Here is a 72,089-nt window from a genome sequence, read left to right as displayed (position 1 = left end):
TTTTTGAAAATCTGGACCCTTAGGCTAAGGTCCTTTTTACCCATTTTCAATTAATTCCAATTGCACATTGGAAAGTTCTTTTTGAATTTTTGTTTCAGGGAAAACCATTTTAGACACTACGAGGATTTTTATATTCAAAATTATCTCAATTTTAAATTACCTCCCTCTAGATATTTTCTCTCTCTAGGCCAAAATAGGGTAAAACAGGATCTTTCTTTTATTTCAGAGAGAGGAATAATTATAAGATCAAAAGGGGAGGTACTTACACCTGCACACCTAAAAAGCTGGAGGGAGGAATCTTACATCTTACCCCACTTAAAAAACGCGAGATGTCCTTATCTCGCAAACTAGAGCACAACTCTTTCCCTTAAGATCCAATTGATTTTGGGGTTCCTTATAGTCTAGTGAACCCAACAGAATCCTGGGATAAAGATCCCTTACATAGAACTCATCATCAGATAACAATTCCTTCAGATCATATCATTCATATCATCCTTAACACAATATGGTCCATTAGATCGAAGTTTCCATTTGAACATTCCTCCAAGGGGGATTTCAATTATACAGGTTTTTAATTTGTCATCCCTTAACTTGATTCACTGGGTCAAGTGTTAATAGTAGCAATCTGTCAACACAATCCACTAATCTCATAGTGATTTGCTGAAGTCATTAACGTCATTCCAGTTATGAACATCATCACAGGGACTCGTCCCATTCATCCTCATTGTGGTTTTGCTCAGCTTATTACATTTCAACCAAAATTTAGGAATCATCATTTTTCAATCAGAATCCAAATCAACTCATCAGTTCTCAACCAGAATTTAAAAATCATATCAACCACATTCGAATTCATTATCTGGATAGCATTTATGCTTATAATTTCAAGTCTTAGATTTACTCGTATATACTGCCAGTTAAAGAGCTGCAGTTATACTCTCGGTATATACGGGTGGTCACGGTCCTTGGAACTATAAGGTAAATACCATCATGTCTAGGTCTCAAGCAAGTCGAGATTCCATATAATTGCGGTACTTCCATCTGAAGACCCAATTACCAATTTATGAATTTCAGTCTGAATAACAATTTGTATGAATTTTATCACACAATTACAACCTTTTACTGTTACTTCATTTTTTTGACATTTTTGGCTTCTCGGTTGATCCACATTAGCCAATTCGCTCTGATACAAGCTGAAAGATCCCTGTCCCCACCGCGCAACGAATTCAAGGGGTCCTAGCAGAGCGGAAGATTCCTTTATGCATCTTTCTATGCATAAAATCAATTTTAATGAGAATAACACTTTTGAAATAAAAATAAATCCTTTATGCATCTTTCTATGCATAAAATCATTTTTAATGAGAATAACACTTTTGAAATAAAAATAAATCCTTTATGCATCTTTCTATGCATAAAATTAAATTCAATGAAAACAACACTTTTATAATAAAAATTTCCATTATGCATCTTTCTATGCATAGAAATTAAATTCAATGAAAACAACACTTTTATAATAAAATTTCCATTATGTATCTTTCAATGCATAGAAATTAAATTCAATGAAAACAACACTTTTATAATAAAAATTTCCATTATGCATCTTTGTATGCATAGAAATTAAATTCAATGCAAACAACACTTTTATAATAAAATTTCCATTATGTATCTTTCTATGCATAGAAATTTAATTCAATGAAAACAACACTTTTATAATAAAAATTTCCATTATGCATCTTTCTATGCATAGAAATTAAATTCAATGAAAACGACACTTTTATAATAAAAATTTCCATTATGCATCTTTCTATGCATAATGGAAATATAGAAATTAAATTCAATGAAAACAACACTTTTATAATAAAAATTTCCATTATGCATCATTTTATGCATAGAATTTAAATTCAATAATTAATATCAGTAATATCCATGCATATTCATAAGTGAATATGTACATGGAGTAAATTAGAATATTTCTTTTAGAATGCACAAACGGTGGGAATTACTCTTTTGGAATAACCTAAAAATAAACTTTCTTTTCCACAAAATTCTAGAAAATTTTACCATAACCTCCTTTGTATGGCTAACCATTTCTCATTTTTAACATTTTATTTGGAATTTAAATTAACCCCAATTAGATGTAAAGGACTCTAATTTACTCAATTTTCACTTTCCAAGAGAGTAAACAATAAGAAAAGTTTAATTAATCTTTTTGCTAAACATTCTGGGATAACGAAAGGTTGAATTAAAATAAGGAAGAGAAGGGGATGGCCTTTTCATCAAGGCATAGCATCAGAATTTACTTTAATCATTTATAAAACAAGAAAAATCAAGAAAACCATAGATTTCAATTTAAAAAGTAAGAAAAATTTAGCTTACGTAGAGTTGTAAGCTTTCCTTTGGCTTGAGGGATTTAGGGTTCTACTCTTATTTGAAGCAAGAGTGGCCACCAATTTGGAGAGGATTAAGCCAAAAACAATTGAATTATCAAGAAAATTCAATGTAATTGGCTCTGGGTAGGAGTAGAGTAACAGTGCATAAACACCATTAATCTTTTACAAAGGGAGAGGCTTCTATTTATAGGAAAAAGTGAGCTTCTAACCAAGCAAACTGATTCTAGAATTTTCCAGATCAGTTTGGTCAATTTTTCCAGATCAGTTTGGTCAATTTTTGACCATTTTTAAGTCAGTTTTTAACCATTTTTAGGTCAGTTTAGCTTACTTTTTGGATCTAGTTGAAATAGGAGAGAGGAGAGATAAAAATATCTCATTATTTTTGAGTTTAAAACTCCTCCACACATGTGAAATAGGTGCCTCCTTCATGAGGGGAGATCCCCACACTGAGGTGTCAAAAATGCATCATTTCATCTAAATATCTCTTCTTTTTTAACTAATAAACCTTGTCCTTAGTCAACTCTTCATCTTATGTGCGCATTTACTCGTTTTTGGGAGATTTTCTTTTATTCTTCAATTTATCTCCTCCCTACATTTGGATTGATCTTATTGGCACATAGGAACCTTAATTGGACCATAATCCAAATTTTTTTGAAAATCTGGACCCTTAGGCTAAGGTCCTTTTTACCTATTTTCAATTAATTCCAATTGCACATTGGAAAGTTCTTTTTGAATTTCTGTTTTAGGGGAAACCATTTTAGACACTACGAGGATTTTTATATCCAAAATTATCTTAATTTTGAATTATCTCTCTCTAGATATTTTCTCTCTCTAGGCCAAAATAGGGTAAAACAGGATCTTTCTTTTATTTCAGAGAGAGGAATAATTATAAGATCAGAAGGGGAGGTACTTACACCTGCACACCTAAAAAGCTGGAGGGAGGAATCTTACATCTTACCCCACTTAAAAAACGCGAGATGTCCTCATCTCGCAAACTAGAGCACAACTCTTTTCCTTAAGATTCAATTGATTTTGGGGTTCCTTATAGTCTAGTGAACCCAATAGAATCCTAGGATAAAGATCCCTTACATAGAACTCATCATCAGATAACAATTCCTTCAGATCATATCATTCATATCATCCTTAACACAATATGGTCCATTAGACCGAAGTTTCCATCTGAACATTCCTCCAAGGGGGATTTCAATTATACAGGTTTTAAATTTGTCATCCCTTAACTTGATTCATTGGGTCAAGTGTTAACAGTAGCAATCTGTCAGCATAATCCACTAATCTCATAGTGATTTGCTGAAGTCATTAACGTCATTCCAGTTATGAACATCATCACAGGGACTCGTCCCATTCATCCTCATTGTAGTTTTGCTCAGCTTATTACATTTCAACCAAAATTCAGGAATCATCATTTTTCAATCAGAATCCAAATAAACTCATCAGTTCTCAGAGCTGCAGTTATACCTCCGGTATATACGCGTAGTCACAGTCCTTGGAACTATAAGGTAAATACCATCATGTTTAGGCCTCAAGCAAGTCAGGGATTCCATATAATTACGGTGCTTCCATCTGAAGACCCATTTACCAATTTATGAATTTCAGTCTGAATAACAATTTGTATGAATTTTATCACACAATTACAACCTTTTACCGTTACTTCATATTTTTTTTTGACATTTTTGGCTTCTCGGTTGATCCACATTAGCCAATTCGCTCTGATACCAGCTGAAAGATCCCTGTCCCCACCGTGCAACAAATTCAAGGGATGCTAGCAGCGAAAGTAGCACTTCTTGCACGAGGCAGGGTCCCTCACTCGGGGCCTCGCCCACCACGGATATCCGGACAAGAGACTAATCCCTCGGTTCTTCAAAACCATACCCGAAAAAACTTCCCTCGCCCGGAAAGCACCGGCGATTCCTCCAAGATAATTTTACTCTAATGTAATCAAAAGCCTTAACTAACTCAACTGATCTGACCGAACCCGTAAGTATCAAAGTCAAATCAAGGAAAAGACTGCACTTAGATCATAGACCAATGCTTTTTTCCTCATTGAGAGGCACATCCGTTGATTCTTTTCCATAGAACAATTTTTATTCGGGATTTACTTCATCTATCGTACCATAACAGAATTGAGTCTCATTTTAGGGATCCATCAGTCCAGCCTAACCCCATCCAGTCCCGTGGGTTAGCCAACCATTCAACCACTGTAGTGATGGGATCCATTTAAGAATTTGGTTAGGTTTTTATTCTGGGTACTAGGGAAAAGAGTTCCCAGGCTCCCTAGCCGGATATTCATGCAACTTAAAACTAGTCACACCTGGGATGACTGCTTATCTAATTGCCCATGTTGGAGTGGTGCCATTGTCTATGCAGGAGGATGGCAAAGTGAAGTACCTTACAGATGTACTTCATGTTCCGAACATAACAAAGAATCTGGTTTCAATTGGCCAGATGATTGAGCAAGGTTTGTAGGTTCGGTTTAACCCTGATGGTTGTTATGTTGAAGACTTTAAAGACAAGTGCAGGTTGGTTGCAAAAGGCAACAAAGTGGGCAGAATGTTTACATTGAATGTAAACATGCTTGAAGTGAGTGTTGCGATGTTTGCAAATGGTTCAAGAATTGTTGCAGACACAGACATTTGGCATAAAATAATTGGACATGTGAATGTGCAAAGAATGAAGTCTATGCAGACTAAAGGAATTGTGAGAGGGTTGCCAAAGTTTAAAGTTGAAGGTATGCAGAAAATATGTGAAGCATGCCAATTTGGAAAGCAAACAAAGCATGTATTTCCACGTGACAGAAATGTGAGCAAAAATGCACTAGATGTTGTGCATTCAGATGTATGGGGTCCTACGAAGACCATGTCTATGGGAGGCTGCAGGTACTATGTGACATTTATTGATGACCACACAAGGAAAGTGTGGGTATAGTTCATGAAGGAGAAGGGTGAGGCGTTCACTCATTTTCAGAATTTCAGAGTTATGGTTGAAAAGTAAATAGGGAAATATGTAAAGTGCCTAAGGTTAGATGGAGGGGGAGAGTACTTCTCCAATGAGTTCTCTGAATTTTTGAGAAGAAGAATGGTATTCGGAGACAGTTTACATGCAGATACACTTTGCAGCAAAATGGAGTTACTGAGCAAAAAAACAGGCACATTGCTGAGATTGCACGAGCATTGATGGGAGAGAAGAATATGCAGCATAGCTATTGGGCTGAGGCTGTTTCTATAGCAGTTTACATCATGAACACGACTCCAACTGCAGCCATACATGATGTAACTCCAGAGGAGAGGTTTACTGGAAGAAAACTTGATTTGTCTCATCTGAAAGTCTTTGGATGTGCATGTGAAAACTTGATTTGTCTCATCTGAAAGTCTTTGGATGTGCATGTGCCAGATGAGCTGAGAACTAAGCTAGATCCAAAAGCTGAAAAATGTGTGTTTATTGGATATTCCCTTGAGCAAAAGGGATACAGGTGTTATAACCCTGCTACACGTGAGTTGAGGGTAAGCAGGGATGATGTTTTTTATGAGATGAGCAGCTGGTATGCTACTGAAAAAGAAGCTATTGGGGCTGATGTGAGTGGAAATGTGGTTGCACAGAATGCAAGTCAGTAATCACAGTCTTTGAGTGGACCAGGAGAGTCCTTATCTAGTGGTTCAGTTTTGATAGACCATGCACATCTATCCATTCATTCACATGCATATCTATCACATCACATCTCATTCTCATCCATTTACATCACATCACATCCTTTCACATATCATCACATCTCATTCTCATTCATTTACATCACATCATATCATATCCTTTCACATCTCATTCTCATTCATTTACATCACATCATATCCTTTCACATATCATCACATCTCATCACATTCACATCCACATCTATTTACATCACATCACATCTCATCCACATCTCATTACATCCACTCACATCTTATCACATCTTATTCACATCTATTCTCATCACATTCACATTTAGTACCGTTAACTACTTTCGATACCGATAGGACTTTTCTAAGTTTCTATCAATTGCTTAGCCTAGTTAAGGGTACTTTTTCTCAATGGATATTTTCATATTCTTTCTCAAATTTCTCAAGTGAAATATATTCAATATTCTTCTTTTTTTGAGTAAAAGATTCATGGGATTTACAAAAATCAATTCTACCCATATTTCCCAATAAAATTAATAATGCTTAAAATTCCACTTTTGATAAACACTCATAATTTGAATTATACCAAAAAATTCATCTTTTACCATTTAATTACTTGCATCTCAAATATCATGGAAATTCCTCTTTTTGCATAAAAATAAATTTATAAAAAATTACTCTTTTACCATTTAATTACTTGGATCTCAAATATCATGGGAATTCCTCTTTTTGTATAAAAGTAAATTTACCAAAATTTACTCTTTTCTCATAATCAATTAATTATGCATACTTATAAATTTTTTTCTCATTAATATGATGAAAATCATTCTTTTTGCATAGGATGTTTAAGCCTAGAATATGGTAGGAAGTCCTCTTTTAGCATTATGCATAAAAATAAGATATGTATTATTTTCTGAAAATTTTGCCATAGCTTCGCTGCTATTACTGATAATTCTTAAATTTTTCTAAAGAATAAAAGCATTGATTTCTATCAGGATTAACTGACAAACTGGTGTGATTCTTGGCAATAGGGGTTGAGGTGGGAGAACCGGGGGTGGTAAGGCCATTTTTGGTATCCTACGGATTTCTCTTTGGGCCACTTCTTGGCCTAGTTGAGGTGCATTATGATAATCAGGTGGTGCTGGCAAAGTGTAAGGTTCCCCCCTTCCACAAATAGGGGAAACACTTAAGATAGTCCGCTAAGTCTTATCTTAGAGAAAATTTTCTACTCATCGACACCTTGACCATACAGAGATTCAAGGATACGATTCATAGGTAAGACCTAGTTCTATCCCGCAGGGGGAGCATGGTCTTCTAAACATCAAATCACCCATAAGGCAATTGATCATAAATTGGGCAACTACTAGACTTGATTTCTAGAGACAACGCTTTTTTCCTCATCTTATGCAAGGCACAGCCGCTAGCCTAGTCTTCTAGAATAGAGTTGCCTAAGAACCTAATTATCTAGCGTAGGGCTTTCACTTAATCTGTTGGAAAGCTACCCGACTAATCGGGTCCACCCGTCCGTAGGATGGTGCCGTCGGGGCATTCCATCCTCCCACTTTCCACCCTACTCACGCGTCAATTTGTTTTCTAATTAATCCTACCACACTATTTGACATAAATAAACATGTTCCTTAATTAAGGCCCTTTTCACAAGGTTTGTTAAAACAGCCTTTTTCCATAATACAATAATGCCAAAGACAAGATTTATAAAAACAAAGTTTAAACATGAATCAATTTCATACAAGCCAAACCGGCTCTCTTATTCTTTTCCTTTATACCACCGATGATCTAGAATTCGGCCTTCCAGCCTCTACATGCTGGGCAAAACCCTACGGGACCATACACCTCATCGTCGGCCGCTGGCGAGGACTCAAGCCGGCTTGTCGCCCTCTCAGGCTCCATCGCTCGATCCTCCTGCCCCTTAGAGGAATGTCTACGCACTAGGGTGGACTAATTCACCGCACTAGCCTGGGCCCTCAGAACTAGGCAGCATCATCACAATCACTTGCCTCAATTGGCAAACCTCATTCTCCCAATGGTATGAGGGATACCATGGGCCAACTCCGGACCTTACTAACGTCTCCGCCGTCCGGCTACACAAGCACAAGAACGGGGCAGCGTCAAGGTAGGGAGAAGTTGTACCTGTACCTTAATTTAACCAAGATAACAATCCATTTACTCACTAAACCATATGACTAGGATCCATGTCACCTTCTTTAAGAAAACAATCTTTTTCACAAAGATTTTAGCATTTCAACTTGAGATTGCGATAAGACATTCTTTATTAAGGCATATGCTATTGCTTAAAAGAATACAAACTTTAAATAGTAAATCAATCAAATAGATCACTGTAACAATCAATAGAGAAGCCGGGGCCATACCTCAATCCCTAAGAATGATATGTAAATAAAAAAATAAAATATGTATATACCTTATAGAAATTTGTCGTTTATCTCGTTGTCCTTGCTTGTTAACAAGAGCTTTAGAACTTGACATATGAGAATAGAGTCTTCTAATACCTTGTCCTTTGATTGAAATCATCCAATAATCTCCAATCTTTATCTCCTTTTACTCATACTGTGATTCTTCTCTCTTTCTAAGATCTATGGCAAAATAGCCTTCTCCTACAGGTCTACAGCATAGTATTCTTTCTCTAAAAGAAAAGCTATGGAGTTTTGGTCTCTTCCTTCGAAAGACCATAGAAATCTAAGCTTATTTTCTGAGATATTAGATAAGAATGAAGGGATATATGCATCTCAAACTCTAGGATTACCTTGAGGCTACTTGCTGCCTTCTCACAGTTTTCTCTATGTAAAGACCCTGACAGAAATAGCAAATTGTTTTAGCCATAACTCTCCGTTAAAAACTCAGAAAATGGTCATATAACCAGTCAAAAGAACGGGAAGGCATCTAGTCTACAAGCCCACGCGAGAAGAATAGGCAAAAACGTGTGTATATAGCCACAAACGCGCTATCTTTGGAAACGCGTTATTTTTTCACATTTTTAGTATGCATGGACTCTTAATGTGTAAAAGTACTCTAAATATGACCTCTTATCACCTAAAATCGAAATTCTATTTTTGGGGATACTTATCTCTTAATAGAACTATTCTTATGTTCTTATTTCTTTTAGGATTTTTGAAGGTAATATTTTTATTCTAACACTTTTCTAATGTTTCTAGCCTTATTGTCTCACTCTTTATAACTACACTCTCTTTTCTTATTGAAATCTATATTAAAAGAGGAGCTGGCGAGGAGTCGTCAAAGGACATCGCTCGCGCGACAAAGCATGCTGAGGTCTCGACCAGCCTCGGTATGGTTAAAATGGTGTGCTTCTGGTAGTACGATAGGTGAGGACTGACGAAGCGGTCCCTGAGTGAAGTGCTAGGATACCTAAGTAGGATCCTAGAGGGTTCTGACCAAGTGATGCACGGGCTCGCGCGGCGGTTGCTAGGACACCCATGCATATGTCAAGGAAGATATGGATAAACTGGAAAGGAATTATTTATGTGAACTAGAAGTTGATATTGGATCTCGTTTGTTGACTAGCTAGTCTTCAATGGAGAGTCTAGATGATATTTTTGTAAAACAATGGACTGGATATTTTGGAGGATTATGATCAATAATACTATGGTTTCATTAAAAGATTGCTTTAAAGATAGCCGAATCTGTTAATGGCAATTTCATATTGGTGCGTAAGTGGTGTGTCTAAATTATATTTGCATGAGTGCCGGTTAGGGGGCCTAGGAACTCTTTTCCCTTATACCCGGGACAAAACCCAAAGCAAAGTTTTCTATAAAGGGATCCCACCAATACAGTGGTTGGGCGGTTGGCTAACCTAGTTGAGGTTAGGCTAGATTGGTGGATTCCTGCGATACAGATAATTACGATTACGTTACGTTAGCTGGATTAAGTCCCTCAAAGACCCTTGTTCTGTGGGAAAGAATCAACGCCTCGCTTAAGGAAAAAAAAGCGGTGATTTCTATGAACCAAGTGCAAGTCCCTTCCTTGATGTGGCCATATGACCTACTGGTTTGGTCGGATTAGAAACGTTAGTTAGGGCCTTGACTCGTTAATTAATTCTTCTGCTAGATGATTTTCCTGGTGGAATCACCCGTGCCTTCCGGGCGAGGGAAGTTTTTCTGAGCTCAGTTTCAGAGGAACCGCCAGACTCTTGTCTGGGCACGGGCGAGGCCCCGAGAGTGGGAAGCCCTACCCTGCGTGAGAGGCTGACGCTACTTCCGCCGCCAATCTGAATGGATGAGATGAGATGTGAATGGATGTGAGTGTGATATGATGATATCTAAATGGATGTGATGTAATGTGAATGGATGGATGAGATGTAAGGTGGATGAATGTGGATCTAGGTAGATGTGAATGGACGAGATGTGATGTGGATAGATGTGATCTGATGTGATGTGGATCTAGGCAGATGTGAATGGACGAGATGTGATGTGGATCTAGGTAGATGTGAATGGATGAGATGTGATGTGAATGGATGTAATGTGGATCGGGGTAGATGTGAATGGATGAGATGTGATGTGAATGGATGTGATGTGGATATGGGTAGATGTGATGAGGTTGGATGTGATGTAATGTGATGAGGATCTGAATAGATGTAATTAGATGTGATGAGATGTGATGTGGATGAATGTGATGTGATGTGGATAGATGTGATGAGATGTGATGTGGATGAATGTGATGTGATGTGGATAGATGTGATGAGATGTAATATGATATGATTGGATGATAATGGATGAAGGATGATGGGAATAGATATGATTGGATGTGGAATAAGCAAAGTAAATTGATTTAGAAGAATGTGGAATAATGAGAAATGATGTGAAACAATGTGGAAAGATGAGAGTTTGTTAGAAACTGTATTTATGACCTATTTTTAAATGATTGTTTTATGTCAAGAATGCTGGGGAAGCATTTTGACCATCTTGTGAATGAGGTAGTGGACCTAAGTGATAAAGTTGCAACAACTGAGACGAAGAGTCAACGGAGGACGTCTCGTGTAGCAAGGTCTTGACCAGCCTCGATTTGATTTAAATGGTGAGCCTTTGGTAAGGTCTTGACCAGCCTCGATTTGATTTAAATGGTGAGCTTCTGGTACGGTGGATGAGGAACCAAGGACGCAGCCTATGAGTGAAGCGCTAGGTGACTTGCGAAGGAGCCTAGAGGGTGCTGACCATATAGTGCTCGGGCTCGGGTCGCCGAAGATACCCACGCGTGCGTCGAGGAAGAAAATTGAAACAAGGAGTTAGAGCTATTTTCTGAACTCGGGCATAGATATGGTTGATTGTCCTTGTTGGTACTCAACGGATGAGTCCATGGCTCTTTTATATGGATCTATTGGTTGACCTTGTTGATCTTCAATGGAGAGTCCATCTGTATTTTCTTATGTGATTATATTGCCGGGTACTATGAGCTAGGAACTATTGAAAAGGCCCCTGAGTGAACACGTGGTGAGCATTCTGGTTGCCAATGATGCCATAAGTACACCGATGAAGGAATGATTGGAAATTGGAACTCAAGCTAGATATTTTGGAGGATTATGATCAGTGTTACTATGGTTACATTAAAGGATTATTTTAAAGACAGCTGAATCTATGAAACAAGAAATTTCATATTGGGTGTGTAAGTGGTATGACTATCATGAAGTTTGCTTGAAGTGCCATCTAGGGGGCTTGGGAACTCTTTTCCCTGATACCTAGGGCAAAATATAACCAAATTCGTAAAATGGATCCTATCACTACAGTGGTTGGGCAGTTGGCTAACCCATGGGATTGGATGGAGTTAGGCTGGACTGATGGATCCCTAAAATGAGACTCAACTCTATTAAGTTACAATAGTTGAAGTAAATCCCGGATAGTCTTTGTTCTATGGAAAAGAATCAATGGCTGTGCCTCTTGATGAGGAAAAAAACATTGGTCTCTATGATCCAAGTGCAAGTCCCTTCCTTGATCTGACCATGTGACTTAAGGGTTGGGTCGGATCAGTTTGGTTAGTTAGGGCTCTTGACTACGTTAGAATAAAAATATCCTGGAGGAATCGTCCGTGCTTTCTGGGCGAGGGAGGTTTTTCCGGGTTAGGTTTTGGAAGAACCGAGGAATTAGTCTCTTGTCCGGATATCCGTGGGCAAGGCCCCAAGTGAGAGGCTCTGCCCTACGCAAGAAGTGCTACTTCCGCTGGCTAGCACTCCCGAATTCGTTACGCGGAGGGTGTAGGGATCTTTCATTATTAGTACTTGAATCATAAATAGGAGTAATTCATCTCTTTCTAATAAGCACTTATGTAAAGAAGAAGATTGTTTCTCTTAAATGGGGTGTATGTGTTCTTCAAATCCTCCACAGAGTGGAATTATTTTTGTGGAGTAGATCCATAAATTGGACAAGACATAGATATGAGCAACACCTTTAGGTCCTTGTGATGAAATTTAACTAAATATAAAGATTCTCAGATAGGGGATCGTTGAGCGTGCATGAGTTTGTAAATGAACCTAAGGACTTCAATGAACCCCCACCAGTGAGTTCTTCATTTAGAGACTCAAGTCCTTGTTGGGATGGAGCTACATCCACACTAGGTGTGACGAGGATGAGGTCTCATGATGTGGACCTTAGAAAAGAGAGAGAACTAGGACTCTTGAAAAAGTTTGAAAGTGGCGTTATTCAAAAATCCTAGGGTTGATTTTGCTATTGTACCCATGCATATACCAAGGTCAAGTAACCAAGGTTTCTAGAGACGAATCCAATATGGGAAATGAATGAACTTACACAATGAGATGATGAATGAACTTACACAATGAGATGATGAATTGCATCAAGCTGTATTTGAATTGGATTTTGGAAATTGCATACTTGTATTGTAGATTGAAAATAAACTTAAGGGAAATGAATTTAATCCATCCCTAGGATTGATTGTTTGGGTGGTGGTTGGATCATCAAGAAGTTCACAACCAAGTTTGGATCCAGGCTCGAGTCTTCTCCTTGGCATAATTGGTGTGAATAGTGAAACTAAAATTTGTATTGTATTTGCAATGTCAATTTGGATCCCAAGAGGGAGGCATCGAGCTTCCCATGAGGGTGGTCCCAAGAGGGGGAAGCTAGGCCTGGCCTCATAGGTGGCATTAAAGCACATACCTTGTTGAGTAGCTAAGGGACAGATGATGACTATGGTTGTCATTTATTTAGGCCATGGAAGAGGCTAGCCCTCAAGGATGCCAGAGATGACTTGATGAGCTAAATGAGTTGAAGGATATTTATAGGGATATGGCTGTGTAGCCAAGGGCCGCAAACTTTAGATTATTTTTTGTGGAAATAGTATTGGAACTATAAACTTGGAGGATGTATTGCAAATGTACATGCTCTATTGGGAGTGGAACTCTCAAAATAGAGTTCCCCACTCAAAAGAGTGAGCACAAGTTCTATGGCTTTACTAACTATCCAATATGTAAATATTGTATGGGGGACATGTACAAGCTCGAGACCTTAGAGTAGTGTCAAAATGCATACAAACACTTGAAATGATATCCTCACTGAATCCACTTTGATGAATTTTAACCTTGTCATCCCCCTTTCCAATCTCTTTTCGCTCATCATCTATGGGTCTTTAGGGTGACTCTGATGTACTCTAGGATCTCGATAGGTGGTAAAACTTGTGCTTGTATGTGTGGTAAGCCTTTCTAGCTCTACATGAGCAACTACTCTCCTCTTGCTAAGTGCATTATAGTATTGAGGGGCAATTTATACCCATCTCAACCACTTAGTAAGTTGAGGCTTCGACATAGGTTTTTGTTCCTATGCTAGTCTAGATGAGGTTTCTTGCATGGGGTAAACCTTGTACATATGTTCAATGTCATAGCCTACATAAATGGGGCTAGCCTTGTACATATGATTAATGCCATGGCCTGCATAAATGAGTTTAGTCTTGTACATATGTTCAGTGCCATAGCTTGCATGAATGGGTTTAGCCTTGCATATGTGTTCAATGATATATATAGCCTATGAAAATGGGGCTATCCCTATGGTGCACTAGCCATGACTTTCTTTATTGGACACTTGGCCATGTAATATGGACCATTGTAATGATAGCACTCTAATCGCTATTGTCTAAACCTTAATGAATTGATATCTCTACCACTAGGTTACACTTGTGATTGGTACTTAGGGTAGACATTAACACTCATGTAGTGGCTCCCTCTACTTGTGAGAAAGCAAGATTGACAAAGGAAGAGGTGAGCACCTTCAAGAAGAGCATCAATGGTTTTATAATGACCATGGTTGATGCATGGGGAGAAACATATATTACACATTAGATGGTTAAAAAAATCTTGCTAACATGTTGTTTATGTTTTCCAACATAAATTGTATGCACATAGTCCCTTTTTTCTTGATGAATTTGGATCACTAGCCCTCTAGAGTGTACACAAGAAATGGAGAGATCCCATTAGCAGTGACCTTCAAGAACACCAAGCATAAGATCTTCAATTAGTTCTTTAGAAGTTTGGGTGGGAGGAAGCACATACATACCTTCAAGAATGCCAAATAGTTCTTTAGAAGTTTGGGTGGGAGGAAGCACATACAATCCCAAAAACAAAAGCCCCCCTTACATTATGTTATCAAAAAGCTCATAAGTACACAAAGAAGCTCTGCATGGGTAGCCTCACATGCACGAGCTATAGCATGGTTTGCAATATGTCATCAGCACAACGATTTATAATTTTATCAAGAGATATGAAAATGTAATTTTAAAAACTTATCAATAGGCCTATTTATAAATAAATCTCACTTATAAGATGGTCTCTCTTTCTTTTATTCATTGTATGGCAAGGACAAAGTAAACTGCACATCGAGTTGTCTCTACACCAACTAACATTGCATTACAAATAGCTGTAGTAAAGCATGCACATTCATGTAGGCATAGCACAAGTTTGTACCCAGCTTAGAAACCTCATCCACAACCATGAGCTCAGACCCTAACAACCAGTAAATGCTTAACCTTCATCCTTAAAGGAGAAGAGTTTCTTGTACACGAGATCCTGCATGCCCTTAAGGCCACCAACCACAACCCTCTCAATACACCAACTAGAAACCTTCTAGTCAACCCCATCCCCACCGTCAGCATAGTAACTTCCAACCATAAGCCCTTTGGCTCTCTTAACCCCACAACTCTCCACCCTAACCCAAATACTTAACTCGCCGAGATGCATGCAAATCATTTCTATCACTAAAACCTTGAGGGAACCATTGAGAGCCTCAAGGACTACACTTTTAGTGATCCCACCTAAAACACATGATATTTTTCAAGGCCTTCCTCCTATCTAGAACCTAGATGACATCGAGGAGATAAGGGGTGAACATTAGGACACATTGAGACAAGGGGTGAAAAACCAGTTCCAAGTCAGAGAGTGAAGGTGAAAAAAGAGAGTGACAAGGTTGACCAAGGAAGAGCATGAATCTAGAAGAGTAAGGAAGAGGGAAAAGAAAGAATAAAAGATGTTAGAAGTAGGAGCACACCAAGCAAAGGAAGAAACCCATCAAGTAGAGGAAGTAGCAACTAACTAAGCATAGGAAGTAGCAACCCACTAAACAGAGGAAGAAGCAACCCACTAGGAAGAAGAACAACAGAGGAAAAAGGAGGAGAAGGATGCTAGGGAAGCCTAGAAGGCAAGGTCTATGATATTTAAAAAAGATCGTGCCCCATGGGGGGCCAATTAGCCACAAGGACAACCCCACCACCAGTTATTCCACCACAAAGATAGACAAGGCAAAGATGCCTTGGGATTAAAACACTCCAAGAGATTTAAAATATCAAAAGAGCATGGATTTATTGATGTCAAATAATCTTTTACTAGAGTTGTGAAGGAAGTCGGTGGAAAAGGTTGACTTCAGAGATCGTAGATTCCAAGCAACTGTAGTGGCTCTACGGAGAAGCTCAACATGATTGGATACCTTAGTCTAGACTATAAGGTATGGTCAGGAGGCTAATACTTTTTGCAATAGCACAATTAAAGAGTATGTGGTAGATTCTTTAGGTTTTGTCTTTTGCTATACATCTCCCCTTCAACAACCCAAAGGATTTATAATGGTAACACTTCTTTTGCAGTTGCACAAAAAAAGTTGTGGTAGATTTATGTAAGACGAAGGTCCACTCAAGGCCATGCTTTATGCTAACTAATTAGCCGAGGCTTGTTTATACGGACTGCTTGGTGGAATAAGGTCGTACACCAAGTCTTCATCTTTTTCAATGGTATGCATTGTATTGATGTCGATGCTTTCCAAGATGTATTGCAGGCCAGAGCTCGAGCTACCACCTATTGTTTAATACAAATTTGGTGTTGTATTATTGTTAAGCTCCACCATTATAAACACTTGATTGTAAAAAAAGCCCCACCACTATAGACACTAAAGCTTAGAATCGGGCTACAAGGCCTTTCACTTGACCAAAAAAATCAAACTAAGAATAATCATGGAATTCTTACCTCAGACACACACTTGATTCATAGCTTGTCACTCAAAATGTGGGCGGGTTTTTTTGTTTTCCTACATACACATGCACAAACACCACATAAACAAGTAGGTGGGTGAGAATCAAGACCAAGTTCTTATGGGAAAGTCATATGTAAGCATGGTCGGCAAGCCATGAGAAAGAATAAGCAAGCCATGGGAAAGCTTATCCAAGCATGGGAAAGCTTATCCAAGCATGGGCAAGCCATGGGAAAGCATAGTCAAGCCTATATAAGGCATGGGTAAGCATAGTCAAGCCTATGCAAGCCATGGGTAAGCATAGCAAGCATACGCTTGCCTATGCAATTCAGAGAGATTTAGATGCTGATGAGTATTATAAACTTTAATCCACCCTTGGTTGATCACCCATTGGTAGCTACGTGCAACAACTTCGTAGTTGTCTAGTGTTAATGGTATGTCATCTGATAGAAACAGGTCGAGTTTATCAACACTGTCATCCAGGATTGCCGATTGCTGGAGCACCCGACACCAACTAAGAAGATTGAGAACTATTGGGTGTAATGGGAAGAAGAAAATGTTGGTTGGGTTAGTAAGTACTATATCCCCTCTAAGGATTCCCATTACTAAGGTGGGATTTGCATCTCTTTCTGTATTTTGATGGATAAGTGTTAGGTCTCCTAAAGTGAGGTTGTCGGTTATGTTAATTTCATATTGAAGAAGAGAGAGGGTTAGTGTAGATAAAAACAAAGTGAGAGTTTGAGGAGGGGCTTAAGGAGTCACTGGCATGAACCTATCTCCAAAGCTCGCTTGATGAGTTGTTGTAGTTCATTGGGTTGATCACTCTTATTCCACATTGGAAATAATCCCTTGGAAGGGAAGTTTTATGTGATGCTTTTGCAGGAACAATGCGTGAAGAGATCCTCCTGGGCAGGGGTGGATGGGACATAACTGATGCAACATATCGATTGGGACGACGATTCTAGCCAAGTCACTGTTCTAATGACGGATGAAGAGAAAATTTTTGCTGCTCCCACATGCCAAGAACTCCCCATTCCACCACCCACAATCATCCCGTCACCTAACCCCTATCAGTCTCTCCCCCTAAAAAAAAGGCTGCTCATCATGTTAACCACATCATTGCCTCTCACACCCACACCACCATCATGCACAGCAACAACTCACTCTCACATTGCCAAATCACAAGCTGCTGCCCCACTAAGTCACACTAACCACACTAACATTGCTAACCATATTAACACAACTCCACAGGGTCTATTCTCTCGCCAAACTGGGTTCCTAAGAAACTTCTCATAGGACAAGGCTACTATAAGGGCGCATCTCAATTGCGGATCCCTAAAAGATCCAACCATCCCCCTCGTTCACACAGTCACACAATGCTCCTTGTCCCAAACGTCGGCCACCCATTCGCCAACCTCAAGCCTATAGGACCAACGCAAACCCAAACTCTCTCCAAGGAGCTCCAACACTTGAGGGTTCAACCTTTGAAATCAACCCTGCAATGGATCCCAAAACCTCTTATCCATGCCCAACATTTCTATGAAGGCAATCCTAACATCTGGATCCCCAAACCTTGACCTTGTGTTACTCCACAGTCTCCTACACTTCAATGGGCACCCATGGCAACATCCGTAGAGTAAAGATTGCATAGGACAAAGGAAAGCAAAAAGTCTAGGGTGACACTACAACCTCCATGCTGTCGTTGTTCTTTATAGATATACCTTCGATGTCAGCAACCCCCCCACCGCTCATTGTGAGGCTCGAAAGTACTACAAAGCTACCATCCACTCCTTCAGCCTCAGGTACTTCCTTACCACCCGCCTCGGAATCCCTTAAGGAAGTCACCCCTGCCACCTTGTCCCCCAACTGGAATAGACTCCTCACCTTGGCAAATTGGGCATGTAGTGAGTAGTAGAAAACCCGCAATGGGTGCTGGCAACATAGCCTCTATGTATAAAACCTGTTTTAGGTTGCACAAAAAAATAAAAAAGAAAAAAAGAAACCACAACCATTCCAAATTTACCCTAATTGTTCTTTCTTCAACAAAGTACCACGCATGTTCGATTTGAGCCCACGGCCATGCCAACTCCTGATCAATGCCCACGGCCATTCCAAATTTGCCCTGGTCGTTCCTTCTTCAACAAAGTACCACACCCATTCGATTTGAGCCCACGGCCATGCCAACTCCTAAATCAAGGCCCACGGCCGTTCCTTCTTCAACAAAGTACCACGCCCATTTGATTTGAGCCCGTGGTCGTGCGCCAACTTTTGATCAATGCCCATGGCCATTCCAAATTTGCCCCGGCTGTTCCTTCTTCAACAAAGTACCATGCCTATTCAATTTGAGCCTGTGGCCATGCGAACTCGTGATCAATGCCCATGACCGTTCCTTGTTTCCCGCAAACATTCCTTCCTAATTCCGTGAGCGAACACCGTTTGCTTACCCAGTTTGAAGACGTGTCTGTTTCCTCATGTTCGCGTGGCCATTTGTCTGACTTGCCACGATCATTTCTTGCCAGTGCCACGTTCGTTCCTTGGACTTGCCACCACGGACATGCCCTTCTCCCAGTGCTATAAATATGGCCCCCCTCTCTATTTTCTCACCTTTACCTCTCACCTTAGCCGAACTCTTGCAATTTTTTCTCTCGAGCTCTTACACTCACCAGCTAGCCAGCAAAATGTCAGAAGCCTCCGACTCCTCCCAGGAAGTTCTCCGTCACACTTTTATCCTGGGGAAGAGACCTGTGGGTGGCTGCTTCGAAGAATATGCGAAGAACTCGAGCCAAATCTCCCACTTAGGCAAGGCCTTGATGAAGCAAGTCAATGGGCATACCGTCCATTTCCTTATGAAAAACAATCATAAGGTGGATCATAAGCTCCTTTACTACACAAGCCCGTGCTACAAAGCTATTGTTGTAGACCTTGCGGTGGTGCAAAAATTGGAATAGCTAGGTTTGGGCAGGTTGCCAACCTTGGAGCCCTAGGGGCTGGACCTCCACAATGCCCTATACTTCACAGAGACCTATGATGCCAATCAGCACACTGGCAGAGTAATATATATCGAGGGCCACATACACCAGGTGTAGCTCAGTATGGAGCTTGTAAGGGACGCTTTGTCACTTCCCCATATGGATTAGCCATATCTATGCCTCAACAACGCAGAAAAGCTCACTAGAGGTCGGTACAGAGGCAGCCCCAACAAGGATGGAGTTGAGTGGGGGAATATAGCACAAGATGACCTGGTTATGCCTGCATGGGCCTTACAGTTTCTACTTACCACCAGGTGGACGAATCGATTCAACTGCCAGCATGACTACTTTGGCTCGCATCCACCAAGGCCAAATGGTGAATTGGTTGGATTACCTTTTCAGAGAGCTACATGCTATTTGCTCAAACCCCCAAGGAAAGCTGGCAGCTGCCGTAGCATTATTGACCAGGGTCCTTTACTATGCAACCAGATGGGAGGAATTGCCGCGGTGAAATCCAGCTGAGCAAGTCAGATGTAGCTTTGACATCTTTACCCTCTCCATCCACCTCTCCTATTTCCCCACCGGCTAAGAGGCCACACCACGAGCCGAAACTCACCGACCGAATAGGCTCCGCCATCCCCCAACCTTAGGCCAACACATGAGGACATTTGCAGCATAGCTGTTGAAGCCACCAAGAAGGCCATGAAGGAAGAGGAAGAGAAGTAGAAACATGACTTTTTCAACAAGAGCCTCTTCAAGGACACCGCCTCCAAAACTCTTTAGCGAGATGCCATCCTATGTAAAGGCCGGCCCTTCTTCCCCAGTGCTACACAAAACATTGTTAATACTCTCCATTGGGCATGCTCGGGAAGTTTTAGTTCTAGCTAGGATTATGCCGAGAGTATACACGTGGCCCAAGAGGATGTTTCAAAATTTTCCCTTGGCTTCTCGCATATGGCACGTGAGCTCATCTCACCTAGATGACCAACTGTATTTACAGATAGCAAGAGGTGGCCCAGATGTCCCAACATGAGATGTTGTTAGCCAAGGCCCAAAAGCGCGCTGTGTCTGAGGACTTGTACCAGATGAACCTCCACTTTATGGTGCTATACAGAATAAGTTTGATTAGCAAATAGAGCACTTGGGCACTACCATTGCACGCATCACCGAGCTCTAGCAGTAAGTCACCCAGGCCCATGTAGCGACCAAAAGAGCACATCACAAGCTCATTGTCATCAAAGGCCTGCATCAGGATGCACAGACTCAGGCAAAGGCTACGGAGGATGCTCTTGCCCACACACAGTCAGACTTTGCAAAGCATTGGGAACTCACCGAGGCTACCATCTGCACATATTGCAAGAGCAGCTCGGAGATGTTGAGGCCTAAGCCTCCATCCACTCCCTCGACTCCCTCCTCTAGCACATTAGAGCGGAAGGTGGATGCCGTAATGGACACAACTGAGCTCCCCATTTTGGCTTTCCCCCCACAAACCCCATACCAGCTCTGCTGGTCGATCTTCAGTTCCGCAGCATTTGGATCAACCTTTTGCAACAACATAACCTCTACATTGACGCGAGCAACTCTCCTACCAATAATATACCTACGCCCTCACCAAACTCCCTATCGACACTCTTACCCTTATTCCACACTTTTTCTTCTAGGGCCTTTCATTCCAACACCCACATGACTTTTTTTAGCTCCCCATGCACCCTCTCCAAGCCATCCTGATAGGTTGGAGCCTCCTCCTCCGCTATGGCCTTCCCTCCAACACTGCCCAACCCGCCGACCTACTCGATTTAGCTATCCTCGATGGTGTCTGCCCTTGCCCGTACCCCTCTTAGATCTCCCAAGGGGCACTGGAGTACTTATGCACCATTGGATGGCATGTGGTCAATGATGCTTACATTTCTCTTCTGCATGATCCTCTACCACCATACTTCGTGGATGGATTGCCACAAATACTTCATGTAGATTGAATTTATGGTAGTAGCCACTGGCATTTTCCAATTTGACGATACGTACGTAGCCTTTCCTTGGTAGTACACTGAAGCTGAGGCTTCCACCCACTATTGTCCATTTTTTCCATGATCACGGCCCTCAGGTTGCTGAAGCTAGCCTTGCCCCGGATGTCAATGATGACGGTGATGATAGGCAGGGCAACTTGCCACCTCCACCCCTAAGAGCTTCTTCACCCCCACCTCCACCATCATTCGCACCCTCCCATAACCAAACCCTACTCTCACCACCCTCCTCAGGCACATTGACCCTCCCTCTTTTTCATGCACACTCTTCTTCACCCCCCCTTCATTTTCCCACTCCACCCCCATCACCCACACCCCCCTCACGCCCTTTATTATCCCTTCACTTAGGAATGCACACTGCATTCCAGGATATACCCTCCACCTCCGCCATACCACCACCACACCTCGATGTCGGCCTTGCCACACAACCCTCATAATCAGCAGCCCCTCCACCCCCATTGTTGGCTCAACAACCCTCCACCCAACCACTTAAAGAAAGGGAGATCCCATCACCACCCCCATCTGAGTGCGAGGAAGTCAACCCTTTGCTCAACCCCCTAAACTGGCACGATCCCTTGGACTGCATGGAGTTTGGGCAGGCAATAGCCATCCTGCTTGGTTGACAACTCCAAGAGGAGCACTTACCTGTGTTAATGACCGCCTCGACATCCATTTCCTTCGCCCATACCTCGATGTGAAGCACAAGAAATGGTGGTGTGACCACCACCCCGAACCCATAGGCAGCTCCACCACCGGCCACATGCTGCTGCTGCTGTTGCTCATGGGCTAGCAGTCGGCTTGGCAATAGCCATTGTTGGCCAAACCCTTCATATGGGAGACATATTGTCATGCGCCACGTGTAATGAGGATCACACTAGACTACCTCCCCATTCACTGTTGATGGGCCTGGAGTACCTTTCACGCAGAGCAGCTGAAGAACCTAAAGATCTAGTTCAACTTCCTATGGTTCATGCCTCCATTTGTGTAAGATTCCTCCCTCGAGCTTTTGAGGTGGAAAGGAGTAAGAACCTCCCCTTCTGATCTCATAATTATTCTCCTCTCTGAAATAAAAGAAAGATCCTATTTTGCCCTCTTTTAGCCTGGAGAGAGAAAATGTCTAGAGGGATGTAGTCCAGAATTGAGATATTTTTGGATATAAAAATTCTCCTAGTGTCTAAAATGGTTTCCCCTGAAACAGAAATTCAAAAAGAACTTTCCAATGTGCAATTGGAATTAATTGAAAATATGTATAAAGGACCTTCGCCTAACGGTCTAGATTTTCAGAAATTTTTAGATTATGGTCCAATTAACGTTCTTATGGGCCAATAGGATCAATCCAAGTGTGGGGAGGAGATAAATCCAATTTATAAAAGAAAAATACCCAAAAATGAGTAAATGACTACATAAGATAAAGAGTTGTTTGAGTACAAGGTTTATTAGTAAAAAAACTATGAATATTACTTAAAAAAATGAAATATTTTGGGTATAATGATACATTTTTTACACCTTGGTAAGGAGAAGGGGGCACTTCAAGGAGGCGCCTATTTCACATGTGTAGAGGAGTTTTAAACTAAAAAATAATAAGATATTTTTATCTCTCCTCTCTCCTAGATCAAACAAAATCAAAAGGGAGCCAAACTAGGTCCAAATCTTGTCCAAACTGAACGTGGAAAATTTTAGAACCTAGTTGGACTTGGTTAGAGACCTCCCTCACCTATAAATAGATCCTTAGCCCTTTGTAAAAATATGTGTGAACTATACCATGACAATATTATACTGAAATAATGATATTTTCTATTATCCTCTAAAAATTCTCTACAATTTGGAGAGAATGGAGTTTCTCTCTCTCTTCAACCTTCTTTGGAGTCTTCATCAACATACTAAACCAATTGATTGGTTGGGGGCCTCTCCTTAGACTAAAGAATCAAGAAAAATAAGAGGTTATCTCTAAATGTTTCTCACTTCTCAACCTCTCTCAAGCTTGAGAAGTATTCAATTGAATGGCTCTTTAATGCAATTGAAGCTCTCTAATGGATTTTAGTGATTAAACACATAAAGTATTCATTTATGCTTAAATTAAAATGTTTTTTTAGCATATCTCTCTCTCCCCCAAAGAATGGTCATTCTTATGACCTATTCTATATTCAATTAATGCTTCTCATGGAGAAATTTTCTATTCACAAATCAAACTCTAGGCTTGTGAAGCTAGAGGTTTAAGAAATTGGTTTTTATACTTATATGCTTGAAAAATATGGTAATATTATGGGATAAATCCATAAATTGGATTTAATCCTAAAAGATAGTTATACTATCATAATTATTTTACTATGTCTTATTCTTTTCATAAAAATTCAAAATTGCCAGTAATAACAGCAGAGCTATGGCAAAATTTTTAAGAAATTGATGCATAATTCATTCTTATACATAACGTGAAAAGAGGACTTCCTATCATATTCTAGGATTGAATATCCTAGGTTAAAAGAATGGGTTTTTGTCACATTCAATGGAAAGCTAATTTTTAAGTTTATGTGTAATTAAATAATTAAGAAATGAGAAAATTATGGTAATTATATTTAAATGGTGAAAGAGGAATTCCTATGACAATTGGAATTCAATCATTTAGATGGAAAAAGAGAAAGTCCTAGCATATTGGAATTATTGGATATTTTATTTAAATTCAAAGATAAATTTTAGATAAATTTATTTTATCTATGAGAAATACTTAAATGGTAAAAGAGGAATTCCTATGACAATTGGAATTCAATCATTTAGATGGGAAAAGAGAAATTCCTAGCATATTGGAATTATTAGATATTTTATTTAAATTCAAAGATGAATTTTAGATAAATTTATTTTATCTATGGGAAATATTTAAATGGTAAAAGAAGAATTCCTATGACAATTGGAATTCAATCATTTAGATGGGAAAAGAGAAATTCCTAGCATATTGAAATTATTGGATATTTTATTTAAATTCAAAGATAAATTTTAGATAAATTTATTTTATCTATGAGAAATAATTAAATGGTAAAAGAGAAATTCCTATGACATTTGGAATTCAATCATTTAGATGGAAAAAGAGAAATTCCTAGCATATTGGAATTATCGAATATTTTATTTAAATTCAAAGATAAATTTTAGATAAATATATTTTATCTATGAGAAATATTTAAATGGTAAAAGAGGAATTCCTATGACAATTGGAATTCAATCATTTAGATGGGAAAAGAGAAATTCCTAGCATATTGAATTAATGGGTATTTTAATTAAGATGAATTTATTTTATGAGAAATATTTGATGATAAAAGAGGAATTCCCATGACATTGGAATGCAAATAATTAAATGCAAAAAGAGGATTTCCCATGGTATTTGAGATCCATGAAATCAAATGAGAAGAAGAGGAATTTTTAGTATAATTCAATTTATGATTATTCATCAAAAGTAAAAATATGGGTAGAATTGATTTTTGTAAATCCCATGAATTCTTTTATTCAAAAGAGGAATATTGAATATAATTCAATTGAGAAATTGAGAAGGAATATGAAAATTGTCATCGAGAAAAAGAATCTTTATCTAAGCCAAGCAATTGGCAAAAATTTAGAAAAAGTCCCATTAGCGGTATCAAAGTAGAAAAAGCTACTAAATGGGAAAAGGATGTGGAATGGATGTGATAAGATGTAAATTAGATGTGATAAGATGTAAATGGGATGTGATAGAATGTGGTGTAATGAAAATGAATGTGGATGAGATGAGAAGTAAATGGAATGTGGATGTGAATGATGAGATGAGAATGAGAAGAGAGGAGATGTGAAAGGGTGAGATGGGAAGTAAATGGATGTGGATATGTACGTGAAAGAATGGATGTGGATGTGTATGTGAAAGGATGTGATGTGATATAAAGGGATGTGGATGTAATGTGGATAGAATGTATGTGATGGGATGGTAATGAGAATGAATGTGATAGACACGAATGAATGTGATGTGATGGATATAAATGGATGTGATGTAAATGAATGTGATGGACGTGAATGGATGTGATGCGATGTAATGGATGTGAATGGATGGATGGGATGTGATGTGAATAGATGGATGAGATGTGATGTGAATAGATGTGATGAGATGTGATGTGAATCAGATAGATGTGAATGAATGGATGAGATGTAATGTGATGTGAATCGGGATGTGAATGAATGAAAGTCAATATTAGGTAATTTGGGAAAAATCTCACATTTTGGGAATGAATTACTCCATATATTTTTGAATATATCTTAAACATACTAACTCCAAATTTGTCAGAGATCATAGATTTAGATTCTACTCTTCAAGATCTTCCCGATGATATGTCACATGAGGCAACTTTTGGACAAGTGCACCATGCTCCCATTTTCCAAATGGGAATGGGATTTTTCCCAAATTATCTAATATGGTGTTATGAGATGTGATGACATGTGAATCAGATAGATGTGAATAAATGGATGAGATGTAATGTGATGTGAAACAGGATATGAATGAATGAGATGCGATGTCATGTGAATCGGGATGTAAATGAATGATATGGGATGTGAATGGATGATATGTGATGTGAATGAATGTGATGTGATGTGAAACAGGATAGATGTGAATGAATGAGATGTGACGTGAATGGATGAGCTGTGATAAGATGTGAATATGGGTAGATGCGAGTGGATGAGATGTGATGAGGATAAATGAGGAAAGATGTGATGAGATGGAAAATGATGTGATTGGATGAGAATGGGAATACATATGAATTGGATGTGGATTAAGTAATGTGGATTGATCTGGAACAATGTGGAAAGACGAGAGTTCATTATAGAAACTGTATTTATGACCTATTTTTAAATGACTATTTTATGTCAATAATGCTGGGAAAGCATTTTGACCGTCTTAAGAATGAGGTCGTGGTGGAGACCTAACTGTTAAAGTTGCAACATCTGACCGAGAGTCAACGGAGGACGTCTCGCATAAGCAAGGTCGGCTGAGGTCTTGACCAGCCTCACTTCGATTTAAATGGTAAGCTTCCGGTACGGTGGATGAGGGACCAAGGAAGCGGCCTATGAGTGAAGCGCTAGGTGACCTGTGTGAAGGATCCTAGAGGGTGCTGACCATATGGTGCTCGGGCTTTGGGTCACCGAAGATACCCACATGTGCGTCGTGGAAGATATTGGAACAAGGAGTAAGAGTTGTTTTCTGAATTCGGGCATGGATCTGGTTGATTGACCTTGCTGGTCCTCCAACGGATGAGTCCATGGCTCTTTTATATGGATCTGTTGGTTGATCTTGCTCATCTTCAATGGAGATTCTATTTTGATTTTTATAAGTGAATATATTGCCGGGTACTATAAACGAAAAGGCCCCTAAGTGGACAAGTGGTGAGTGTTCTGGTTGTGCCAATGATGCCATAGGTACACTGATGAAGGAATGATTGGAAATTAGGATTCAACCAGATATTTTGGAGGATTATGATCAGTGACACTATGGTTTCATTAAATGATTGTTTTAAAGACAACTAAATCTGTGAAAAAGGTAATTTCATATTGGGTGTGTAAGTGGTGTGACTAGTTTTAAGTTTGCATCATGAATATCCGGCTAAGGGGCCTGGAAACTCTTTTCCCTAGTATCCGGGACAAAACCTAACCAAATTCCTAATTGGATCACATCACTATAGTGGTTGGGTGGTTGGCTAACCCACGGGACTGGATAGGCTGGATTGATGGATCCCTAAAATGAGACTCAATTCTATTATGGTACGATAGATGAAGTAAATCCCGGATAGTAATTGTTCTATGGAAAAGAATCAACGGCTATGCCTCTCAATGAGGAAAAAAGCATTGGTCTCTATGATCCAAGTGCAAGTTTAATCCTTGATCTAACCAAGTGATTTACAGGCTTGGTCGGATCAGTTTGGTCAATGATGACCTTGACTATGTTAGAGTAAAAATATCCTGGAGGAATCGCCCGTGCTTTCTGAGCGAGGGAAGTTTTTTCCGGTTCAGTTTTAGAAGAACCGAGGGATTAGTCTCTTTTCCGGATATCCGTGGGTGAGGCCCCGAGTGAGGGACCCTGCCCCATGTAAGAAGTGCTACTTCCGCTGCTAGCACCCCAGAATTCATTGCACGGATGGGACAGGGATCTTTTAATCTGCCTAGCATCCCTGCACCAAAGAGCATGTGGTGAGGTGCTTCAACGAATTTATTTTCTGCTACAACCAAGTTCCTGACCCAACACGCCCCCATCTACATAGCATCCATACACCCAAAGAGCATATGGTGAGGTGCTTCAATGAATTTATCCGTTGCTACAACCAGGTTCCCAACCCAACTATGATTGCCACCATCTGGTTCTTCAACCTTATTATCACACTGCTCGAGTCGTTCCCCAACTAGGACCACTACTACAAAGGCACCCAAGGCCTCGCATTCGACATCAACAAAGGGCCCACACTCAAGCAGCTATTCAAATATTATGAGCACGTCATGTGGATGCCTGCTTGGGCGGCTTCAAACTTTTGAAGACATGATTTTTGAACTAGCCACTGGGTCTTCCATCAAGCCCCTCCCACTCCTACCACCCATTGGGATTTTGTCCAAACCTACTCCATCTATTATCGATAGATCTGACCAATTCCGAGGACGGACTTGCTTTAGGGAGGGGGGTATGTTAACCACTCCTGTGATAACATGACCTTCGCACAGCTACTACGTCCTTTTATAACTCATCTTTTTGTAATAGCACAATGCGCTAATTGTATATGAGACATTGGATGATCAGGCTTATGTCTTGTGTAATGCCAGTCAACATGAGGAATTGATGTACATAGAGCTAGTAAAACTAGAAAGACTAGTTTTGGGCCCCCATTTGTAATTGGGCGGCTGGACATAATAAATATGAGCTCATGTATATAAGAAATTTTATTGAATATGAAAAGGAAAATCCCATTTATCTCAATTGAGTTATGAATTCTCTCTCTCTCTCTCTCTCTCTCTCTCTCTCTCTCTCTCTCTCTCTCTCATTTGAGCTTATGGTTGGTTGGTTGCTTGTGTGGTTGCTCACTTGCTTTGATTGTTGGTAATGCTCTCCTTCCTCTCCTTCTCTATCTTCTCCTTGTTATCTACCATGTCTTATTTGCATACGTATGGCATGAGGTAGAGGTTAAGCTCTCCATAGCTCCTTCCCTATTGCCCTCTACCTAGAATTGGATCTCTCCATGGGTGACATAAGGAGAGTGTGGGGTGAGCCCCTAGCGGCTTCATATCGAAGAGTTAACCCTCATAGGGTTGGCCAAGTGCCATTCACTGGATTCAACTCTTGCATGCACCTTTCTCTTCTTTTGTCTCTTGTGTGTGCAAGGTAGTATGTTATTCCTTAACATTATGTGCTGTTGTAACCACTTTAGTTCGGAGTGAGAACTTCTAAGCTTTCCTTCCATCTAGTGGAGTAGTATGTCTACCGAATCCTGGTGAACCTATTCTATTTCATGTGCATGTGATGCACATCTACATTACCTTGTTCCTTTATTTAGCTCAACTTGATATCTTGGGTGGATGACATTGGAGGTGTCACACTCCCTTGAACTGTTTTCTTCTTCTAGACCAATTTTGGTGCTGCTTTAACAAGTCTTGATTAAGCTGGGACTTAATGTTGCCTGTGTCTATGGATCTCTTGTGTTCTTTTGTAGTAGGTACATGCGGCATTGGGTCTTTGATTGGTTTTTGGTACCAATACCATTGCATTTCCTTGATAGTAGCCTTGTGCTAGTAAGTCTTTTATGACCCACCGCTTTTGAATGTTGAGTGGTGTGCGGGCGTACTAGGATCGCTGCTTCCTCTCCTTGGATTGTTTCCCTTGTCTCTTGTCTGTAGCTTTGCTTTCCTTCTTTAACACCCACGGGGTTGTATCCTTCTTCTAGTACCCTTATGCTTAAAGCTGGGACTAGGGAACCCATTGTTGTCTAACCGGATACGTTCACTGCCTTTGCTGTGGCTCTCTTGACTAGGGATGATGTTTTGACGTGGATGCATGTTCTGTTGATTCGTCTTCTTTGCTTGGCATTGGCGGCTCCATGTCGCAGCAGGTAACAGTCTGTTTTCCCTTATTCAATGGACTCTATAATAGAAGGGTGATGGTTTCTTTGCCATCATTGAGTTGTACTTTCCATTTTGCCCATTGGATGTGACAATTGCTGGCGCAAATCCAGGATCGTCCAGGAAGAATCTTCTCTTCCATGGTTCCTACAGGCATAACAAATACCTTCCTAACCAAGGGATTATTTTTTATTGAGATGTTTATATTAAGAAATCCCATTGTTTGTGTAGTAATAGATAGAAGCACACTGCGAACCTGTGCATTAGTTGCCTCTAGGGGGCGTTTGTTTAAAGCTACCCATGTCTCATAGGAAATCAAGTTATGACCTGAACCTATATTAATCAATGTGATGCTTGTCGTGTGACTACCCTTTATAGAGACATTTATACTGAGAGTTGTGTAGATTCAATATCTAGATCATCCTTGTCAAACAAGGTGAGTGAAGCCATGTTCACATGTAGCGTTCTCCCTTGGAGTCTCTGTTTTGCTTTGGATTCCCTCGCCTTGGCTTCCTCTTGAAGCTTGTCTTATCTTTTCCTTGACTAGCTCTTTCTTCTATTTTAGAAGATGCTCTTGTGTAAGCATTTCTTGGGTTAGGGGTCCATAGTATTTTTTGAGTTTTCTTCCATTGATATATCCCTCCATTTCCACCCCATCGATGGTTTCAATTCGAATTGACCCTTGAGCAGTGATTTCAGACACTATAAAAGGCCATAACCCTTTGTATTTCATTTTCTTTTTCTTGGTGCTTCCTACACCGTACATGAGGACGAGGTCCCTTGTTTCCAGTTCTTTGTGTTTCAGGTTATGGTCAAACCAATATTTTCTCCTTAGTTTTTCGATCATAAGCCCATGTGAAGCAATTAGCTGGATTTCATTGAGTTTTTCTAAGTCAACCAATTTCTTAGCTAACACATTCTCTGTGAGCCTCTCCTATACTGCAATACGCAGGCTTGGAACTAAAACTTCCATAGGCATTACCTCATCAATGCCATAAGCTAGACGAAAGGGAGTGTACCCCGTCTTGCTACCTTATATGATGTATGGGCACATAGTGCTGCAATCAGCTTGTGTTCCCAATCCGTGTGACTTAATTCTAGAGTATTAGTCAAGATAGCACACAAAATCTTGTTTGTTCTCTCTGCTTGGACATTTTCCTGTAGGTAACAAGGTGACAATTTTTGATGGACTACAAGGAATCCTGTGAGGAACTGTTCAATCACCTCATTGATGAAATGTGAACCACTCGATTCACTGACTAATCCGAGAGGGTAGCCAAATCTGGAAATGATCTGTTTATATAAGAACTTGCTGTAGCTCGAGCATCATATCTTTTAGGGGCTCTCGCCTCCGCCCACTTAGTGAAATAATCTGTGGCCCACCACGATCACATAATGGGCTTGTGAGATGGATGCGTTGTTGGACTAATAGGTCCAACAAAATTAATATCCCATTTCTCAAAGGGTTGTCTCAAAATCATAGGGATGATTGGTATCTTGTCCTTTTTTTTTGCAGAATAGAAAACCGCTGACATTCCTGGCATCTTTTCACAAATCCTATGGCATCTCCAAATAACGTAGGCCATCACAATCCTGCTTGAAACACTTTGCAAGCTCTAACTTCTCCCACAAAATGTCCTCCGCCTATTCTCAAACGTGCTTCTTCTAAAATCATGACGAACTCGTCTTCTCACACACATCTCCTAAGGATATCATCTTTGCCCAGCTTATGTAGTTCTCCCATAATCAATTGATATGGTGCGGCTAGCTTAATAAGTCGATGCATCTTATCAAAGGTCGATCTTGTGAAAAACCTTGAGCTAGGTATTGTGATATATCTATTTCCTCACTCCATTCAGACACCATATCAATTTTAAAAAGGCATGCATCTGGGAGATCATCATCAATGCCAATCAGATTCTTCGTTTGGAATTCTAGACATATGGTCTGCCAAAACATGTTGTGTTCCTTTTCTCACCTATGACTGTAAAGTCAAATTATAGGAATAAAAGAAACCAACGTGTGATTCTCCCCATGGTGCAATTCTTATTCACTAGATATAATAAGGCCTGGTGATCAACAAAGAATACCAACTTGCTGGCCAAGCAAGTAATGTCAGTATTTCTTTACAGCATAAACCATGGCCAACCCTTCACACTCAGTTGTGGTGTAGTTTATCTCTGTATCATTCAGTCTCGACGATGATGATGATGACTGGAAAAGAAAACTGGGTAGTCCAATTTGAATTCCCCAAGTTGCTCCAATATGCATCCTATAGTAAAATTCGATGCATCGATGTGCACATGGAATGCAAGATCCCAGTTGGGTGGTCTCAGAATTGGTGCACTAGCGAGTGCTTTCTTTAGCTTATCATATGCATTTTAACATTTCTCAATCCATTCAAAGATAATGAGTAGTCTATATAATGGCCTGGCAATTTCAACATAGAATATGATGAATCATCGGATAGTACTCAACGTGTCCCATAAACCACTCGTTGTACACCCTTGTAATTTGTTGGTGGGGGTAATTCCAAGATCAGCTTCACTTTTCTCTCGTCAGTGGAAATACCATTCTTAGACACAATATGTCCTAAGATTACATCGTTCTTGACCCAGAATTGACACTTTAAAGGATTGAAGGATATACGATATAATTGACCTCTCTCAAGCACCTTCCTTAATCAAGTCAAGTGGTTAGTCTACCCTAAGTGTGTACATAGATCATCAATGAATACCTCCAACCACTTTTGCAAGTAGTCTTTGAAGACTGTGCACAATCAGTCTCGTTGTTTGGGAAGGTTGTTGGGAAATTGGTGAGGCCAAAAGGCATAACCTTAGAAGCATATGTTCCCCACATCATGTTAAAGGCCATATTGTGTTGGTCTTCTGGTGCTATGGACACCTAATTGTGGCCTGAAAACCCATCTAAGAAGCTATAGGCTTCCTCGCCTGCTACCCATTCTAACACATGTTCCGTGTATGGCAATGGGTAGTGGTCTTTCCCTAGTGGCTGCATTGACCTTTTTGAGATCAACATAGACTCTTAGCTTTCCATTCTTCTTTGGCACAATCACGATTGGTGAAAGACAATTTGTAAGATTACTCCCTCCGGCTTTTGAGGTGTGCAGGTGTAAGAACCTCCCCTTCTAATCTTATAATTATTCACCTCTCTGAAATAAAAGAAAGATCATGTTTTACCCTGTTTTGGCCTAGAGAGAGAAAATATTCTACAGAGAGGTTATTCAATTTTTAGATATTTTTGGATGGAAAATATATCTTCTTATTAAAATAAATTCCCTTGAAATAGAAGTTCAAAAAGAAATTCAGAAGGTGCATTAGAAATAAATTATAATCTGTTCAAAAGGCCTTAACCTAAGGGTCTAGATTTTCTAAAAATTTTAGATTTAAGGTTCTGAGATGCCAATTAGATTAATCCAAATGTAGGGAGGAGATAAATTGAAGAAATAAAGAAAATCCCCCCAAAAATGAGTAAATACTCACATAAGATGAAGAGTTGACTAAGGACAAGGTTATTAGTTAAAAAAGAGGAGATATCTAGAGGAAATGATGCATTTTTGACACCTTAGTGTGGGGGAACTCCCCTCATGAAGGAGGCGCCTATTTCACATGTGTGGATGAGTTTTAAACTCACAAATAATGAGATATTTTCATCTCTCCTCTCTCCTGCTTCAACTAGATCCAAAAAGTAAGCTAAACTGACCTAAAAATGGTCAAAAATTGACCAAACTGATCTGGAAAATTCTAGAATCAATTTGCTTGGTTAGAGGCTCACTTTTTCCTATAAATGAAGCCTCCCTCTTTGTAAATGGTTAATAGTGTTTTATGTACTGTTACTCTACTCCTCCCCAGAGCCAAAAACAGTGAATTTATTGATAATTCATTAGTTTTTGACCTTTTCCTCTTCAAAAGAATTGGTGGCCACTCTTGTTGCAAACAAGAGTAGATCCCTCAAACCATCAAGCCAAAGGAAAGCTCACAGAAATTAATGTAAGCTAGAGATCCTACTTTTTCTTTATTCCTTTTAATGGTTTTCTAATTTTTGTTTCCTTTGAAATGAAAAAATGATGTTATGCCTTGTTGGAAAGGCTTTCCGCCTCTCTTCATTCTTAAATTCAGCCTTTCTTTATCCTAGATAAGTAATCAAATTGTTAGAATTAAACTTTTTATATTTTTTCTCTTTTAAAAGTGAAATTTGATTAGTTTAGAATGCTTTAAACCATTTGGGATAATTTTTAAGTAACTTGAGGATAGAAAAAATTTGAAAAATGGTCAGCCATACAAAGGAGGTTATGGAAAATTTTTCTTAAATTTTGTGAAATAAGTTTTCTCTTTTATTATTCAAAAAGAGTAATTTCCACCGTTTGTGTATTCTAAAAGTGTTATTTTCATTCTAGGCATAGAAAAATGCATAGTAGAAATATTTTTATTATAAAAATGCTATTTCCATTAAAATTAAATTCTATGCATAGAAAGATGCATATTGGATAATTTCTTTTTATTATAAAAGAGTGATTTTCATTAGATTTAAATTCTATACATAGAAAGATGTATATTAAAAATAATTTTTTATTATGAAAGTGTTACTTTCATCAATATTGATTTTTATGCATAAAATGATGCATAAAAGAATTTTTTTATTATAAAAGTGTTACTTTCATCAATATTGATTTTTATGCATAAAATGATGCATAAAAGATTTTTTTATTATAAAAGTGTTACTTTCATTAAAATTAAATTTATGCATAAATAGATGCATAAAGAATTTATTTTTATTCCAAAAGTGTTATTCTCATCAATTTTGATTTTATGCATAGAAAGATGCATAAAGGAATTTATTTTTATTTCAAAAGAGTTATTCTCATTGATTTTGATTTTATGCATAGAAAGATGCATAAAGGAATTTAATTTATTTTTATTTCAAAAGAGTTATTCTCATTGATTTTGATTTTATGCATAGAAAGATGCATAAAGGAATTTATTTTTATTTCAAAAGAGTTATTCTCATTAATTTTGATTTTATGCATAGAAAGATGCATAAAGGAATTTATTTTCTCATTGATTTTGATTTTATGCATAGAAAGATGCATAAAGGAATTTATTTTCTCATTAATTTTGATTTTATGCATAGAAAGATGCATAAAGGAATTTATTTTATTTCGAAAGTGTTATTTTTCTTAAAATTAAATTTATGCATAAGTAGATGTATAAAAGGATTTTTATAAAAGTGTTATTCCCACAGAAGTTGATTTTTATAAAAGAATGAATGGATGGATAGGTGTGATGTGAATCAGATAAATGTGAATAAATGGATGGATAGATGTGATGTGAATCAGATAAATGTGAATGAATGGATGGATGGATGTGATGAGATGTCATGTGAGTCAAGATGTAAATGAATGATATGGGATGGATGTCGATGTATGTGAAAGAATGGATGTGGATGTATGTGAAAGGATAGATGTGGATGTGTATGTGATAAGTATGGATGTGGATGTATGTGGAAGAATATATGCGTATGTAAATGTGATGGATATGAACGAGAATAGAGGCAATGAGATGTGATGTAAATTGGATAGATATGAATGATAAAGGATGTGAATGAATGATATGGGATGTGAATGAATGTGTTAGCATGTGAATCGGGATGTGAATGAATGATATAGGATGTGAATGAATGTGATAGCATGTGAATCGGGATGTGAATGAATGATAAGAGATGTGAATGGATGTGATGTGATGTGAATCGGGATGTGAATGAACGATTAGGGACGTGAATGAATGTGTTAGCATGTGAATCGAGATGTGAATGAATGAGATGTGATGTGAAATGGACGTGATAAGATGCGATGTAAAATGGATAGATGTTAATGAATATGATGAGATGAGATGTATGGTAAATGCGAGTGGATGAGATCTGATGAGGCTAATTGAGGAAAGAAGTGTTGAGATGGAAAATGATGTGATTGGATGAGAATGGGAATGCTTATGAAATGAATGTGGATTGATGTGTGGGTAATGTGGATTGACGTGAATGGATGTATGGATGATGTGGATTGATGTGTGGGTAATGTGTATTGACGTGAATGGATGTATGGATGATGTGGATTAATGTGTGGGTAATGTGGATTGACGTGGATGGATGTATGGATGATGTGGGTTGATATGTGGATAATGTGGATTGATGTGGATGGATGTATGGAAGATGTGGATGGATGTGTGGATAATGTAGATTGATGTGGATGGATGTATGGATGATGTGGATTGATGTGGATGATGTGGATGGATATATGGATGATGTGGATTGATGTGTGGATGATGGGATTAGATGTGAATTGATGTGGGAATGATGTGAGGTGATAGGGATCGATGAAGAAAAAAATTATGGAAAGATGAGAAAAGATGGGGACTAATGTGAAATGTGGAGTGATGAGAAAAGATGGAAATATTGCTGGAACTGTATTTGTATGTGAAATCTGTTTTTAAATGACTGTTTTAAATGACTGTTTTATGTCAAGGATGCTGGGGAAGCATTTTGACCGTCTTGTGAATGAGATCGTGGCTGTTAAAGTTGCAACTGCTGAGACGGAGAGTCAACGGAGACATCTCGCGTTGTAGCAAGTTTGGCCGAGGTCTTGATTTAAATGGTGAGCTTCCGGTACAGTGGATGAGGGACCAAGGAAGTAGCCTATGACTGAAGCGCTAGGTGACCTGCGAAGGATCCTAGAGGGTGCTGACCATATGGTGCTCGGGCTCTCGGTCGTCGACGATACCCACACGTGCGTCGTGGAAGATATTGGAACAAGGAGTAAGAGTTGTTTTCTGAATTCGAGCATGGATCTGGTTGATTGATCTTGCTGGTCCTCAATAGATGAGTCCATGGCTCTTTTATATGGATCCATTGGTTGATCTTGCTGATCTTCAATGGAGATTCCATTTTGTTATGTGAATATATTGCCGGTTACTATGAGCTCGGAACTATTGAAAAGGCCCCTGAGTGGACAGGTGGTGAGCGTTCTGGTTGCCAATGATGCCATAGGTATACCAATGAAGGAATGATTGGAAATAAGGATTCAACCGGAGATTTTGACGATTATGATCAGCGACACAATGGTTTCATTAAAAGATTATTTTTAGAAGATGCTGATTCTATGAAAAAGGCAATTTCATATTGGGTGTGTAAGTGGTGTGACTAGTTTTAAGTTGCATGAATTTCTGGCTAGGGGGCCTTGGAACTCTTTTCCCTGGTACCTAGGACAAAATCTAACCAAATTCCTAATTGGATCCCATCACTATAGTGGTTGGGCGGTTGGCTAACCCATGGGTCTGGATGGGGTTAGGCTGGACTGATGGATCCCTAAAATGAGACTATATTTTCTGTTGGTACAATAGATGAAGTAAATCCCGGATAAAAATTGTTCTATGGAAAAGAATCAACGGCTGTGCTTCTCAATGAGGAAAAAAGCGTTGGTCTCTATGATGCAAGTGCAATCTTTCCCTTGATCTGACTATGGGACTTACGGGTTCGGTCAGATCAGTTCAGTTAGTTAAGGCTTTTGACTACGTTAGAGAAAAGTTATCCTGGTTGAATCGCCCGTGCTTTCCAGGCAAGGGAAGTTTTTTCGAGTTCGGTTTTGGAAGAACCGATGGATTAGTCTCTTGTCTGGATATCCGTGGGCGAGGCCCCGAGTGTGGGACCCTACCCCGCGCAAGAAGTGCTACTTCCGCTGCTAGCACCCCGGAATTCGTTGCGCAGTGGGGTCAGGGATCTTACACAATTTGTGTGCTCAATATTATAGATGAAATCCACAACAATGAGTTTATCAATTTCCTCCTTTACAATTGCCACATATTTTGGATTCATCTGATACGGTTTTTGCCTGGATAGTCTCGATCCTTCCATGATCGGGATGGTGTGTTGAACCACCTCGGGTGGTACACCCTTCATTTCCATGTATTTCCAAGCAAAAAAAATCCTTGAACTCTTTGAGGAGAGAAATGAGTTCTTCTTCTTTAGTAGAAGTTAAGTCTTTAGCAATGTACAGAGGTTTGGTATCCTCCCCTGGCTTTGCAATGTGTAGCAGCATTTTGATAGTTGTGGATAGTATGTCTATGAGAATGCCTATGTCTCTAGGCTCTCTAGCAAGTGAGGGCTCCTTCCACTTGTTTATCGCATATTCAACCCTAGGGAATGAATGGATCGACAATTCTTGATCTACCTCCTCAAACATTCTTGCCATGAGGTCACTATGAGTCCCTTCTTCGGATTCTTCTAGAATTGGAGAAGGCACATCCAACTTCCTTTCTCTAAGCAACTCATTTCGTGGATATACTATATCCTTAGCCTTGTTAGCCCTCAATTTGGCTTCATGGCTTCATTGACATTCCTCAACAAGGACCTTAGCTTCCTCAAGCTTCCTTATTTCTTCTTTAGCATTAGGATATTCTCCAACACCTTTGGGGATTTTTGGTCTCTCTTTTGGTTGCTCATCTGGTTCTAGAACTTGGTCATCTTCTTCTTTTGATTGGGTGAATTTGGTGTCAATGATATCTTCCTCGGGTCCATCCTAAATTATGACCATGATATCACCCTTGCCCACCTTTTTCACTCTTCTCCTTTTTCACATCTTAGAGGTTGTAACACCTCCTGGGTTTTCCCCTTTATCCACTTGTTTCTCTCGAGCAAGTATCAGGACATTCAGTGGCATGATGTTTCCAGGCTACATAGTTATAGTCTTGATGGTGGTTGTGAGATCCCTGCCCTCTCTGCGCATCGACGAACTCTGGAGTTCTGGCAGCGGAAGTAGCAACCTCGTGCACAGGGTAGAGCCTCCCACTCGTGGCCTTGCCCCACGAATGTCCAGACAAGAGACTAATCCCTCGGCTCTTCCAAAACCAAACCTGAAAAAAACTTCCCTCGCCCAGAAAGCATAGGTGATTCCTCCAGGAAAATCTTCTAATGTAGTCAAGAGCCTTAACTATCTTTTGTATTCTGACCAAATCCACAGGTCACATGGCCGAATCAAAGGAGAAACTTGCACTTGGTTCATAGAGACCAACGCTTTTTCCCCCCATCAAAAGAGGCACAGCCATTGATTCTTTTTCATAGAACAAGAATTATCCTGTGACTTACTTCAACTATCATAACTTGAACATAATTGAATTTTATTATAGGAATCCATCAATCCAACCTAACCCCATCCAATCCCATGGGTTAGCCAACCGCCCAACCACTGTATTGATAGGATCCATTATAAAAATTTGCTTGTGTTTTGTCCCGGGTACCAGGGAAAAGAGTTCCTAGGCCCCCCAGCTAGCTCTCATGCAAACATTAAATAGACACACCACTTACACACCCAATATGAAATTGCATTTTCTTAGACTCAACTATTTCCAAAATAGCATTGCAATAAAACCACAGTGTTTCCATCATAACCCTTAGTATTCCAGTTCCAAGTCTAATTTCCAATCATTCCTTCCTCGGTGTACCTATGGCATCATTGGCAACTAGAAGGCTCACCACCTGCTCACTCAAGGACCTTTTCAATAGTTCCTAGCCCATAGTACCCAGGAATATAATCAAGTATTCCATTAATTCTTGCTCAGCGTACCTATGGCATCATTGGCAACAACCAGAATACTCACCACCTGCTCACTTAGGGGCCTTTTCAATAGTTCCTAGCCCGTAGTACCTAGGAGTATAATCACATAAAAACCATATGGACTCTCCGTTGAAGATCAGCTAGATCAACCAACAAGATCCATGTAAAAGAGCCATGAACTCATCCGTTGAAGACGAGCAAGGCCAGTCAACTAGATCCATGCCCATGTTCAGAAGACAACTCTAACTCATTTTCTTCCTCGACGCACGCGTGGGTATCTTGGGCGACCTAGAGCCCGAGCACCATATGGTCAGCACCCTTTAGGTTCCTTCGCAGGTGACCTAGCGTTTGACTCATAGGGTGCTTCCTTGGCCCCTCATCCACCGTATCGGAAGCTCACCATTTTAACAACCAAACCGAAGGCTGGTCAAGACCTCGGCCGATCTTGCCACATGAGATGTCCTTCTTTGACTCTCCATCAGCTGTTTCAACATTTCCACCTTGGTCCCCACCACGACCTCATTCCACAAGATAGTCAAAATGCTTCCCCCAGCATTCTCGACATAAAACAATCTTTAAAAAAATAGGTTTCACATACGAAATACAGTTTTCAAACAGAATTTCCATCTTTCCATATCATTTCCCATCATTCCTCATCATTCCATATCGTTCCACATTATTCCATATCCATTCCACATCATTCCACGTCACTTCTCATTATTCCACATCAATTCACATCACATCCTTTCACATCATCCCACATCATTCTACATCAATTCACATCATTCCACATTCATTCCTATCATCCCACATTCATTCACATTATCCCACATCAGTTCCACATTCATTCACATCATCCCACATTATTTTCACATTCATTTACATCATCTCACATCATTTCCACATCACTCCACATCACTCCACATCAACTCACATCATTCCCCATCAATCCACTCATCTATCCTCATCAACCACATCAATCCTCACAACAATCCATATTAATCCACATCACTCCACATTCAACCACATCAATCCACATCATCCCACACATCACTTCACATCACTCATCACTCCACATTATTCCACACATCCCACACATCACTCCACATCAATTCCAATTTCTACAAACAAGATGGTCTCTTTTCGCTTTGAGCGAATCAGGTTTGATTATCAACTTTCCTTGATCTAGTTATCAGAATCTTTGTTCCACAATCAACTAGATTAAAAGTACAGTTACTCTACTTTTTATACTGACATGACTTTCTAAGTCTCGGCCATTACTTGGCTCAGTTAAAGGTAACTTTTTTCCCAACTCAATTTAATTAAGTTTAAATTTCGTTCTCTTTTAGATCCTCGATCCTTTCAAGTATTCCAGATTCCTTTCCCAGGGAATCTAGGAATAAGTTAGTCACAAGTTTTCACGTTCATCCAACTCAGCGTGTTTATGGTCTTTTTCTGGGAAATCCTTTTCCCGTTCAGAATATACCCAACTCTATTTTTTGAGAGTCTAGACATTTAAATCATAATCCCACAAGTTAAATATGTTTGTGATTTCTCTTTCTGATTAAAAATTTATCCATGATTTCTTGATGCATCCCTATGAATATTTTCACATTCTCTTCTCAGTTTTCTCAAAATAAAATGTCGTGAAAATTTCTTTTTTAGCATAAAATATTTATGCACACATACTAGTTCATTTTTTATCTAAATGAATTATTTTCATAATCCTTTCCATAATTCTCTATAAAAATTTATGCATAACCTTCTTTATTTTTATGGCAAATGTTTAATGCTCAAAACTTTAGCATAAAATTTATTATGCCTAAATTCATTTTCTAATGATAAAAATTTTACCATAGCTTCCTTGCATTTTCTATGAAATGATAATGCTTAAAATTCCACTTTTAGCATAAAATTTATTATGCATAAATTCATTTTCTAATGATATAAATTTTTCCATAGCTTTCCACATTTTCTATAAATTGAGAATGCTTAAAACTCCACTTTTAGCATAAAAATTAATTATGCATAAAATTTATTTTTTTACTGATAAAAAATTTGCATAGCTTCCCCGCATTTTCTATGAAATGAGAATGCTTAAAATTACACTTTTAGAATAAAATTATTAAGCATTAACCTTAATTTTCTAATAATAAAATTTTGCCATAACTTCCCCGCATTTTTAATGAAATGAGAATGCCCAAAATCCCATTTTTAATATAAAAATTAGTTTATGAAAATCCTTCAATTTTTAATGATAAAAATTTGCCATAACTTCCCCGCATTTTTAATGAAATGAGAATGCCCAAAATCCCATTTTTAATATAAAAATTAGTTTATGAAAATCCTTCATTTTCTAATGATAAAAATTTGCCATAACTTTTTCGCATTTACTATGAAATGATAATGCTAAAAAATCCACTTTTAATATCAAAGTTAGTTTATGCATAAACCTAAGCGTAGACATAAACATTAATTCATCATAAATCAACAAAATCATGATTTTGAGAGAAAAACCATAAAATAAAATGCTTCCCAAGCATGAGGGAGGTTGGGAAGAAGATTAACAACAAAAAGAGAGCATAAACTTCATTGTTTAGGCTTACCCTTGGTTTGCTTAATTCTTTACCTTGAAAAGGCTGTGTAGCCCTCAAAAGAAAAGGCTTGGCCACCAAGGGGAAAGGTTAATCTTCAAGAGAAGAAGAGGTTTAGTGAAGCTCCAAAGCTTCAAAATGGAGGCCCAATGAAGAGGGAAGGGGAAAATACACTAAATTGAAAATTACACTAGCATAGAATTACTCTAAGATGAAAATACAAAGGAAAGATTCAGGAACCTTCACCTCATATGAGTCTTTCTTTATTATTTTCTTGTAGATATTTCTAAATTTTTTTATTTTTCTTTTATTTTTATTCTCCAACCTTAATGAATAAGGATATCACATTTTTAAATTCAAAAGAATTTAATAAAGCTTAGAACTTTGAACATTTCAGATTGAAATTGTGTTTCAAGGGATCACTTTCTATTCTCTGGAAGAAAATATTTATCCAAAAATATTTTAAAATTATATTACCTCTCTCTAGAATATTTTCTCTCTCTAGACCAAAACAAGGTCAAACAAGATCTTTTTCTCATTCTGAAGGGGGGTCCGATGATTATAAGAGACTGAAGGGGAGATTCTTATATCTTTACATCTCAAAAGCTGGACAGAGGAATCTTACAGTGGCATGGTTAGAAGTAGAAGCAAGGCCATTGGCACGATATGGGCAATCCTTGATCAAATGATCAACACCACACTAATACATGAAAGTGCTAGCATGACATTGGTTTGCATTGCGATTGGCTGGGTTTGGCCAACATTAGCCACATTCTTTAGAAGACACTCTGCTACGCGATGAGGTCCATTACAATGGAAATACGGTATGGGTCCCCTTCTCATAGTTGAGTTTATCATTATCTTTTTCTTTCCACTGTACTATGGTTTAAAACACTGGTATTGGTGTGTTGTTTTGTAAAACATTGTACTCTGGCGTGATCTCCATGGGATCCTTGTAGTAGTCATTATTAACTTCTACCTCGTGCATGACTTCTCCCTCTTCCAAGGGTTTCTCAATCAACACTTAGTTGATCTTGGCCTGTGGAGGCTCTGGTGGTAGGATAGGTGGCGGAAATGATGACATGTCTTGCATACTAAACATCCCCCTTGGTAAGTAGGATGTATTCGGCTACCATGTAGCCACATTGGTTTGCATTGGAGGGGATGGTAAGGCTAGAGGCACTCTCGGTGTGCTCGTAGTTGTGTTGTTGGATCCTCGAATATTTGCACATGGCAGTGTCATGGTTCCCTAGTCTCTGACAGTGAGCACAATAAAGTAATTACCTTGGTCTTAGGTGAGGGCATTCAGTGCTCATTTGATTTTGTCCTTCAGATAGAGCACCAAATCAACTCTCTCCGAGGGTAGATATGGGCATTCCTTGATGCTTCTCTCCCATCCCTGACCTTTAACTTCTCCAAGATGGCATTACTAAGTTCCTCAAGACTATCATGTTGCCAACTTGCTTATTCTTGGATCTTGCATCGTGATATGACTAGACACTCATGATGCTACTACTACTACCGAAGCTGCCTTAGTGTCTTCTGGTTGGCAACTCAAACATGTTATCCTCATATTCAATCGCCAACTTACAGCACATATCTAGAGTGGTCGGTCAAGCTAACACCAAATAATCATGCATCTTATGATCTCGAACTTCTCTTCGAAAGCAGGGTAATAATCTTGCATGGACTCATTGTCTTTTTGCTTGATGTTGTGGACCTATGCCACAGGAATCCACCTATCACCACTTTGAGAAAAGTTTGGTATAAACACATTCTTAAGCCGAGTTGAATTGAGTTTATTCTTAGGCTTTAGGGTTCGATACCATTGTTAGGACTTAAGGTCAGAGAAAAAGCATGTATCATGGTTACATTGCTCACCGACCCACATGTTTCACAGGTTGACTCAAAGTCCTCTATGTGTGCTGGATAGGGTCCCCATCTCTTGAAAACTTTTGCACCAGCTTTGAAATGATATGTGGCTTCATCTGAGATGGTTTGGATTCAAGGGCAGTGCCTAATTCCCTAACCATGCCTCTATCCGTTTATGTAGCCATATTCAATGGATCTGCCCTTGTGACCGCATTTAGATCTGTGTTAGGATCCACAATTGGCCTTCGAGGAGCTACCCCCTACCTAGACCTTGTCCTCTTCCTGCATTGGTTCTTCTATTCAACTTAGGTCTATGGCTGGGTTTGGGTAAATCCTCATCACCTAGCTCATTTTGTTAGCGGCCTTATCCCTCCTTTGTTGGATTAAAAGTTCCATGCTCTACAAGTAGGCAGAATCATTGATCATTTATTGTATATTCTCTCTTGTGTAGAGCTAATCCTATCCTCCTATAGATGCACTAGGTAGATTTTCCACCTCTTCTTGTGTTTCAAGGCTTTCATTAGCCTTTGGTTCCTCCATTGATGGGTTCTAGGGTGGGTATCCCTCCTTTTGTCACCCCAATCCACATGTTATCAGTGGCATTTCTAGAGGTTTCTAATTCCTTGCCACATGGTTGCAATAGATTCAAATTATCCATTTCCCTCTGTTCCGCCATCATTCTTCACATGTCAAGCTTTTTCCTTTTTAAGCTCAGTTAGCCGAAATTGTCGCTCTCTGCTTCAGCCACCTTCAAATACACTTCCACTTCCTCAGATGTAGGGAAGAAGATTTGACTTATTTTGGTAGCATTTTTCTTATCCCTCCTAACCCTAGGGGTCATCCAACTAAGCCTCACTGTGTTAACATTCCTAGGACTAAAAGGTTGGGTTGGTATATCCGGTCTTAGACCGTATCCTGTGCTTGTTGATGGGCTTATGTTCGTAGATTGTGCTTCATCTTCTGTGCCGTACTAGAGACCAAAAAATCCCTTGGCCATATCAAAGATTCAGCTAGACTTCACAGAAGAAGTTGGTTTTTATTCCTCTCTAAAGCTTGAGAATCTTAGCCCTTCTTCCATTGGATTCCTCACTACTTGTTTCTATGGTGGTCAGATTTTGCCAAGCTGCAACACTCAATTGAGTGCTCATCGAGCGACCTGAACCAACACCTCTTTGGTAGGAAGAACCTGGGTGATTCTATGCACTGTCGTCGAGGGTAAGGTTGTCTCTAATGAGTTTTCCTGACCTCAAGTGCATGAGAATGTGTTTCAACAAGCTGAATCACTACTCTAACCACTAAGATTATTTTTCTTTCAAGTTGACTCTTTTTTTTGTGAAACAGTAGATCTCCGTGAAACAATAGACTACAATTCACCTCATGGAGTAGCAGATTGTGTCTCATGTCGTGAACTATGTTTCACGTAGTGGACCCGTCATGTTTTTCACGCTTTGAAATTTTAATTGGGAATTGCAATAATTCAAGTCGGGGTGACTTCTATGGTGTACTTATGAACTTATTTGACTTCTGGTTCTGACAACCCTTACTTCGTGAAAAATATGTTGAGTATAGATCATGAGTTCGAGACAACCAAGGTGGACATTGGACGAGATTATCTAGCCAAGCACATGTGTGCTAAATATTTAATTTTGTATGGTTTGGCCCATTGTACATATGTTGTGCAAGGTTTATTTTTTATGAGATGCTTTAAAAGCATTGGACTAAGGTTCAATTTTGTAAAAGCCCAATTTTGAAAAAAACTATGTTATTTATGGCGCTAAATTTATTAATATGATTTAAATACCGCATGTGGGAGTGGAGCCACACACGTCGAGGGAGAGATTGCACCTAATCTTGTGTTTTTGATTTTCGTGTTTTTTGATTTATGCTATGATGTCTATGGTTTTTTTAAATATTATTTAATTTATGAAATAATCTAATCTCCATGTACCATGGTCCTGTAACAAAAACACACTATAATTATATTTTTTCTCATGGCAATTTGGCTCGCTCCGCTCGTTTTTGCAAGAAATGTGACATGGACTACTCAAGTAGGCCGTGGGAATAACCTCTAAATTATCATTACAAGCTGAAATTCCTCTTCATAATTATTATTATGGCTATTTCTTTTTTTGGGAGAGAGTTTAAAATTATGTAAAGTAGAGTAATTTCTAATAGGATAAGGATGTAAATTTTAGAAGCATCGACTTATAATGAACGTGGTCGGGTGTTAAAAAGGGGTCTACATTATATATTATAAGAGGAGGCCCCCTATATATAAGAGACCCATTTGTGGTATCATTGAGAGTAATGCGCGCTCTCTCTATTTGTTATCAATGGAGAAACCCTCCTCAGAGTACATCTTCCGGTCCACGCTACCAGACATTGAGATATCCAACCACCTCCCCTTAACGCAATATTGCTTTGAACGCATTGGCGAGTTTGCAGACAGGCCTTGCTTGATCGATCAGAGCTGCAGTGGCGCAATCAACGGCGGCGGCGGGCGGTGGCGCATCTACACCTATGCGGAGGTGGAGCTCTACTCCCGGCGGCGCTTCGCAGCAGGCTTTGCTCAATTGGGCGTTAACAAGGGTGATGTGGTGATGCTTTTGTTGCCCAATTGTGTTGAATTTGTGCTTCTTTTCTTAGGCCTGGCTGCCCGAGGTGCTGCAGCCACCACTTGTAACCCTTTCTACACACCCATGGAGATTGCCAAGCAGGTGCTTGACTCCGGTGCCAAAATGATTGTCACGCAACTTGCGTTCAAGGAGAAGCTTGCTCAAGTCGCTGCTGAGACTCTTAAGTTCTCCCATAAGTTCACTGTGATGATCACAGATGATCATCTGCAGCACTACCATGGTTTGGGTGATAATAATTATCATGAGCACGCAGATAAGCATCGATTAGCTGGTGTTAATCACTTCAGTGATCGTGGAGTGCGTGATAATTATGAGATCAAGAATAGGCATGGATTAAGTGTTGGTAGCAGCACCGATGATGGTGAAGCTGTGGGTGATAATCACTCCGTGAATGAGATCAGATCAGGGCATGGATTAGCTCAGAATCAACCTAATGATCAGGGATTATTAGAGGGTGACAAGCATGACTTCAACTATATCAACAAGCATCAATGGGGTGATTATCATCTTGATAATGAGCATGGGTTAGCACATAATCACCCTACTTGTGAGGATAATCACACCGATTATCTTCATATCTCACAACTTTTCCACGCAGACGAGGGGCAATGCCCACAAGTAGAAATCCACCCAGATGATGTGGTCGCCCTACCCTACTCTTCAGGGACAACTGGTCTTCCAAAGGGGGTGATGTTAACAAACAGGAGCTTAATAACAAGCATAGCGCAGCAGGTGGATGGAGAAAACCCTAATTTTTACATAACGTCAAATGATGTGATCCTATGTGTGCTGCCCATGTTCCACATTTACTCACTAAACACGGTGCTATTATGCTCGTTGAGGGCGGGGGCTTGCATAGTTGTGATGGCTAAGTTCGAGATTAGTGCGTTATTAGAAGTAATCCAGAGGTTTAAGGTTACTGTTGCGCCTCTGGTGCCCCCCATTGTGCTGGCTATGGCGAAGAACCCCATCGTGGAGAACTATGATCTGTCTAGCATCAGAGCAGTCATGTCCGGCGCCGCCCCCCTGGGGAAAGATTTAGAAGCTTCCTTCCGAGCCCGCCTTCCTCACGCTATCCTCGGACAGGTTTGTCATGCATTCTCTTACGTATTGTCGCACATTTTTATCATAATCTCAGTTATAAGTGCTTTTTACCGCCTTTAAAAAAAAGGTTATCTTCAGGAACATAGCGTTAAATCAATGGCGCAATCACTAATTAGAACCATAATTATTGATATGTTAGCATATTGTGCAATTAAGAAGCGTGTGATGATGATTAATTTTGTCTCAGGTTTATTGTGTTGCATTAATTAACGTCCTAATTAGTTATGATTAATGAACTAAACTTTATTACAAATTTGCTTTAAAAGAGTAGCTGATTACGCTTCTTGCTAGCGACTGACTATTCAATGTTGCAGGGTTATGGGATGACAGAGGCTGGTCCGGTGCTCGCCATATCCTTGTGCTTTGCAAAGCATCCTTTGCCTGGTAAGAGCGGGCATTGTGGGACAGTGGTGCGCAATGCAGAATTGAAGATTATTAATCCTGAAACCGGAGCTTCCCTTCCTCGTAACCAGCCTGGAGAAATCTGTATCAGAGGCGAGCAAATCATGAAAGGTTAATTTAGCCTTGATCATCTGCTACTTAGTGTTGTGATCGATCCTAAATAACTAACTGGGTTTGATATTCACTTGGAGTATTTAGATTGATTTTCCTTTTTTGGTTGGTCAGTGAAGTGTTGTTTGCTTGTTTACTTAATTTTGATCTGTTAGTAAATTGTTGGAGCTAGAAGCAATTAGTTAAAGCGAATTAACAAGCAACTAATGACAACACCTAGATAGCAAATCACATGCAAGAGAAATACCTAAATTGTTTTAATAGATTGCTTAAATACACTGACTACAACAAATAAGTAACTAATCAAAGTTCAAATTAATCAAGAAATAATTTAAATAATTGCTGAATTAGAACTAACTACATTAGCAGTAGACTAACTAATCAAAGATTAATCAAGACAATAAGCGAATACAACAACATTTTAACTAACCAATCTAATTTGATGAAGCCTAAAAGTTGATTATTTGAGATTAAGAAATGCTTGCTAGGTTTTACTTGCTCATGCTCACTAACCATATCGCAATGATAAAGGAAAGCTACAAGGCTAAGTTTTAAGTTTTAACATAATTACCATGGTAATGTAATGCTAGCAATATGATGGCTTCTAAGAATTGCTTCATAATGTTTTTCATTAAGGAAGAAATAGCCTTATTGTTTACAATATGGTTAATTAATTTAATATTTTTTCATGAACTGTGCCAACCTTTGGTTGTTGATTTTCTTCTTCTTTCTTTTTGCCTTTGTGTTTTTGTATAGGATATGTGGGTAATCCTGAGGCCACATCCAACACCATTGATGAGAATGGGTTCTTGCACACTGGTGATATTGGCCTCGTTGATGAGAATGATGAGCTTTTTATTGTGGATAGAGTGAAAGAGATCATCAAATTCAAAGGTTTCCAGGTAACTTTAATTATTTCTTAAACAATATTTGTTTTGATGTTTTAAGCATTCTTAAAGACATTATGTTGTCATCTCTCATGATTATAAGAATTGATCACCAGCGTTCAATCCATAAATAATAGGATCTAGATTAATTATTTAGATGCCATTATTTATTGACCCTCCTTGGAATCACCCATTTTTTGTGAGAGCAATACTTAATCTTTACAATTGGTGTTCACATTAATGATCCATGTCATGCCATTTTCTTATATTAACTACAACTAGGTTTTGCAATGGATGGTAACATCGAAACATCTAGTTATATTTAAGAGATAAGCGAGGTACTTAAGTTAATTAACTTTCTAAATATGTGTTGTGTTATAGGTTCCTCCGGCAGAGCTTGAGGGAATTCTTTTATCTCACCCAGCTATAGCCGATGCAGCTTGTGTACCGTAAGTTTATATTATCCAATGCATAATTAGTAAGGAAAATGTTTATAAATCATAGTAATTAGGGGTTGGAATGCTTTGTTATTAATAACCTTTGCATGCTGACAAGATAGATTTAAATAAATTTTGTAATTAGGTATCACTTAACTAGTTGGAATGGTCCGTAATTAATAACCTTTGCATACTGACAAGATAGATTTAATTAATTGTAATTAGGTATCACTTATTAATGCTCTGTAATTAATAACCATTGCATACTGACAAGATATATTTAGTTAATTGTAATTAGGTATCACTTAACTAATATGGATTTGGTTAATACTTTGGATTGCTACATGTAGTTTGAATAAAAGGGGCGTTTGCATTTTGCAAGTCCACAATTATTATCTTGAATTGCATGCAATTTAATAGCATAGTTTGGATAATTAGGTCAAGAGGTTAAGACTAAACTTTTGATTGATACAGACTCGTGATAATTCATGTTGAACTCTGCAGTAAGAAAGACGAGGTGGCTGAAGAAGTGCCTGTTGCATTTGTGGTGAGGGCTGATGATGTGAGTGAGACAGAAATCAAAGAGTTTGTAGGCAAACAGGTAGGCCTAGGACATTCATTAATCCTCCCCTCTCTCTCTTTCTCTCTCTCTCTCTCTCTCTCTCTTTTTGTTAACTTTTTATATTAACCTCAGGTGGTTTTCTACAAAAATTTACACAATGTCTTCTTTGTGGAAAGCATTCCCAAGTCTCCAGCCGGAAAGATTCTAAGAAAGGAGCTCAAATTAAGGCTCGAACACAAGGCTCATTAGCCTCAAGTTTGGAGAAATAGCTCACATAACATGGGCTTATTTTGGCCTTCAAATTTTGAACCAAGAACCATTGGAAAAGCACCTCCTAAAAGTGTAATTATGATATTGTTATTGATGTTTGCAGTATGCTTGCATGCCAACCTGATTGGATTTTTTCATTTGATTTAATGCATGGCATTGGATATTTGCATTTGATTCAATGAATGACATGCTATTCATGTTATGGGTACTATGTTTACATGGCAACATGATTGCATTTTTACATTTGATTCAATGAATGACATGATTTAAATAACCTAATATAATCAGTTTCAAATCCATTCATTACGTGACATGAATTTTCTTCTTCCAAATAACACACACACACACACACAAGGTGAGGCTAGACTTGCCCTTGACAATGCCATTCTACTTGATGATACATGTCCATATATATACTTGTCACTCAAGGGTGATAGATTTCAAGGAAAGTCGAGGCTTGAGACTTAAGGAGAGTTTGTTTACATGTCACTCAAGGGTGATAGATTTCGGGGAAATTTGAGGCTTGAGACTTAAAGGAGAGTTTGTGTACATGTGTATATATGTGCATGTGTGGCTGCGTGTCTATGCGCGTGCACATGTTCGTGCTCGTGTGCGTGTGCATGTGTGCCTTTGTGTGTGCGCGTATGCATGTTCATGCACCACTTGCTCATGTGCGTGTGTATATGCATGTGTGCCTCTATCTCCTCTATGTACGTGCGTGCATGCGTGCATGTGTGTGTGTGTGTGAGAGAGAGAGAGAGAGAGAGAGAGAGAGAGAGAGAGAGAGAGTATTAAGCGATTACCCAAAGGATGAGAATCTCAAGTTGGAAGCCGAGGTACTATAGGTGTTATCTGAAGTTATCATGCTATGGATATCATTCATGAATAAATGCATTTGTTAGCGCAAAGCATGCATTTGTTGATGAAGACAAAATGGTGGGAATCCATTTTTAATGAATAGTATGCAAGAAGCACCAAAACGACAGAAAATATAAAAGAGAAGGGATAAGTGAGCCCCGTGGTGGTAAAAATATTGATTGCTGATGTAGGTCATGCCGTGGAGAGCTTGCTGAGAAACTTTGCGCGCGTGAACCACCTCCAAGAAAACCTTTGAAAAAAAACTTTTGGGCCTTTGATATATTCTCTGCATGCGCTGCGTTGCTGACGGAGATGATGAAGGCGTCGGCTTTCGCTTTGAGCGATGCGCTGCAGGGGCTGAGAGATGGAGAGATCAAAGCTTTTTGCCTTTTTGTGTGGCTTACTTAGCCACACTCTATGACGGCCGTTGCATTTTTTAAATGCCAAACTTTGAGATAATAATGTGTGGGTATGAATGTATAATCTCTCTTTAAATTAATGATAAATTGCCATGGTGGATGGTGTATATGTAGGAGGATGCTCATTTGGTCATCACATGTAAGGAGCATGTAAGCAAGGTGGTCTAACAAAGCATTTTTTAAATGCCAAACTTCCTACATGTATGTGTATATCTATACAGGATTAAGGGAGAGTGGCCCTCCCTCCACGTGGGCAAAGGAGGGGGGCCTATTTCAAAATACTCCCTCCTCCTTGCAAGCGTGACGTTCACGCTTGCATTTGAAAATACCCACTCACGTCACGCTTGCATTTGAAAATACCCGGGTCCAATCAGTTCCAGTCGCCTGCTGTTCGCCTCGAGCTCCACACGGTGCAGGTACGTTTCGAAGGTTCCCATCCGTGTGCATTGTCTGCTTTTACTCCGTGTCCATTGTCTGCTTTTACTCCAAGACGTCTTTCATGTCGGGACTGCGATACAGAGAAACGTAGGTGGTGTTAGTGAGGATGGAGAGTACAGTAGTTCCACATAACACCTGCTTCACTGTGTTGCCAAACATGAAGCCCACCAGCAGCAGCATGCAACACAGCATGCAACACACACACACACACATAGAGCAACGAGAGAGCATGCAACACATACAAAGATGAGAGGGACTGGTAAAAAAACAAGATGACCTACATCTGCACGAATTTGTTTCAGCTTTTCTGCTCGCCATTCTGGATCCCACCATCTCTGTTGGCCACCTCCTCTCCCTCCTTCACCACCTCGGCCGCCTCCTCTCCCGCCACCGCCTCTGCCTCTTCCAACCTGTCGGTTTGGACCTCCCCCTCCTCCTCGCATGGCCATGGAGAACGCTTTTGACAGCTGACTCCTATGTTGCACCACTGAAACAGGGGATGGAACCGGAGGAGCAAAGAGACACCAAGATCTACCAAGCACAACTATGTTGAGCTGCAATCTGCATGGGTAAAAGGACAATTAGGTCAAAAATCTGCAACCTGCAGCAACAACTAGGCAATCTGCAAGTGACAGCAAGCCACAATTAGGTCAAAATACGCAAGAGGATTCCTCATAGCATCAAAAACGCCCTAGAATATACATGCAACACAGAGAGAGAGGAAAGAGAGCAAACACTGGCATGTTGGCGCCGTGTTTGCTCTACCTGGACCCCATCGATGATACGCCTGTCGCCCACGTCGTAAGGGTGTCGTAAGGGTGTAGCGTCGGGTTGCAGCACATGTCCATAGCCCGCATCTGGGCGAGTTCTTCATGGCGTTGATGAGATGGAAGACGGAGCCGCCCACAGCCCCCATGGCCTCTTCCAACAACAAAAATAACTCCTCTGTTTGCATGCAACAACAGCTCCTCTGTGTTGCATGCAAACAGATTGTGAAGGTGGTGATTGTGAAGGTGCTTACATGAGAGTGGGGAGGCACGAAGGGCAGGTAGGGAGGCAGGGAGGGGCGCTGCTATGGAGGAGAGAAGAGAAAAAGGTTGAAAGAGACATTCTCTATGAGGACTTGGTCTTTGAGTGAGTCCAGAGAGCTGTGAAATGCTGAGAGCTAGCTTTCTGGACTGACTCAAAGACCAAGTCCTCAAAGACAAAACACAAAACCAGAAACACAAGCCGACTCCAAGCCTGGACGTAGAGGCGGCAGAGAGAGAGCGAGAGAGAGAGAGAGAGAGAGAGAGAGAGAGAGAGAGAGAGAGAGAGAGAGAGAGAGAGAGAGAGAGAGAGAGAGAGAGGGAGGGAGGGAGGGAGATGATGCATGCATGTCCACCACGGCGCCCAGAAACAGTGAGAAGCTCTCTGTAAACCGACTCCAAGCCTGCAGCCAGCCTGGACGTAGATTCCACCAACGCGCCCAGAAACACTGAGAAGCTGCAAGCCGCCTCCAAGCCTCGACGTAGCCCAGAAACGCTGAGAGCTTTGCCCAGAAACGCTGAGAAGCTCTCTGCGTCTACGTGTAAGAAGCCGACTCCAAGCCTCTGCGTAAAGGCGAAAGAGAGAGAGAGAGAGGGAGGGAGAGGGAGGGAGGGAGGCAGGGAGATGATGCATGCATGGCATGTTTCTCCACATGACGTAGAGGCGGTAGAGAGAGAGAGAGAGAGAGAGAGAGAGAGAGAGAGAGAGAGGGGAGATGATGCATGCATGCATCCCCACGCGTTGACGTGGTAGAGAGAGAGAGAGTAAAATGATTTAAAATAAAAAGTGATTTATCTCTCTCTCTTTCTCTTTCTCTCTCTCTGCCGCCTCTACGTCAATCCCCACGCGTTGACGTGGTAGAGAGAGAGAGAGAGTAAAATGATTTAAAATAAAAAGTGATTTATCTCTCTCTCTCTCTCTCTCTCTCTCTCTCTCTCTCTACCGCCTCTATGTCAATATATATACAACAAAATAAATCACTTTTTATTTTAAAAATCCAAAATCATTTTACTCTCTCGAGAAAGAGAGAGAGAGAGGGAGAGAGAGAGAGAAGGAGCCGTTTGTATATATATATTATATATATATATACAACAAAATAAATCACTTTTTATTTTGAAAATCCAAAATCATTTTACTCTCTCTCTCTCTCTCTCTCTCTCTCTGCCGCCTCTACGTCATGCATGGTGGTGGACATTTAGAAACTTATATATATATATATATATATATATATATATATATATATATAGAGAGAGAGAGAGAGAGAGAGAGAGAGAGAGAGAGATTTGAATTATACATTTTATTCGAAAGAATCGTATGTTTTCAGTAAAAATTTAATCGAATAATTTGAAGAAACTTATTGTACGATAGAATGTTACTAATATATAAGCCAGCCAGATTTGATATTTTTGTTGTTGTGGAACTTTACTGAACTTTTCCTCTTTGTAGAGTAAGAATGTAAAACTTACAAATGGATATTTAAATATTAAAATTATATATTTTCTTAAGCATAATTTTTCATTTATAAGTGAATAGTCTATTAAATATTTTTAATATTCTAGATTACATTTTTGAAGTGAATAGCCTATTAAATATTTTTCCTCTTCGTAGAGTAAGAATGTTAAACTTGAAAATGAATATTTAAATATTAAAATTATATATTTTCTTGAGCATAAATTTTCATTTAGAAGCTTAAGGGAGACTGGCCCTCCCTCCACGTGTTTTGTTATACACACACACACACACACACACACACACACACACACACACACACACACACACACACACACATATATATATATAGAGAGAGAGTGTAGAATAATTTGGGTTTTTTAATTAAAAAATGATTGAGAAAAAGTGGTTGCATTTTTGCTAGCCTTCAAATTTTTAAAAATTTTGGTTATTCTATGTATGCCAGGCACCTCAGTTTGCTAGCTTTGAGCTCCACGTGGTCGTGCCTTCGCCTCCTCGAGCTCCTCGACCGCCTTTGTAGAGTAAGAATGTAAAACTTAAAAATGGATATTTAAATATTAAAATTATATATTTTCTTAAGCATAATTTTTCATTTATAAGTGAATAGTCTATTAAATATTTTTAATATTCTAGATTACATTTTTGAAGTGAATAGTCTATTAAATATTTTTCCTCTTTGTAGAGTAAGAATGTAAAACTTAAAAATGGATATTTAAATATTAAAATTATATATTTTCTTAAGCATAAATTTTCATTTAGAAGCTTAAGGGAGACTGGCCCTCCCTCCACGTGTTTTGTTATACACACACACACACACACACACACACACACACATATATATATATATATATATATATATAGAGAGAGAGAGAGAGAAAGTGTAGAATGATTGAGAAAAAGTGGTTGCATTTTGGCTAGCCTTCAAATTTTTAAAAATTTTGGTTATTCTATGTATGCCAGGCACCTCAGTTTGCTAGCTTTGAGCTCCACGTGGTCGTGCCTTCGCCTCCTCCAGCTCCTCGACCACCTTTGCCTCCTCCAAGTGCAAACCAGAACTGGTATTGCGCTGCTACCTTGAACTCGATGCAATTGTATACATGAGTGTTGTAATGAATTGTTTTATAATTAATGATTCAACCTAATATAAACATCAATTCAAAACCTTCCTAAAAAGTCAAAGACTGATGACTTTTGATAAATGTTTGATAAAGATAGAATGTTTCTAGTATATAAGCCAGCCAGATTTGACATTTTTGTTGTTGTGGAACTTTACTGAACTTTTCCTCTTTGTAGAGTAAGAATGTAAAACTTAAAAATGGATATTTAAATATTAAAATTATATATTTTCTTAAGCATAATTTTTCATTTATAAGTGAATAGTCTATTAAATATTTTTAATATTCTAGATTACATTTTTGAAGTGAATAGCCTATTAAATATTTTTCCTCTTTGTAGAGTAAGAATGTAAAACTTAAAAATGGATATTTAAATATTAAAATGATATATTTTCTTAAGGATAAATTTTCATTTAGAAGCTTAAGGGAGACTGGCCCTCCCTCCACGTGTTTTGTTACACACACACACACACACACACACACACATATATATATATATATATATATATATATATATATATATATATATATATATATATAGAGAGAGAGAGAGAGAGAGAGAGAGAGAGAGAGAGAGAGAGAGAGAGAGAGAGAGAGTGTAGAATAATTTGGGTTTTTTAATTAAAAAATGATTGAGAAAAAGTGGTTGCATTTTGGCTAGCCTTCAAATTTTTAAAAATTTTGGTTATCAAACCCATATCAACATGGTTTGAGATGAGCTTGGAGAATTTTATCATATCAAAGCACTGTACATCTTGGCTGATCTTTGTGAGCTGCTCTTGAATCCCTCTATTGGCCGGGGGAGGAGTTGACGCTTGAGATAATCGCTCAGCTTCTTTCTCCTTCTCTGCTAGCTGTGCCCCTAAGCTTTCTTTGACCTTGTTTAACTCCAATCCAGCGCCCTCCACCATGAGAGCAAGTTCTTCCCTTGTGAATGTCACTGTCTCTTCACGTATGTCGTGGGTGTTGACAGTGGCCTCTCTGGAGGCGAAGTCCACTGGAGTTTCTAGGATAAATTGTGCATATAGCATCTTAGCAAAATAGAGTGGAGCGTCATCTCTTCACGTATTGCTCCTGTGCGCCAAGGAAACCACATCTCTCATTTTTTGATACATCTTGATCTTGTGGGAGTTTCTGCTGAGGCTACTAGTTCCTCCACCCCCCAATGTCCTGTATGTTACAAAGTATTCGATGGGTGGAGCGGCCAGTATATACTACCCTGTGGACACTACTACCACTTAATATGTTTAGTGAGGAAATGCAAAATACCTCCACATGTGCATTGTGCAGTGTCCCAATAAATCAAGGTATTTATACAGTGTTCGGCATGGCTAGCGAATATAAACCACCAGGACCTTTAGATGCAACTCCTAGTGCAATTCGTAATTTATTTCAAGATGAAAGCTAAGAAAGACAAATCCTACTTTTGTATTGATAATTTCTCCAAATACGATCATTTGTACAAGTACTTTTTATGAAATTAATGAAATGACTTCTTCCTCTATGTCTGTATCTTGCTCCAAAATTCTTTCACCGTTTACTCTCTCGTCTGCTAAATTAAGCTTATCTAAGTCAATGTCTAAATTGTCTTCTATCTCAAGGGTGGTGCACAACGTGCGTCCAACATCAAAGTTCTCGTCTACTACATCATCACAATTGTACATCGATCTGGGCATATCTTCTTCATACTCTTCGCTTTCAATGTCTCGCAAGATCTTTTCATTGCAATACATGTAAACAAGTTTATCTGCTCGATCTGCAAGAAGTCGACTGCGAATAGTATTGTGAATATATTTGTACATGCTCCAGTTTCTTTCTGAGCCTGAGTTTGAAGAGCACTGACTTAGAACCTTTATCGCAAGGTTGCGCAATAAAGCATAATGCTCACCACCATTCATCATCCACCACTTCCATGCAGGTTGCTCTTTAGCCATTTGTTGAACAAGGGAGTTGGAAAATAAACCCTCTTTCAATCGAAATGAGGTCATCTCCTTTATGCACTTTACACGATCATCAACATTATTATAGAAAGTGTTTACCACTTTATAAAAATCTTGCACCACCTCAACGTTGGACATCAAATCCATATTCCAATATTTAGGATCTAACATGTAAGCAGCACTGTGTAGTGGTGAATGCGCTCCAATCCATCTAGCATGAAAGTACTTCAATAGAACTTTTCTTTGTCTACTGGAGAATGGTACACGCCATTGCTTTTCCACCACTGAATGCTCTAATTTCTCAGGACACTCCAAACTCCGCTGGACAGTCCACCATTGCATCCATGCTTTCCCGAGATTAGGCGCTCTTTGATCAAGACTTCGTACGGCATACATAACAGGCATCATTACATGGTATGCATCCATCACACTGTTCCACCAACTTCTTCTCGTAAGCGCTGCCTTCAAGACTTTGATTTTCTCTTTCACTTTTTCAAGTTGAGTGTTCTCCCAGTCATGAAATGCCATGCATGTAAATGTTTCGCAAACTGCATCTTTATTTCTAAGAAGAGACTCAAAAGTGTAAAAGTGAGTGCAAAACCTAGTCTCCGCTGGAAGCTTTAACATAACTGACATGCGAGGTCGAAAAATATCTAACACTCTTTGTCTCTTGAGCATGAATCTCACAAGCTGGCGAGCAGTGTCGACGATTGAGGCAAACCATTTGGTATCATCACTTTTATACCAATCTTTTAATACAAGATTCAAACTATGAGTATTACAGCCTACCGGAAAAACATGTGGATATTATCGCTGTAGGATTTTGGATGCATTTTTGTAATTTTTTGCATTGTCCATGACGACTTGGACTACATTTTTGGCACCCACTTCCTCTATCACAGAGCTAATGACTTGAGCAATGTAAGCCCCAGTTTTGATTGAACCAGCTGAATCCACGGCACGGATGAAAGTCTCACCTCTAGGTGAAATAACCATTATATTAATTAATGGTTTTCTTTGTACATTAGACCATCCATCACTTACTATACTACATCCAGAAAGCTCTATATTGCTAAGAATTATTCTTTGTACACGTTCTTTTACTTGCGCATAACATTTCTCTAATAGATCATTTCGCATAGCATGGTACGTAGGCGGTGAAAACCCTGGTCCAAACTCACCAATTTTCTTCCATGCTCTCTTCCAATGCTCACTGTCCACCATCATCATAGCACTCCCAGAAAAGTAAATCGCTTCAGCAAGGGCGAGTTGTGCATCATCGAGTCGACCTTGACGTAGACTTTCTTGCAATGAAGTTTGACGTATGGGTATATTTCCTACGTCAAAGTTTCGCTTGCAGGAAGATGCACTAGGTAGATTACTTTCTGGTTGCACATTACCGTTCGGGGTACAAGTAGGCGATGTAGCGGGAGTTTGATGATTAGAACAACAGTGTTCTTGCTGCCTTGATACATTAACGGTAGGAGTGTCATGTTTTCTTGAATCTTTCTTTTGAATTTCTTCTCTTATGCGTTTGGCCACTATACAGGTGTAGAGGGGTGGGTACATGACTTTTTCTTCGGTCCGTCTAAAAAGTGTTCTCTTAGTCGAGGCGCCCCACCTGATTTTACTGCATGGCATAGCTTACACTCCCAATCTATGAATCGATCACCAACGTTAATTGCATATTGCCACTCTATCCCAGGTGCCTTTTTTTTCCTGCTATTTGAAATTTGGACTCTATTGGAGGTATCACTGGATCCAACATTGTCCTCCATCTGAACAAATAACGTATTCAACCAAGCATATAACAATGAATACACAAATGAAAAAACAACAAAGTCACTCACGTATTACAAAACATACATTAGCAGACAAAGTACTTCGAAACTATCTTGACAAATACAAAAGATCATCACATAACACAAAACTACTTCAAACTATCTTGCAAGGTCTTACTACAAAACTAGTTCGAAACTATCATGCACATTGCACCCCCAATGAAGGATGCCTTTTGTACCCAATTAAGGATACTTTACACAATCAAAGATCTATGCTTGCCCAATACTCTAGTATAGGACAATAGACCTTCTCTAACATTCACAAAGAAAATCAAAGATCTATGCTTGCCCAATACTCTCAGGTATAGGACAATAGACCCTTGTCTACTCTAAACTATATCAAGTATCAAGAACCAATACAAGCCCCTAAGCAGGACTCTTGGCTCCATCCAACCATTCATAAAGCAGAATGAGGTAGATTACCTACGTAGCTCAAATGCAAAGCTGAATGACTCCAAATTTGTCCCTAAATCTCCGCAAGTATTAGCTACGAACCACACCCTCCCCCCAATTCAAAGAACTAAGGACAAGTGGCTCAATAGCCTTAGGAGTGCCTACTAGGAAAGACGACAGCCCCTAAGATAAGGATGTTCTTCCCAAGAGGACACTTCTAGCAACTCGAGAGCTCTACAAGTACTTTGAGGAGAGATATCACGCCCCAAAACAAGGACTATCTCCCCAAAAGTTCCACGATGGGTGTCGGACAGTGTTTATAAACAGAACAGAACCCCGCCGGGGTTCTTTTGTTTTCCCGGTGGGCCCGCTGGGATACCAGATATCTCGGCGGGCCCGCCGGGAAAGCTAAAAGCCCGGAGGTGTTACGGGACTAGTGGGTTCTGGCAGGTCATTGCTCAGGTCATGTGAATATACAATGTAATCACAAGTTTTAATATGTTAACAATAGGTTTTGTTAACGTGATTACGAAATTGTGAAGACGTTAATGAAATCCCTGTTGAGAAGAGAGGAGCCACGCAAACAGGTAAAGGAAGTCAATTGGATTACCTTAGCGGTCAAGAGCTGAAAAATGTCACGCTTGAGTCCAAGAAAAACCTGAAAGAAGCCAAGAGAAAGTTATGGTGGTTGAATGCAAGAGTTTTTGTGCTTTCCATAAGGATTAGGTCCTTAAAAGAAGCAAGCTTTGAATGCATCAATAGGAAGGATGTGCGACACTTTTGTAATAACATAGTTGAGGTGCATAGGCAAGGGAAATTTGGAGGTAGACCAGCTTTGTGGGACTTCTTTCAAGATGTACCAAAGAATGCACTAAGACCCAAGCAGGTACAAAGATTTACCGAGTCCACGAAGACCATGTTTGAGGTCATCAAGCTATGGGGTGGGCCACGTTTGCATGATTTTTTGAGTGTTAATCTTGGAGGGCCATCCATGTCCACCGCAAAAAGGCAAGGGAAGAAAGTAGTTCAATTCAAATCCGGAGAGCACGAATACATCTTTGATGCGATGGGTAAGATATACATGGATGCAAAGAAAAAACATGTTTGTGTTCAGAGTTCTTGCAGATAGTACTTTGCACAGTGATGCGTTAATTTTTACTCAAGTCTTGCATGTAGCCTTTTTTGCCTGCTATTAGGTCAAGTCTAGTGTTACAGACTCACATGTAGAAACTTGAATAGATCTAGGTCTAGATAGGTATAGCCATGCCGTATTTGGGATGCCAGATTGGACTAGATTTGTCACCTGAGCAGCAAATTGCCCTGCTTCGTCTGAGCATTCGGAAGAAGCTTTTGTATTGGAGTACAGCTCGACTATCCTTGGCTGGGAGGGTGGTGGTGGCAAATTAGGTGCTGTTAGCGACCATGTGGTACATTACGTCTTGCTGGATCTTCTCGATGTCTTGTAAGATGCGAAATTGTCTACTTTCAATTGTGCGGAAGAAGTGTATAAAAAAACAAAGTTTAAGAACATTATACATCTTGTAGGTGGAATGCGAAGGATGACACTCTCATTGGGTTTTGTGGAGTAAAAGGAGACCACCATCAGTGCTCTTCAAATGATGCTATCATTGTGGGAGAGAGATCAGAAGGTTATGACAAGATAGTGGATGCCTTCTAGAACCATGTGGTAGGAAACTATGCCAGACTTTTGATAGTGAACCCTCTTCATGAGAGTCTTCCACGACTAGATTTAGTCATGCAATGCACATGTAATTGCTTCGATAGTGTTTTCATTAGAAACCAATGGAATCTTGTAGAGGGGTTGTGGAATGCAAAGCTAAAGGATACACGCCGCAAGCTTATTCTTGAAGATTACAATAGGGCCAATAATTAGGCATGCTTTAGATGGTGATAGTAGACGCCGCAAGCTTATTCTTGAAGATTACCTTGGGAAGAGTGACAAGAAATTATTTATCAATTGGTGTGGGTGGAAGCTCAGAGGGAGAATGGTAGGAGAACATGTGTATGGTTTACATGACCAAGACTTTGTACATGGTGGGAAGAAGCTTTTAAGTCCACTCGATAGTCCTACTCGACAACTTGCGATAGGACGAGTGTGGATTACTCTCAATCATGTTGCAATGGTCTACAATTTCTTTTCCATCGATGAGCACAAGTTACGAGATGGGGATATTCAACGGAATGATCGCCAAAACTGGGGAGCTGCTCAAAGGATTGCAAGCAGACAAGTGCAAAATTGCATGAGGCAATTGCAAAAGAAAGAGGAGTATGCAGGGAATCGTTGCATATTTGGAGATTGTGGCTGATTACATTGATATTTTCTTATCATCGTATCTAAACTTGAAGGACCGTGTGGTGATGGCCAGGCATGGTAGTTTTCTTCTTCAAGCTTTGGAGGTTGTGGGTTCATCAACATCCAACGTACAACTTGAAGAGAAAAAATTTTCATTAGTAAAGAGGCCTACACAGATATTCAACTCTCTTGCCACTTTGTTGTGCTCCTTCATAAAGATGTTTCATGACTTCTATCCTACTCTCAAGTGTCCATTACATCTCACGGATCAGATGCAGCTAAAATCTATTTTAGCAAGATTGGAGGCATGGTTGGGAAAGAAAGAGCATTCTACTTGAGAGATCTTTTGCATAGTATTGGTAGTTTGAATAAGAATACTATGCATGACTGTAGCTCGGATGGGCTAACTTTATCAAGAGCTCATAAGAAACAAGAACATATTTGGAAGGATCTAAATAAGCAGGAAGGAGTTGTGGAAGTAGATCTAGGCAACTATGAAAGTGTATCTTCTGATGAAAAATTCATAGATGCCTTGAAAAAGGGCTTGCAATAAGCACAAATTTTGTGTGAGTAATTGGGGCTGAAACCTATGAATGCAGAGGGCTTGAAATGGTGGTCGTAGCCTTGGGTGGATACGGAATCTAAATGGTCAAAGTTGGATGTTGAAATGGGGGAGGCAGATGAGTATGATGACTTCACACAGCCACATCTTGATGACCCTCCATTACACGAGGATATAGATGCAAATGATGAGGTCACTGATCTTAGTGAGATCCGGCATGAGTGTGATTTTTGACGGAGCTTGGTGGAGGGAGCTTTTCTTGGTTGTCCTCTCTCTCTACTTGAATTGTCTCTCTCTAACTATTGCCACCACCATCTCTGCCCAGCCCAGCCCAGCCCAGCCCACACCACCCTCTCTCTCCTTCTCCCACCCTCTTCCCTCTTCCTCTCTCTCTTCCCTCCCTTTCACTCTCCCTCTCTCTCTCTATCCTTGTCTCTCTTTGCTAACTCTCTATATCCTCCCCATGTCACTCTCTCTATCTCTCCCGCCCTCTCTCTCCTTCTCCCACCCTCCCTCTCTCTCCCTCCCGTTCACCCTCCCACCCTCCCTCTCTCTCCTCTCCACCCTCTTTCCTCTCCTTCTGTTCTTGTCCCACCCTCCCTCTCTCTCCTTCTCCCACCCTCTTCCCTCCCCCTCTCTCTCTTCCCTCCCTTTCACTCTCCCTCTCTTCCCTCTCTCACTCTCTCTCTTCCCTCCCTTTCACTCTCCCTCTCTCACTATCCTTGTCTCTCTTTGTGCTAACTCTCTATATCCTCCCCATGTCACTCTCTCTATCTCTCCCACCCTCTCTTTCCTTCTCCCACCCTCCCTCTCTCTCCCTCCCTTTCACCCTCCCACCGACCCTCCCTCTCCTCTCCACTCTCCCTCCCTCTCCTCTCCACCCTCTTTCCTCTCCCTCTGTCCTTGTCCACCCTCTCTCTCTCTCCTTCTCCCACCCTCTTCCCTACCCCTCTCTCTCTTCCCTCCCTTTCACTCTCCCTCTCTCACTCTCTCTATCCTTTTGTCTCTCCTTGCTAACTCTATATATCCTCCCCATGTCACTCTCTCTATCTCTCCCACCCTCTCCCTCCTTCTCTATATATCCTCCCCATGTCACTCTCTCTATCTCTCCCACCCTTTCCCTCCTTCTCCCACCCTCCCTATCACTCCCTCCCTTTCACTCTCCCACCCTCCCTCTCTCCTCTCCACCCTCTTTCCTCTCCCTCTGTCCTTGTCCCACCCTCCCTCTCCCACCCTCAGTCTTTCTCCTCTCTCTCTCCCTCCCTTTCTCTCTCCCACCCTCCCTCTCTCTCCTCTCCACCCTCTTCATTCAATATATCTCCTCTTCACCCTCTTTGCTAACTTTGATGCAAAACATCGAGTTGTGTGGTAGAGTTAATGTTTAGCATCAACTTGATGCAAAACATCGAGTTGTGTGGAAAAGTTGATGTTTTGCATCAACTCAATGCAAAATATCAACTTTTCCACACAACTCCATGTTTTGCATCGAGTTGATGCAAAACATCAAGTTTTATGAAAAAGTTGATGTTTTACACTGATTTGAGGTAAAACATCAAATTTTTCATAAAACTTGATGTTTTGCATCAAAGTTGATGCAAAACATCAAGTTTTGTGGAAAGTTGATGTTTTGCATAACATTGATAACAAAACATCAAGTATTGTAAAAAAGTTGATCTTTTGCATAGAAAGTTAATGTTCTGAATATAAAGTTAATGTTTTACATCAACTTGATGCAAAATATCAAATTTTCGTAAAAGTTGATGTTTTATATCAAATTGATGGAAAACATCAACTCTTAGTTGAGAAGTTCTTACTCAGCATTAAGTTGGCCGCCGCAAATGTTGTAGCTAAAACGTCCTTACTATGTGTAGTAACCAGTAGGATTCGAACCTAAGTCTTTACCTGATATTTTATAAAAAAGTATTTTGAAAAGTATAAACTTTTGTTTCTTAAAGCGAGCTTTTTCATACTTTCTAAACTCATTTAATAACTAAAATTACCATTTAACCCTTTTTTGTCACATCAAGTACACATCTTCTTTAAAAATGATTGTGGAATTATTTTTCAAAATTAGACAACTTTTAAATAGCTTATTCATGATTTTTAAAATTCATATGTACGTAATGAACTCTTTTTAAAAAAGTATATATTATCAATTAAGAAATTGTGATACTCAAGAGCTTCAAAATGGATTTTAATACTACTCTCATCTTCAAGAGCCAAGATAGGGTTTTATGATTAAGATATTAATTGTATCAAGATAATGCTTTTGTAATAAAATTTTACAAATAGTTTTTTATAGTTGCACTCTATAGCACATCCTCAATCATGCTAACATGGCAAATGACCCAAGGATTAAGCTTCAAGTGTACACATAGAAGAAAAAAAATGTACTTGTGGATAGTGAAGAAGAGGATGCCTCATCTACCTTCTCAAGGAAAGGCACATCAACTAGTGATGGTGTAGTAATGATTATGAGGAACCATAACTATGCCATAAGCTATATGTTTAGAAAATAGCTTCTTTTTATAGTTGTATCATTTTTTTAATGGATTGAAGATGGAAATAATAAACGTTGTCTCTATTTTGGCATGTTTTTTGAAAACTTATTGTTAGAGTTTCAATTATAATCTCAAAAAGTAAGCAAAACGAAGTTTTTTCTTTCATGTTAATTTTTCTAAGAAACGTGTAAAGTGCCCAAAATATTATCGTTTTTTGGCAGTGTTGTACGCATGCGTAGATCACTTTTTAAAAAGAGGTTAAAAACTGAACTTTTTTTATGGAATCTTGAAAGATGCCAAATGTTTCTCGTTTTCAAAAAATATTACCTATTTTGTTCACAAAACTGTGTTAAGAGAATTGGACAACTTAACAAACTATGTAAACCTTCATTAACAAGAATTACCAAACAATTAAAATCAATATGAAATTAACATTACCTTTGACACTAAATTAGGGGATGCATGTGTTCCAATAATAGTGACAACTCTATATTGCTAATATTTGATTCATTACTCGTTTGCTTCCTGAGACGATTGCATCCAATACGAGTTGTTTGGTGATATCCACCTCTGAAACTACCTCTTGCACAAGTTCTCTTATCTTTTGCAATGCCTGCCTTGATGTGCCCCTTTGCAGCTCATGCAAATGTTCCCCTTGATGTATCATCAATCCTCGACATATGTGGGTTAGCACCCATACAATAGTACACCATAGCACCACACATCCTTCTACATACAGGTTCGTTCTTGCAGTGGAAACAAGCTAGCGATCCATATCCATCGGTTGTTAAGCCCAGAGAGGGCATAGTTCTGCTTCTACACAAGGCATAAGTGCACTCAAATAAGCCTCCACAAGAACTCTTTCGTACAACTCCAGGAAACTTCACATGACTCTCCGTGCAGGTTTCACCCAAGAATGGCCATCATGTGCTTGCTCCATTCCTTGCATTGGAGAGGCTAAAGGATCACGTATATTTGGTAACTCATAATCCACATTACCACTATAGATTTGAGGAATCTCTTCTACTTTCTCAATATGTGTGCTTGCTAATAACATTCTATGAAGAACACCAGCATGAGATTCCTCAGACAATAAGTATTTGACCACACTCTTCTGAACTGGTGTACCTGTGGGAGAGTCTCCTATTGTAAGATCAATAATGACTTCTTTTGGGGTGCTTGCCATAGTGTTGCTTGACTCTCCTATTATTGGAGTAATAAGGTATTCTGTTGTTATATCTTTATCAAAGATATAATATGGTTTCTCTCCATCGAGTCTAGCTGATTGGATAGGTATAAGATGATCTACACCATCATCTTGTGGTTTTATTGCAAAAAGTTTCAATCCAGAGTGAGGATATAATATGCCATCAAAATCATCAGCTTTAGTAATACAGTTCTAACAATAGGATCACTCTCTAAACCTCCCACAAAAATGTGAAAAGAAGTGTTCTCCATGGCAAGAAAAGCTCATAGAAAACCAGCTCACAAACACACAAGCTCTTAGAAAACAAGCTCACAAACACACAACAAACTAATAAAAATAAATTCTAAATCTAAACAATAATTCTATATATAAAAGGAAAAAAATTAAAAATTATACTCATTTCTAAAAAATAATCATTATTCTGACAAACATAAAAACATTTTGTAATCATTATAAATATTGTCATTAATACACAAACTCTAAAATTCATTTTCAATAATTATACTATATAATAAATGCTTGCATAACTAACTCTCATTTTATGATTATTCCATACCTTACTTCTATATATTGATTATTCCATAACTAACTCCAATGAAATATGGGAAAGAGAGTTGGACTTGAGAAGAACAAGACTTTATGGATAACAACTAAGTAGAAGGAGAAGAAATTTTTGGGTTTTTTTCCTTCTTGGTTGTTAGCTTTGTTGTTGTTGGCTTGTTTGCTCTAATTACCTTGCTTCTCCACTTTTTTTTTCCTTCTCTTCTCCTTCTTCTTCTCCTTCTTATTCTTCTTCTCCTTCTCATCCACCTTAATCATAGGAAAGTGTAGGCCCACCTTAATCATAGGAAATTGAAAGAGGGGAGTGGTTGGGGGTCCTTAATAATAATAATGGATGAGAGGTGTGTCCTTAATGGTGGGTAGAGAGGGGAGGATTTTAAAGAAAAGGTTGTTATCGCTTTTAGAGAGAGGGGGAGACGTTTTGCTTTTAGAGAGGAGGGAGGGGGGAGAGAGTGGGCCGCATTAACATGTAGGGGGGGTTTGTGGCTTCCACCGCGGGGAGCAGGGGGAGTGAAGCATTTAATTGGGGGGGGAAGGCCCTAGGGGTCACCAACTAAGGGTGACGGTCACCCTTAGTTCACCAACTAAGGGCGACCGTCACCCTTAGTTGGTGACCCCCACCAACTAAGGGTGATTGTCATCATTAGTTGGTGACACGGGCAACAGTCTCCCTTAGTTCACCAACTTAGGGCAACCGTCGCACTTAGTTGGTGACTTGGGAAATGGCCACAGTCACCCTTACTTCACCAACTAAGGGCGACGATCGCTCGCTCTCTCTCTCTCTCTCTCTCTCTCTCTCTCTCTCTATCCATCTCTTTGCTCACTCTCTCTACCCTTCTCTTTACTCTCTCTCTCTATCCTCCCCCTGTCTCTCTCTATCCTTCTCTTGGCTCTCGCTCTCTCTCTCTCTCTCTCTCTCTCTCTCTCTCTCTCTCTCCCCCTATCCCCCCCTCTCTCTCTATCCTTCTCTTTGCTAACTCTCTCTATCCTTCTCTCTTCTGTATCTCTTGGCTCTCACTCTCTCTCTCTCTCTCCCTATCCCCCCCCTCTCTCTATCCTTCTCTCTTCTGTATCTCTCTCTCTCTCCCTCTCTATCCTTCTCTTACCTCCTATCCTCCTTCCCTCTTTTGCTCTCTATATCATCATCTCTCTCTCTATCCATCTTGTTGCTCACTCTCTCTATCCTTCTCTTTACTCTCTCTCTCTCTCTCTATCCTCCCCCCTCTCTCTAACCTTCTTTTGACTCTCTCTCTCTCTCTCTCTCTCTCTCTCTCTCTCTCTCTCTCTCTCTCTCTTTGCTAACTCTCGCTCTATCCTTCTCTTGGCCCTCCTTCTCTCTCTCTATCCCTCTCTCTCCTCTATCCTTCTCTTTTGCTAACTCTTCAGTCCTTCTCTTTACTCACTCTCGCCTCCTCCTTTCTCTCTCTCTCTCTCTCTCTCTCTCTCTCTCTCAGTCTCTCACTCTTTCAGTCCTTCTCTTTGCTCACTCTCACCTCCCTCCCTCTCTCTCTCTCTCTCTCTCTCTACCCTTCTCTTTGCTCTCTCTCTCTCTCTCTCTCTCTCTCTCTCTCTCTCTCTCTCTCTCTCTCTCTCTCTCTCTATCTATCTATCTATCTATCTATCATTTTCTCAAACTCCTTATTTTGTTCTTGCTTGCTCAGGAACCTCCTTAGAAGACAAGATCCTTTTTTTTCTCACTCTCTCTAGCTTTCCTCTCTAGCTTTCCTCTCTACCCTTCTCTCTCACTCTTTCAGTCCCTTTCTATGCCCACTCTCTTTATCCTCCCTCTCTCTCTTCCCTTCTCTTTGCTCTCTCTCACTCACTCTTTTTGTCCTTCTCTTTTCTCACCCTCTCTATATGCCTTTCTCATTTCTCAACAAAGCTTACTTAATTCATGTTTTGCATACAGATCCTCGAGTCTACAAACGCTCACTACCTTATTCATCCACACAATATAGAAAATGCCGATTCTTTATCGGTTTGTACGTATATAAACATCGTTACAAAACCCTAACATGTGTTGATCTTGCCCTCTTTCTCTTGAAACAATCATAAGATCATGACACAATCATAAATAATTGTTACAAATAAGATCATGGCCTAGTCACTTGAATATTCACAAATAAATATGTTTACTGCACTACAATGAAATCTTCATCAAGACACCCTCCGCTACATCCTCATTAGGATCAATACAAACTATGTTTATGCCTAATTTTTTTTGCTACCATAGCACAATCTCCACATCCAGCATAAAGCTTTACTAACACGCCCTTGCTTTACGTGGATGGCTCAACAAGCTATCCCAAAAGTCATATTCACGTTGAGATCCACCTTCAAAGAAAATATCTCTCTTAATTCCACCAAAAAATGTACATGAAGAGTTAACTCCATACCTCGCCATGCTGTCTCATCTAGGCGTTTGCCCCAGTGCATCATGTTGCAAGGATCAATGATATAATCAGGTGAGAAGGGTTCTATATGGTTTTGTACAACTATGCTCTCGTGAAGGTAGCAGATGAGGGTATGTATCTGCACAAGAGTATGAGATGATTTTCTGTAGCAAAAAGTGATGCTGCTCAATGATAACCTCTATATGGTTTTTTACAACTATGCTCTCGTGAAGGTAGCAGACGAGGGTATGTATCTGCACAAGAGTATGAGATGATTTTCTGTAGCAAAAAGTGATGCTGCTCAATGGTAACCTCTATATGGTTTTTTACAACTATGCTCTCGTGAAGGTAGCAGACGAGGGTATGTATCTGCATAAGAGTATGAGATGATTTTCTGTAGCAAAAAGTGATGCTGCTCAATGGTAACCTCTAGATGATTTTCTGTAGCAAAAAGTGATGCTGCTCAATGGTAACCTCTATGGTTAGTGTTTCTTACCTCTTGTCCAAAGGCCCTTCTAATCTGCATTGTACATCGCACATTCACCAAGGTGTCCAAGAAGAAGCCAGAACGCTAGACATGAGCTATAATCGTTGCCACACTTGATACACAGTACCGATACAATAATAGAGCCATTGTCATCTAAGATGGTCTCACAAACCTCTCCATCTACGTGGCATTAGAATGACATACACAAAATACGTAAGCATAATACACACACTCAACATATGCACAACAACACATAAGGTCTTAATGAAGGGAAAATAATCTCATCACTCACATGTGCAGAGATTCCATGGTGGGACAATGTCATCGGGGTAACCATAAACAGAACCTCCTATGGGAGCAACCTCACTACAATACAATCACATGCTGTGTTTGTATTGACACCTTTAGCAGTAAAGGTCCTGTCTCACACGTTGGCCTGCAACATATCAAAGACATGTTCTAGCTCTGGTGGACACTACTGGTTCAAAAGTGTACGGCCTATCTTCAAAGGATCCCCAACACATGCCATCATCGTTGTAGATTGATGTCCTGCCACACCATGTTGAGTAGAGTTATACATCAATTGTTATTACAGGATATAAAAGACACACCTTTATAATCTTTTCACATGTGTTCACAATTGATTAATATACATGTTAACACGCTGAGACTTCTATAATGGTAGAGAAACTAGCTCTTTGATGTTCGCTGGGACCATCGAGGACTACTGTTGTGGTATGACGAGACACTCCTACAAAGCGTACATTTTGGAAGTGCCTGCACCATATAAATACTTTACATTATCATTACCAACAAATTAATGAGTAAAATCATAACTGGCAAATTCATTTGGATTGGAGTCAGGTCACCCAGGCTAGGTGGATTAATTGATCGCAATGGTATATTTGGCGCTTCACCTCTTGCCAAGCTTATTTGAATCCATAACTTAATCTATGTTAGTATGCAAACAATGTAACAATAATACCAATGAGCCACCAATAAAAGAGTGCCCTACCTGTGTTCCTGCATGACCCACTTCTTCAACTATTGGGTTTCCCTCGATCTTGCGAGTGCTATCATCAGAATCACTTTTGTCATATTTTGATGGAGAGGTATCAGAGTCGTCCTCTTCCTGTAGAGACTTTCCTTTTCCCTTCGTTGCATCCTTTTTTTGGCAGTTTTGTCTCTTCATGATCTCATCATCCTCTTCATCTTCATCATCTCCTTCATCTTTTTCATAAGATCTTTACCTTTGCCTTGAACATGTGATTTGTCACGTAGACTTCTAGGCTTCACAATAGAATTCACCATTCGAAAAGATATAAGAAACAATATTAAAATTAAAGTGAAATATCTAATTCTATAGTTCATAGCATGGTTGATTGCTTCGCTTTACAAGCGCGAGTCTACATCTCCTTCTTGCTCTTGGGAAATTTACCACTTCGAAAGTCGAGGAACAATGGGTATCTCTTGTATATTTGTGCATCCCAAAGGTCTCGAAGTTACTGTTGTGTATACATAGTGCTTTTATGCTTTGGATTGCACCATTCTTTTAACATTGCAGGTAAATCTGCAATACATCTCTTTGCATGGCACTTGCAAATCCATCGACACATTATTATATCCGTTTAGTTTACAAATATAAGAGTACAACCAAGTAGTAAGTACGTTTCGTAGAATGTTACGTACCTAAACACAGCACACTTGGTAGCCTTGAACGACAACAAGGTTCGAAGCTACCACACCTTGTTTCTTTAGGGATCCCACCATTTCCTCGAATAGCTTCCCTAAATACATTCTCTTAAGATCGGCAAGGTCATCTAGGAATGTATCTCAAAAAAATTGCCTTGTACTTTTTTGATATTTCTACAAGGATGTTTATACACTATGCTCCAATCTCATGCCATATGACTTCTCTTTGAAGCCAATCCCTGAATAAACTTGCATTTGCTACATTGCCATTGAAATTGTTATTCAAATAAAATAGAGTACTTTTTAAATATCAAGAAGATAGGAAAAGTAATTATTACATACTTTTAGGGATTTGTGAATCCTTCAATCTCTGCAAATCGCCATCAATCAAAATATCCAAAATATGTGCTTTATGGTCATTTGGCAACGAGATAGCTGCCAAGTTGTATAGCCTATTCTCTGTTAAACAATCCGATTTCTCATCCCAATTCACTTGCACTAGTTGTTTGGAACACAACACCATAATTAAACCGCAACATTGAAACCATAAAATGTTGTTGCCTATGAAATAGAGAGAGGAAATAGTGTAGGATTTCTTACTCAAAGAAACCTTCCCCTTGTGCAGGGTTTGCAATCATCGCCAGGCGCCTTGTAGCATGCCTCCACTTTTTTTCATCTTTATAAAATGTAATTCTCAATTTCTCTTCAAACTCTTATATGCAAGC

At 39.5% G+C, this 72,089-nt stretch overlaps 1 protein-coding gene across 1 annotated transcript; it reads left to right on the top strand.

The window, feature by feature from the left end:
* Positions 1-46,068: 46,068 nt before the first annotated feature.
* LOC147633745 (4-coumarate--CoA ligase-like) lies at positions 46,069-50,212 on the top strand. The gene is made up of 7 exons (XM_086805585.1): positions 46,069-46,573; positions 46,904-47,457; positions 47,790-47,988; positions 48,745-48,890; positions 49,257-49,324; positions 49,817-49,913; positions 50,007-50,212. Exons 1-7 carry the CDS (start codon positions 46,069-46,071, stop codon positions 50,121-50,123), a joined length of 1,686 nt encoding a protein of 561 aa, XP_086661711.1. The 3' UTR covers positions 50,124-50,212.
* Positions 50,213-72,089: the final 21,877 nt, after the last annotated feature.

Source organism: Cibotium barometz, chromosome 11 (assembly GCF_041138505.1).
Source record: "Cibotium barometz isolate CiBa-2024 chromosome 11, ASM4113850v1, whole genome shotgun sequence".
Lineage (NCBI taxonomy): Eukaryota > Viridiplantae > Streptophyta > Polypodiopsida > Cyatheales > Cibotiaceae > Cibotium > Cibotium barometz.
Note: the sequence above shows the minus strand (reverse complement) of the source record. Positions and strands in the feature narration are given on the sequence as shown.

Coding starts and splice junctions, on each gene's coding strand:
- LOC147633745 (XM_086805585.1), top strand. CDS start 46,069: ATGGAGAAACCCTCCTCAGAGTACATCTTCCGGTCCACGCTACCAGAC. Junction 47,458..47,789: donor CTCACGCTATCCTCGGACAG/GTTTGTCATGCA, acceptor TCAATGTTGCAG/GGTTATGGGATGACAGAGGC. Junction 47,989..48,744: donor AGGCGAGCAAATCATGAAAG/GTTAATTTAGCC, acceptor GTTTTTGTATAG/GATATGTGGGTAATCCTGAG.